This window comes from Echinops telfairi, unplaced genomic scaffold (genome assembly GCF_000313985.2).
Source record: "Echinops telfairi isolate 266 unplaced genomic scaffold, ASM31398v2 ScPeMD7_31;HRSCAF=116, whole genome shotgun sequence".
In the NCBI taxonomy this organism is placed as follows: Eukaryota; Metazoa; Chordata; class Mammalia; order Afrosoricida; family Tenrecidae; genus Echinops; species Echinops telfairi.
The window spans coordinates 57,380,475-57,435,911 of NW_022103928.1; the positions used below are offsets into that span (position 1 = coordinate 57,380,475).

At 48.0% G+C, this 55,437-nt stretch overlaps 1 protein-coding gene across 1 annotated transcript; it reads left to right on the forward strand.

The window, feature by feature from the left end:
• The first annotated feature begins 5,248 nt into the window (after positions 1-5,248).
• MAP3K8 (mitogen-activated protein kinase kinase kinase 8) lies at positions 5,249-30,823 on the forward strand. The gene is made up of 8 exons (XM_004702275.2): positions 5,249-5,313; positions 10,089-10,450; positions 18,363-18,530; positions 21,523-21,784; positions 22,783-22,889; positions 27,505-27,657; positions 28,891-29,137; positions 29,839-30,823. Exons 2-8 carry the CDS (start codon positions 10,112-10,114, stop codon positions 29,967-29,969), a joined length of 1,407 nt encoding a protein of 468 aa, XP_004702332.1. The 5' UTR covers positions 5,249-5,313; positions 10,089-10,111; the 3' UTR covers positions 29,970-30,823.
• The last annotated feature ends 24,614 nt before the right edge of the window (positions 30,824-55,437 follow it).

The window sequence follows — 55,437 nt, forward strand, 5'->3', positions numbered from 1 at the left end:
CCTATAAATATAGGCTCATAGATCTATTTCCCCATCCTCATATAAATATATTTGCATATGTACATGTCTTTATCTAGACCTCTATAAATGCCCTTTTCCTCCAAGCTCTTTCCTCTATTTCCCTTGATTTTCCTCCTGTCCCACTATCATGCCCCTGAAGTCAAATTCAATTTCCTCTTAGCATAATAAAAAAAAATTGGAGTTTTATGCAAGTTTGGTATTTAATTCTCTCCACCACCCAAACTTTGTTTATATTTGTTATTGGCACAACTTAAAAAAAAGTAATGTGAAACACATTGTTCATATTAAACCACATGTAGGTACACTCCCAATATATTCCAGGGTTTTTTTTGTCATTGTTCTGGAAGAAGCTTATGTTTTATGTGTGTCATGCAAAAGAAAGACCAGCTATTAGGTTAGGCTGACCTGGCAACCTAGCCACTGTGAATAATTTTGTCTATGATTAAATCAGTTCTTTTAGTAATTTGTTCCCCCTATGGTTAAATGGGTTCTGATTTCCAAATTACAGATATACCATTATCAAACCAAGTCTGTTGCTGTTAATTGCCATTCGTAGTGACCCTACAGGATAGAGTAGAATGCTTTCATAGGGCTTCCTATGCTGAGATCTGTAAGGGCACAGTCTCCTGGTCTCTCTCCAGGGAGCTCAAAGTAGCTTTGAACCAGCTACCTGTCAGTTAACAGGCCGACCATTAACACGACACCACCAGGGCTGCTCAAGGATCAATTCACCACCACAGCGGCCCTATAGGACAGAGGAAAACTGCGCCTGTGGGTTCCCAAAACTGTAACGCTCTGTAGGGGAGTAGAAAGCCCCATCTGTCTCCTGATGAGCTGCTGGTGTTTTTGAACTGCTGAAGAGCTTGCAGTTAGCAGCTCCCTGCGCAACCAGGATGCCACCATGCATACAAACACGTGATTGTCGCAGCCTCCCCAGGAAGAGAGCTTTTACCAGTAAGCTGCCACCCTGTGGCAACCTGATTTCAAAGTGCTTTTTGTTGGCTGCACAAAATGTCCAGAGAGCTGTTTGGTGGTGCATGTCACTCTGCCTCTGGAGGAAACCCCTGTGCTCTCGGGGCTGCTCACCAGCGAGTATCAAACCCAGGTCACCTGCAAACTCCCACTAGAGCAGGGTTTTTATTTTTGTTCTGTGCAAGCCTCTGTGGTGAAAGGCCGGCCAGGAAAAACACGATGCTCGAACTTCAGTTTCACTTGTTCTTTCTCTTCCTTCTCTCTCGGTGGTCACCAGGTTCAAACTGTGTTCGACTTTCCAAGTGTTTGGGGATTAAAACCTCCACCTAATTCCACCCAGCAGGTGAAATTGGCTATTGCAGAAGTCAAGAACAGCGGCGGAGCTAACTGTGCAACTGTGCTAACCAGCCTTCTCACCAGGGCCTTCAACGGCAGCTATATTTGGGAGACCTCTCTGGAGGAAGTAAGCCTACTACTTAGTTCCCAGAAGATGAGGTGTGGTTTTAATGAGCTCATTCCAAAGGGGGGAGGAGGGTTTAGAGGCGGGAACAGGCAAAGGGGGTGGTTCTGTGTTTCTATTTTTAAACTGCTTATAAAGCTCATTCTCTGTTGTCCGACAACTTGTAGAGGAGGGAGAGATTTCACAAACCTAAGAAAAGGTCACGAGCAGCCCCAATCTGGTTCTCAGGGTAAAGACGAAAGCAGTAATAGACTTCAGTTTCAGCTGAAACTGGGGTAATCGGCTCTTGGGCCACTGCCAAATTCCAAGGAGACCTTGACCATGCCTGCCGGCCCAGCTCCCCCCAGGGCTCCGCGGGTGCAGGCTGGTCCTGCGCGTCTGTGCTGCAGGGCTGGTGCAGGCTGCCCTGCCCCAAGCCAGAAAAGCCAAGTCCCCAGAGCAGGGCTTCTCTTCTAGGCACCTTGGACAACCTAGAGTTCAGCCAACCCCACACCAAACCCACAGCAACCCTACACAGGATTTCTGAGGCCATACGTCTTTATGGGAGCAGACAGCCTCATCTTTCTCCTGAACTTGGAATTCCAACCCCAAACCAAACTCAGTGCTGCAGTCTATTGTAACGCACAGCCACCCTAGAGGACAGTAGAAAGGCCCCTTTGAGTATCCAAGACTGTGAATCTTTCCTGGGAGAAAGACAGCCCCATCTTTCTCCTGTGAAGCAGCTGGGGGGTTCAAACAGTTCACCTGGGGGTTAGCAGCCCAATGCATAGGCTACAATGCCACCAGGGTTCTTTCCAGGGAGTTCCAGAGGGTGATCAATGCCCTGCATCATTCATATGGCATCACAGCAATCACCTTGCTCTAATGTTTTAGATACCTTCGTGGGGATGGTTTAGGGCTGCTCAGTCTGTTGGTCCTCATCATTTTATGTGCTAAGCCGCGGTTCTCAACCTGTGGGTCGCGACCCCTTTACAAGGGTTGCCTGATTCATAACAGTAGCAAAATGACAGTGATGAAGTAGCAAAGAAAATCATTTTATGCTTGGGCGGGGTCACCATAACATGAGGAACTGTATTAAGAGGCTAAGGCATTAGGAAGGTTGAGAACCACTGGGCTAAGGGCTCTAGTGCTTCAAGATTAACAGTCTGCCTCAATACTCTGTTTATTATCCAAAAACAAACAAACAAAAAACAAAATGAGATTTAAGACCTTGCAGCAAGGCCCTTTCTTCTTCCTTCAGCGAGCCTCAGGCTCTCTGCCATCTAGCCCATTGACTCATGGTGACTCTTTGGGGCAGGGTAGAACTGCCCCCATGGGTTTCCGAAACTAACTCTTCATAGGAGTAGGAAGTCTCGACTTTCTCCAGCAACTCTCACAACCACTTCCTCCAGAGCTTCAACCTCCCCTGAGACATTCAGAACGCTCTCGGGCCTTGAAAACTTCATGAGTTTGGATATGGCCCCCAGTCATACTGCGTTTGAATCTGGATTCGGCCCGGGATGCTCAGACTTCTCTGGTAAGATGGCGACGTTCTCCACCGCATGAGATCTTGCTCTCCAGACACTTGTGCAAAATACCTAATTCAGGGGCAACAACAACTAAATACTCCTGAGACTGTCCCGGCCGAGAAGGTTTCAGGGCCAAACCTAACTGAACTCACTGCCATTGAGTCGGTGTGGACTCAATAGTGACCCTTCAGGGCAGGGTAGAACTTCCCAGGTGGGTTTATGATTGCTTAAGGGAGTGGAAAGCCTCATCCTTCTCCGTCCCATAGACACTTCCCTTGGGTTCTTCTCTGGCTCCACCGCAGCCTCCTCACTAAGTGGGTAGGAAGTGCAGATCACACTAGGTGACAGTCAGAGGGAGTGACCCTGACATGACTCGAAAACTTGTTTCTGGAAAGAAAGAACAAAATTAAGAAAATGATTCCTGTAGTTAGTTATAACAACAAAAACGTTTTTTCACGAGCCCAGCTCACATGTATCTACAAGCCTAAAATTCTATGCTAATTTATGTTTTGAACTTTGTAATTCACATTCTTCTTGGGAAGGAAAATGCAAATGAGGTTTTCTACACCTGCAGCGTTAGTTAGCCCTCTGGAGACCCACCGGGGCAGTTCTACTGTGCCCTCCAGGGGCGCTCTGCTTCTGCTCTGAGTCAGGACGGACTCCGAGACAGTGAGCTCGGTTTTGATGGGAAGACACTCGGCAAAGCTGTCATTATCACAATGATGTTTTATGAATCTGCAGCAGCGGGTTTTCCCTGATGGGTGCGTTTATATAGTTGCTGATGTTTGTCAAACTTTGGTGTTTTAGCTACAATCATGTAGGTACTGTGCATATTTGTGAACCTGGATCAATAGCTTTTCTTGAGAATGAAGTCGTATTGAAAAACCAAAAAAGCCTTGTGCCCAGTGACTAAGAAGGCTGTTAATGTAGAAAGGATTTCCACGATAATTTTGTTGATAATCACTATCATCTCAGAAATGTTACCTTTCAGCAATTTATCCTATGACTTGAACGGGTAATAGACATGAGTAAGAATCCTGCATGGTCAGAATGGAGAATAAACATGAGTAAGAATTCTGTATGGTCAGGTACAGGAGTTCCGTGGGAGGACAAGGGGTGGGGGCAGTGAATTCGACCATAGCCATGTGGCCACTGCCCACCTGAACTAAATATTCCCCAAAAGGGAAAACGCTAGAAACCAACTTTGATTTTCCTAAGCAGGACTCAGCTGCGTTCAATATAAGTACACTCTTCCATGGAAGTTGTACATAATATAACGAGTTCCAATAATGTCTGTCAAAAACAAAACTAGGTTATTTGCTGGCTGAGTAAGGTCCCCCTCCACCTCCCTCGGTGCAAAGGTTTGCTGTGGTGGAGTTTCTGCGTGCCGACCATGGAGCCTGGCACAATTGTGGACCTGTACCGAAACTTGGGCGGGGACGGTATTTGATACTCGAAATGGGATCAAAAGACTTGGTTCCCAGACAAGAAGCTAACCGCCCCAAGGGCTCGGCTACCCTTGCGGCGGGCTCCGAGCACAGGCTCTTCCCTGCACCGCAGGGGCCAAGGTCAGGGCCAGGCGCCGCCTGGGCGTGGGGTCAAGAAGAAGGGCCGAGGCTGCCTACCCGGGCGCGTACCCTCCCCGCCTGGGCCCGGGTTACTGGAATAGCGCCGAGGGCGCCAGCAGATTAGGAAATCCAGTCTTCCGTGGAATGGCCCGGTCAGGGGTGGAGAGGGCCAGGCGTTCGCCCTCGTTCCAACTGCGCCATTGGGGCACCCTGTACACCAAGTTTTCCGGCCACCAGGCCCAGGGTAAAACTCATCAGGTGTCCCAGGCCTTGAACGAGGGCAACGCTGCTTTCCGGGTTCCCGTGCGGGGCAGCTTGGTCGCCCCAACCCCTCCCGACAGTTCGGTCATTCCCGACTCCAGAGCCCAGCACCCGGGCCTCCGGCCCCTCCTCCGACCCCGCCTTCAGCTCCGCCCGGGGCGGCGGGAGGGGGCCGGAATTTCCCAACGCGGGGGCTCCGGCTCGCCGGTACCCGAGCAGTCCCTTTCTGTTTACGGAGGAAAGGGGAAATGGAAAACGCGGGGAGGCGGCGGCCAGTGTCTGCTGCGCCGCCCCTCGGCTGTGAGTCAGGGGCGGACGAGGGTGGCCAGGGCGCACTTGTCCGCTACCGTCCGGCAGACGCGCCAAGCTCTGGGGCCTGTCGCCCTGGCGCCCACTTCTGTCCCCGCCCGACTTCGGTGCCCCGGCGCGCCCCGTCCGGGAGGGCCGGCCAGCAGCTTCGCACGCAGCCATCGGGGGACCGGGACAGGCGCGCAGAGCCCGCGGGCGCGCGCGAAGGCAGCAGGTAACTAGAGCTCGGGGTCTGGGGGTGTCTTTCTCGTCGCGTCCCTCCGGGATGGGTCCAGAGTTCTCGCCCTGAAACGGAGGCTGTCCCCGCAGAGGGGAGAACTCCAGGTCGGGGGCAGCGGGGCTCAGTGGCGTTTCCATCCGCTTCGCGGTTCGCCTACCGGCAGCCAGCCCGGAGCAGCTGGAAAGCACCTTGCGCAAGGCTCTCACGGGTGCTGCTTCGCGACTCCTCCCCCCTCCTTCAACTTCCCGGATCCCCGGAGCCGGAGCAGTGCCAGCCTGGGCAGGGCACGGGGAAGCAGCCACCCGCTGTCACCGGGCCTCCTGCCGCGCGGGCGCTCGCTGGGGACAGCTGCACCCGCCCGGCTGAGCTCCGTTGAGTGAGCCTCGGTGACCCGGTTTCCCGGCCGCCCGGCGGCGGCGGGACCGCAGCGTCCCCAACCCAGCCCCCTGCTTGAGAACGCGTGCATTTATAGTTTGCAAGCCCTCCGAGACTCGGGGCTTTAAGAAGGGAGAGTGGGGCTTAGCGGTGCAAAGACCTTCGTGAATGGCTGAAATTGAATTTCACCCTTTCAACCTGGACTACTCTCGTCTGAGGCTAAAGAGCGGTTATAGCAGAATGGGAAACGAGGGCTTTGGGGTCTTCGAAAGAATATTCAGAATGCCACAGAAGTTTTCCCGGCAGTGATGCGCTTTAGGACTCTGGAATCTTTGTAGTTCTGAGCGGAGAGCCACGCTTAGAAGGAAGCCACTGTAGGGAGAGGGAGGGAATGGCCGGGGCGAGCTGTTTCGAAGTGAGAGAAATATTGCAGTGCTTGCCAATGTTTTCATCTTTGGGAAGGCATATTTCGGTTCAGCATCAAGAAACGAGAATGCAGTTTACCCATCAGTGGGATGTATTTGGGAGCGTTTGGTCACACAGATGCCTTTCGGATGGGGAACTGAATTTTGCATGCAGTTCCTTCTGGCAGATGGGCCTTCAGCAATGTGTCCTGCAGAGCAATTTGGACAGTGGAGGCATCTAGCAGTTTCGCCTTATCCTTGCTTTATGACGGCAATGCATCATTTTTGAAAACAAAACTAGAATAAGTCTCCCCGTGACCCCGGCGGCATTGTGGTGTTTTGGCAGGGTTACACGGGAGGTAGCGTCAAGGACAGGAAACCTGTTAGGCAAAAAAGCCTGTGTGTGCCTGTTTTCTTGGCCATTTTCTTTCACCCTAGCCTGGTCACTGTCCTCGACTTGTTTGTATACATGGGGCTAGCCCAGAGATCATTCCATTCATGTTTAGGAAAAGGGTCTCCTCATCATTTTATTGCTGAGTTTTGAAAGCATTCAAAGCAGTCCCTGCCCACCTCTCCAATCCTAACGTTGGAGAAGTAAGAATGTGCTGGGGGTGGGGGTGGTGGTGGATTTTTTATTGTAAACTGTGTGCTGAGTGGAAAACAATAGCCCTATAGTAAGAATAGCATCACTGTAGACACTTCCAGATGGATGCTGAAATCCATCAGCAATCAGTAGCAGATGGTCGGTCACCTTTACTAAGGCTGGAAACTGCCGGGGCTTTTTGCTGGCCTTTAGCGTGGCAGCAGGGTTGCTGGGAGCACTGAGTTGCCCGGAGCCTGTGTTGCTAAGGAAGTATTGAAGGCAGTCAGTAGCTCTATTCCCTCACCCCCAGCTCAGGCGTGTGCCGGGTCTTTAACTTTAGGTTATTTCCAAGGCATGCTTGAGATTTTTTTGCAGAATTTGAAAACCCCAGACCCTTCTTTTCTTGTCTGGATCAGCTGACTGAATTGTAAACTACATGGGAGTTTTCCTCTTTCTGTCTTGTATCTTGTTCATATCTGGAACTTTCTTTTCTCTGAAGCCGTCTGTTTGACAAGTCAGCCCAGAAGCCTTGGGTCGTCTCAGCCAGTCGGGGTTCTAACACGAAGCTGCTTTTGTTTGAACTTCTCTTTTTCCACATCCAAATTCTGTGAGCAGAAAGTGCAACTGAACCTCTAGCCGAAACTGAGGTCAAACGTTTCTTCCATTACCCACAACAAGTTCCTCTCAGAACTCCAGACTCCCAGGAAGCTGAACCACCACTCACTGTTCAGCTCTAACTTGTGGTGATAACAGCCATCAAAGCGTTGTATCAGCTTCTGTCGTTCCTGTTTTCTTTGTTTCTTGTCTCAGATCTAGTCTCAGAAACCTCACTGTGCAGAAGCTGTGAGTCAGATCGACTTGATGACAGTGAATTTTTCGAGCAAAGACACTGTGAGACTAGGTAGCCACGATCTGTTTGCAGATAGGGATCGGGAAGGCCTAATGTAATATCTGCAAAACTCCTCTTCCACCTACATAATGGTGGTGGTTATTTCCTTCCAAGGAGCCCGGGTATCACTGCAATTAGGGGTTGGGCTGCCAACAACCACAAGGTCAGCAGTTCGAAACCATCAGCGGCTCTGCAGGAGGAAGATGAGGCTTTCTACTCCCATACAGAGTGACAGTCTCGGAAACCCACAGGGGCAGTTCCACCCTGTCTTACAGGCTCACCATGAGTCAAAACCAACTCGCTGGCAGTGAGTTTAGCCTTGAGAACAGTGCTCCACAGGGTTTTCTTGGCTGTTGACAGATCACCAGGTCTTTCTTTTGAGGTGCCTAGGTGTGCGTTCTCACACTGCCACTTTGCCTTGGAATTGAGGGCTTCACCATTTGCCCCACCCAGGAGCTCCCTATGCATACAACAACAGCAACAACAAAATCCATGCTTTCATGTCAATTTCAACCCATAGCAACCTTATAGGAAGCGGCTGGCAGCCTAAGGCATAACCACTACGCCTCTTTCAAATGACTTTGCTCCAGACCCTGTGCCCCCAGCATCTATGTGCTGACCTCATTTAATTTTTATCGCCACCTTGTGAGGTAGGTACTATTACCGCTTTTGTTTTACAGATGGGAACGTTGGGTATGGAGAGGTTAAGGTATTGATTTGGCCCCTGCCCGTCAGCTTCTAAGGCGCTCCCTTGGGGCCTTTTGCATTGAGCTCTGCATTGAGCTGCTAACCCATGGTCAGCGGTCCCCATCTAGCAGCCAATCCGCGGGAGAGAGAGAAGGGTTGCTGCCCCGTGAAGATTTTACAGTTTCAGAAACTCGCAGGGGCTGTTCTACGGCGTCTCATTGGATCACTGCAAGTTGTCGGGATCAATCGATGGCAGTGAATTTGGTTTTTGTTGGTTTGGTTTTCGGTGGAGCCAGCTTCCCAGTCACTGCTGTAAACCAGGATGCTGGAGTGCTCTCCTGAGACATAATCCGTGTGTCAGAGTGACTGGCAAGCAGGTTAATGACAACACTGATTTCGGTGGTCGCTTTGTCAGATGAAATTCACTCTGAGGCAGCTCACCGGGCTAGGCATGTCATGCCGGCATCCCCTGGTAGACCCTGGTCAAGGAGCTTTGAACCAAGAGGCCAGACTTGTGGAATTTGGTACTGGGTGTCACGTGGGTTCAGAGCTTGTGGCTTTAAGGCCGTGAGACACCTTTCAGAGAGAGGCTCTGCTTTTAGGAGTACAGTGGTTAGAGTAGAAAGACTGGCTTCACCATGCTATAGAGCCCCCTGTCTTTTCTCCTTCAAATGAAATTGTGCTAACATTTTGAGTAACCCTCGCTCTTTATGAATCATCCCTCCATTCTTTTTGTCTTTGCAGTCCCCTGAGTGTGCCACCTGATTTGTAGGTAACAGGGTTCTGGCCAGTATAGGACGTTGGCTTTCCCCGGGTCATGGAGATGATGGATTTGCCTTTCCCGGGCTTCTTGGCTACCACAACTTCTACAAGGTTGTCTTTCTGAAAAAGAAATAAATAACAAAAAGCCCTGGTGGCAGAGTGGCTAACCCCTTTGGCTGCTAACTGCAAGGCCAGCAGTTCAAAACCATCAGCTTCTCCTCGGGAGGAAGATGAGGATGTCTACTCCCATAAGAGTTCCAGTCTGGGAAACCCACAGGGGCAGTGCTAGCCTGCCCTGTAGAATCCCTATGAGTTGGCAGTGACTGCATAACTTTGAGTTTGGTTTTTGGCCCCTTTTCAGATGTAAGCTCTGTGCTCTTAAAGAGTCCTGGTCCCAGAAAACAGCTGATTCAGAGGTTAAATGAGTCATCGCCTTTCTCACAGGGAGCCACAGGCCTGACCCAGCTAGGGTTTTTTAGCTTTGCTGCATAACTCCGTTTCCAAATTATTCCTGCCACTTGACCGTTCAGACAGGATTCTCAGATTAACGTCTGTCTCTCAGGCCCCTGGCTTCAGGACTTGAGGGTTTTCTTCCAGAGGAGGTGTGGCGCGCAATTGATTGGCTCTTTGTCTCTAAGGTCACCCTGAGTATAAAAGCCATCATGTGATCCTCAAGGGAAGAGGGCCACCCCAGGGGAACAGCAGGATCCCTTGACGGTTGGCAGCTGGGAAGGGTCCTTGGTCCTCAGAGCTGCCCGAAACCATGCTGTTGTGCATGCAGTCAGTGGACGTTTGTTGTCAGCGGCTCAAGCTGATGGGCAGCGAGTACATGCTCGGGGCTCAGGTTTCTTTGCAGAGAAAGCAGCTTGGACTCAAGGTTATCTAAGGTCCCCTTTAACTCTTCATGGTCTGTAAACTTGACTCCACTCACTGTTGGCACAAAGCCCTCCTTTTCCAAGCGCGGCATCTATGGAAGCCTGTTCCTAACCCTTTCGTATGGGATGCCAGTGGGCCTCGGGGCTGGAGTGAACCAGAGTCAAATAAACCTGGCGGTGTTTTTCTCACGCAGACTCCCGCGGACCCGCAACAGTAATGGAGTACATGAGCACCGGAAGTGACCACAAGGAGGAAATCGATTTACTAATTAAGCATTTACACGTGTCCGATGTCATAGACATTATGGAAAATCTTTATGCGAGTGAAGAGCCAGCTGTTTACGACGGCAGCCTCCTGACCCTGTGTCAGGGCAGCAACCACAATGAGGAGCGCTGCGAGTCGCTGCTGCGCGGCGGCGGCCAGGAGGTGCCCTGGCTGTCCTCAGTCAGGTATGGCACGGTGGAGGACTTGCTGGCCTTCGCAAACCACATCTCCAACACTGCCAAGCATTTTTATGGACACCGGCCACAAGAATCTGGGGTGCTATTAAATATGGTATGTTACTCTCCCATCGCTTGACCGCTTTCCTCTCTGTTGTCCCTGCTGCCGTGCGCGTTGGAATCGCATTTCCACTCGCCGTCGGGTCCGATTTTTAAATTTTTATTTAATGTCCTATCTACAGAAAGGAGCCCCGGTGGCCTAGTGGTTACATGTTGGACTGCTAACCCGCAAGGTCAGCCGTTCAAAACCACCAGCCACTCCTTGGGAGACCAAGGGGCTTTCTACTCCTGTTACAGTCCCGGAAACTCTCAGGGGCAGTTCTACCCTGTCCTGCAGTCTCTTTATGAGTCGGCATCAACTGGATGGCGATGTGTTTGGTTTGGAATATCTGAAAGAATTCCCGCCCTGTGAAAAGATTCAAGAAGAAGGGCTTCAGGACAAATTTGGTGGGAAAGAAAGGAGACACTTGATTGGTAGTTTTACACAGAGGTGATTCAGAAGAATGTCAATGGAGGTCACCCTCTTGAAGCTGTGCTATAAGGTTTACCTTTTGTCGGTCTATGAAACCCAGGATCGATGAACCTTTAGGGACCGAATGGAGAATAAGGGGTTTTTGGGGGTGGGGATGGGGGTGGGGGTAGAGCGGTGGAGGTGGGGTGAAAGCGAGATGATGTCAAAGGGTCCATGTAGAAAGAAAACAATGTTTGGAAACTGATTGTGGTAACAATTATACATTCTACTTGATGTGATTGAAATTTGGAATGATAGATGTATTAAATCCTAAATAATCATAATATTAATAAAAGAATGTCTTTTGATGGTGAGGGTACACTGAACAGTTCCTTTGCCCTTGAGGCTGAAGAGAAGGGTTTCATGAGAATCCATCGGTCATTCCCAGGGCTGCTTTTTAACTCTTCTCTTTGTGCCCCTGTGATGCTCCTGACTAGTTTAGTACTTGCAGAAGTGTAATTTGTGGGCAGTGAATAGTTATCCACAGATTCACTCTCTTTAATTGGCCAAGCATGAGTGATGAAGGCTAAATATGCTTAGTCATCTGAGTATGCATACAATTCAAAATATTGTGGCAACACTTGTTGCCGCAAAAATAGATCAGGTGATTTGTGTAGGTGTGCTTGGGTGTGCCCAGGAGTGGGTCAGGTTCTTAATTATGTCAAAGGTAAATGTGTAGGCACCAAATACAATCCGGTTTTTAAACAGAATCCTTTGCAAAGGAGTAGGTGGTACCTTGCAAATCATGCTTATCGTTGAAAGTGACTCCCTTTCCTTCCATATGCCCAACTGGCAAGGTGGCTACTGCTGAGGGAGGGCTAGTCCTGTATGAGGGGCACGTTTGGAAACAATCAGTCCGTAATGGTTTCTTTCTTTTATATTTCACATACCAAATCCACTTAGGTCATGAAGAGCACCGCCATGATTTAGGTCAGCTCCCACGTGAAGTGTTTGTTTTGTTAGGAGCCCGTGGCTTCCAGCTGTAGGTCTCTATGGAACAAGATTGTATTTGCATGATTGTGTGACCTGGTTTGGTCTGGAGATACCAAACTGTATTTGATAGTTGACTGCCTACTTAACCTTGGGAGTATGACTTCCTCTTATGCATGGAAAATCATCATTGGGGTTAGGAACAGTGCCCCAGACGGTGGGTGGCTGGTTTTGTTAGCTGAAGTACACAGTCGCATGAGTGTGGTCCAAAATAATATGTGTCAGTGGTTACACGTAGGGCTGCTAACTGCAAGGTCAGCAGTTCAAAACCATCAGATGCTCCTCAGAAGAAAGACAGGCATTCTACTCCCATCAAGAGTTAACAGTCTGGGCAACCCACAAGGTCAGTTCTGCCCTGTCCTGTAGGGTCACCATGAGTCAGTAATAATGGGACGCAGGAGTCTCTGGGGGGTGTAAACTATTAAACATGCTTGGCTTCCAACTGAAAGGTTGTAGGAGAAAGCTCTACCAGAAGTGCTTGGGGACCGAATTCTGAAATTTTATGGAGCACAAAGCTATGGCTGCCGGAGAGGTTAGGAGTGGGACCAGAGAAACAAATGCAGAAAAGAAGTTCAAACATACAAAGCAAACGAGAACTGTCAGCACAGGGTGAGAGTGCACTGCTGTTTATGTGGCTGGGTAGCCTGTACATCCCTAGGTGATCAAATGTGACTAAGAAAATTTACTAGGTCATGGCATGGAGGCAGGGGCCCTAGTGGCCCAGTGGTTACAGGTTGGACTAACTGCAAGGTTAGCAGTTCGAAACCATCAGTCACTCTGAGGGGGAAAGACAGGACTTCTCTACTCCCACAGAGTTATGGTCTCAGAAACTCACAGGGACAGTTCTACCCTGTCCCATAGGGACCCGATGAGTTGGTATGCACTCCATGGCTGTGAGAGTTGTGAACAGAAAGACAGGGAAGGGTTTTTGAAACTTAAAAAAACACCTTATTTTAAAAGCAACCAAGATGATCAAATACTGAGCAAGAAGATGTGAAAACAGAGTAAGAAGATCCGCAAGACCACAAGGAGGTTGAGTTTTTCTCCCGAGACAAATCAGCCCAGTGATTGATACCTCTGGGCGCTGTGGTTGAGCCTGCCTGCTGTCCGTGACCTGAGCGCTTGGGCCTGTACCTGTGTGTTATTTAGCTGTGTGTCAGGAAGAATGACACAGGAGCCTGGAGTCATGTCCCTGATCAGAGCCAGTCTGAGATAAAAGGGTGCAGCAGGCAAGATTGGCTTTTGTCACTCCACGCTTCGTGGTGTCTTTTCCTTACATACAGGAGCTCTGGTGGCAAAGCGGGTTCTCAATTGGAATGCTAATCTCAGGGTCAGCAGTTTGAAACCACCAGCCACTCTGAGGGAAAAAGATGAGGCTTTCTACTCTCGTAAAGAGTTATTGTCACAGAAACTCCCAGGGGCCGTTCCATAGGATCGCTATGGGTCTGAATCAATGGCAGGGAGTTTTCTGACATGAAGATCTAACTAGAGCTGCCCCCTGTTCAGTGCTTTCCTCTTCCCATCCACCGGCCTATCAAACAGTTTCTCTTCCGGGCTGCATTTGCTGCTCACTGTTTCCCTGCTTACAAAGTGGCCCTCCTATCATTTACCAAAACGCTTGTTCCGAGGTAGAAAATCCATCGATAAAGTACATGTGATGGAAACTCATCCATTCATTCGCTGCCTGTATTCGAGCATCCGCAGTGTGCCAGGTGCCTATTCTGAGTCCCGAGGACTGTCTGTACCCTTCATGCACATACTGCCTGCCTAGTGAATGCAGGAGGTGGTTAGACACTTGCCCAAGTATAAAACTATGCCCTGATTGCCATGTGAATGCCCAGACAAGATGCCTTACACAGCCCGGAGCTTGGGCTGGGGAGACTGTCTGCAGAGGCTTTTAAGGGGCTGCCTGAGCTGAGGCTTGAAGCATTGTGGAGAGTGAAGAACGTTCCAGATAAAGGGGATAATGGCATGGGCAAAGGCCCGGGGGCAGAGTGAGTATGGCGTGTCCCGGGAAACCAACAACCACAGGACCAGAACTGTAATTAAATAGGGCGGAGGGCCAGGAAGGACACAAATAGCCTAAAGCGCAGGCATGTTGGATGGTGGTCTCTCTGTGCACATGCATGTTTGTGCAGTCTTCCTGGAAATATTATCTGTTACTAAAGATTTCCATCAACACCCAGCAAGACCTGGAGAAGAACCTTGAGGCTAGGATGCTGATCTATGGATTTGCTTTGTAGGAAAGAGCCAGTGATTTATCTCCTGGCCTGCTTCATGACCTGATCTGGGGACAAAGTATCTCAGTACCAAAGTCCCAAATCCTGCACCCTCTCATGGGTGTATGAGAAGCCGATGGGCCCCAGGCTAGGGCCTATTTGTGAATACGGAATGCTGTTTTTCAACAGCTTGTCTTGAAGCCGTAGCTTCTTAGGGCTGAAGAGGCTTTAAAGGTTCTTGAATCCAGCCTCTGTCTGAGGACTCACACCATTCATCCTCCCCAGGGACTGGTGGAGGCTTTTGTTCTGTGCTTGAACACCTCCTGTGATGAGGAACTCCTTCCAGTTCTGTGTGTCAGAGAGCTCTTCTTTGCACGGCACTAAATGTGCCTTCGGTTCTTCTTAGTGCTGGCTCAACTTGCGAGCCATCAAAGGTGTATACTGTACATATATATACACTGTAGCCCACCATCCAGGATAAAGTGCAGGTCTCTGCTCTTGCAGCCCCCTAGGAGGGTTCCGTCACCCCCTGGGGTCTTAGCCTCAAGTGGTCTCGCCCACTTTGGGAAACACTGTGGTAGACAATGGATAGTAGTTCCAACTGCAGGCCTGTGAGTTAAAGGGACTCGGTATATGTCTCAGCTTTGAAAGGGATTAACTGGGTGACCACGGCTGGTTAGTTCACTGTGCGCCATGTCTCCGTTTACTGCTCTACCAAATGAGTACCCTCCTGTCTTGTACTCTGTAGGAACCAATAGTGCATGCTCAGGACTTGTGTACACACAGAGCTTCCTGAGTGTGAGCTCTCACATGGGAGTTACGTACAGTGGGCACCTCCCTCCCTTCTTGGGCAGCTTTCCCACTGTTTAACAAAAGCTCAGGCTCCCAAGATCGTCCCTCTTCCTTCACAAGTGTCCTCATTGTGTCTGCGCCTCTCCTTGCAAAGGTAACTCCCCTCCGAGCGTAGGCCCGGACCTGGGCACAGGTCTTGGCCAACACATTTGTTGTGTGACAAGCAGAGTAGGGCGGGCCAGTCTTGCCTTTGCTCTAGTTACTTTACTGCTTTTAATGAAGCCCATGTTCCCTTCCATTCCATACCCCCCACCCCCACCCCACCCCTCCCAGCATACAGGCCGCTTAGCGTGGGTCTTCTTACGTACAGCGTTTTTCTCAGGTGCTGCTCCCAGACCCAGCGTTGCTTAGTGGAGAAAGCCCTCTAGATGAGGATATAGAAAATATGCTTACATCTGCACCGAAAGGTGACTTGCAGACCTTGAAAAAGCTGGTGGGGATAATCAGTGGAGTATCCCATAGGATTGTTTAGCTGGGTCCCTTGAGAGAAGCAAAAAAAAAGGATCCCACCCCCAAAGAGGAAGAGGATCGAGGGAGGGGATCCCAGAGAGTCAGGAGGGAATCCAGGGCCAGGGGCAACACCAACCAGGCTAGGGGAAGAACCAGTATGTCTGTGCTGCATACTGATTTACACATCCCACTGAATTTGCATATCCCTCTGTCAACAAAGAGCCTTGGGGAACTTGCAAGGCCTTCCAAAGGAGGTCTTTCCACGGAGGGAGGCTGTGAAAAGGTGTCTAAGGAAATGCCGGGGTTTGAGCTCAGTCGGGAAAGGCTAAGTATGCAGGGTATGTCGGGGAAATGCTTGTTGCCAAGTCCCATCAAATCCAGCACAACTCAGTAACCTAGGAAGACAGGATCCCGGGTGGTCGTTTATGCTGTGGGCCGCTCATCAGATGGTCAGCAGTTGGAACCCAGCAGCCGCTCCACTGAAGAAAGATGAAGCCATCCCCTTCCAGAAAGCTCCACAGCCTCAGGAATCAGCGCGAGCAGTTCTAACTCTGCCCTCTAAAGTCACCACAGTTGGTATTGGCTGGTTTCATTTGCACCTTAGAGAAAGGGTAGAACTGCTGCCCCACACTGTTTAAAAGGTTGAAATCTTTCTGGGAGTGGGTCATCAGGTCTTTTCTTCCTATCAAGTGGCCGGTGGGTTGGAACTTCCGACCTTTTAGTGAGCAGGCAAATGCTCCACCATCATGCCACCAGGACTCTTTCGGTGCCATATATATGTAGGTTTTAAAATAACTGGGTTTTGATTCTGGCTCAGCTTTACTTGACAGCTACCTGGAAGAGAAGAGGCTCTCACCCAAAGCAGAGAGGTACAGCTATGGGGTCAGAATCCAGAGCTGTCAGCAGCAAGTTGCTTAACCTCTTGAGGCCATTTGTCTCATCTGTAGAAGGGACAGACAATAGCACCTGCCCTCATCGGATTGCTGTGAGGCTTTAATGAGAAAATGCGCTCATGTCCCTTTACCACAGTGCCTGGCCTGTGATTAGTCCTCCACCCAGGACGGCTGGAGTTATTCCTTGATGTCCTCCTGGCTAGATCTAGAGGACAGCGGGTCAATTAGGACCCAAACTGAGGTCTGACATGAGTAAAAAGGTTCGTTAAGACACCGGAGTAGAGGGGATGGTGGAATTGTGTCTGTAAATATTTAATAATAAGAGGAAGCCATCACTAGTGCAGTTGAGTGCAGCGATGAGGGCTTTGTTGAAATCTGGAAACAGACTCCATCCATGGGGGTTTTAGCCTGATGCAAAAAAGACGCCCCCAGCTAGTAGAGACGATGCAGTTCTTCAAAGGAGGTCGTATGTCAGACAAGGTGAGCCCATGGTCCCTGAACTGATTCCTTCTCGGGCCCCACGCTGAGGGCGCGCTCAGTAAATATTTAATGTCTTAACTTGGTGTCTTTACCCTTATTTATAAATGTCAGATTAGTCTCTGCTTCGGTCTCTGACTAACAGTGGGCACCTCTGTCTGCAGACGTGCAACTAAAATTAGCTGGAAAAGAGACGGGTGAATAACCCAGCCGGTTCCTCGGAGCTGCAGCCAGCCGGAAGAGTCTGATGCACCAGTGTATGAGTCAGTGCTCACTCCTCTCCCGGGCACTGGGCTCAGGGGGTTGTCATGTTTCCTCCTGAGCTGCTTCTGTCATTCAACTGGCATGATGCCACTTGGGTGATTTCATAAGCCCTGGTACAATCCAAAGGCAGACCAGAGTACTAATTACAGTCAGGGAAAACTGGATTTTCGAGACTCTCGAAAGAAGAGCTTTTGCTTTGGTTTAGTCCCGGGCTTGAAATCATAGATCCCGTGGGGGGGCTACCCTACCACGCAGGGGGCCCCGGCTGGTGCAGTCAAATGGTTCAGCTTTTGGCTGCTGTCTGGCCGGCAGTGTGAACCCACCGGAGGTGCTGCCAAAGAAAGGCCTGGCAACCTATTTCTGAAAGGCCACCGCCATGCCCCTACTACCCCCCTCCCCTAGCCCTGGAGCCTGGTTCTACCCTGAGACATGGGGTCGCCATGAGTTGGGAATCAACTGTACCACAACTGGTTTACCCCGTCTCGCAGCTGCTGGCTGGCTCGTGAACACCAAGGCCTTGTTCCTGGCGGGCTCCTGAGCACAATGCCCAGCACGCATTATGCACCTCGTAGCTATCAAATGAGCCAGTGGATGAAAGACAGTCACCATGCCCTTGCTCCATCTGTGCAGCATTGTCAGCTCATCACTCGGCATACCACGCTGGGTTCCACCATCGCCGGCTCCTATGCAAGCTGGGTCGGCATCATGTGCGAGTCAGAGCTATGCGGCCGGGCTGGTTAGCGCATTTCAGTTAGAAACCAGGCAACCTGCAGGCACAGCCTATGGTTACACCATCTTTATTTTTAGCCTTGGCTCACAGCTGTCCTCCTCCTCAGATAAATAACTTCTTAAAAGTCCGATCAAGCAATTAATTTCTCACGGGGAGATGGACATACGATCGGGCCTGACCATGGATCTGTTTCTGTTACGTGCTTTCTTGGGCTTGCTGATGTTCTAAACAGAGGCCCGGTAGGCTGTAGGAGGAGGGATTCTGATTGTGCAGTGGATAAAGCACTCAAGAGAACAATGTACCGTGCACTTCCTTCTGTAAAGATGATAGCGTTGGAAATCCTTTGGGGGGCAGTTCTGCTGTGTCTTGTGGGGTCTCTCTGAGTCAGAACGGACTCCGCCATCAGGGAGACTAGTCTTTATTTATGTTTTGGAAGTGTGTTACGACAACACGTGGTGGCGCGTCTTTTAAGTGCTGCAGGCAGAAATGCTCTAACATAAGTCGTTCCCAGTGTGTGGCCCTCGGAAAATGACAAATCTGGTGCGATACTCACTCCCCACCCCCTTTTTACTTGCTTGTAGGTCATCACCCCCCAGAATGGGCGCTATCAAATAGACTCCGATGTGCTTCTCATCCCTTGGAAGCTGACTTACAGGAACATTGGCTCTGATTTCATTCCTCGGGGTGCCTTTGGAAAAGTGTACCTCGCACAAGATATCAAGACCAAGAAAAGGATGGCGTGTAAGCTGGTGAGTGCTTGATAGATGGGCGGTGTGCCTTGCATGATTGACATGATGGCCTTCCCATGGGGACATTGCTTCCAGGTGGCTGTCCTCTCGGTGGAGCCCATCTGGGAGGACTCTGTACCAAGCAGCTGTTCCCATGGATGTCCTTGCTACTTACTGTCCATGGGCCCCCGCCCTCTTCTCAGCCACGACACCAGAGGACCTGATTGGTACTTGGCTACCACTCCTGAACATTGTGATCAAAGTGTCTGTGGAAGAGTCCTGATCCAACGGGCAGAAATGCAGAACCAAATTTCCAGTGGTCACATCCTCCTAACCTCGGAGGCTAGATGAACCCCTGGAGCTATTCCCCTGAGATAGCCTGTAAACCTCAAACTAACACCATGCCCTGAAGTCTGACCCCAAGCGATGGATTAGCAGAACTTGGAAAATAAAGGTCTGCCTGGAGCCTTAGGGTCTTCTAAGAACTATGTCTCTGGGGTTCAGTTGGCAGCAACACTTTGAAAGATTCGGGTAGAACCGTAAAGGGCACTGAGTTTGTTTGAATGAGGGAGGACCCCTCGGGAAAGGAGGGCGAGACTGGGAGGGTGGTTGTACCGCTCACAGAACATACTCGGTTTCGCGGAACGATACATGTAGAGACCGCTGAACCTGTGTGCGTTTTGCTACGTACATTCTTAACAACCACGAAAGAAATTTAAAGAAGAAGAAAAAGATGTACCTTTGGCACAGCTCAACTCGGCCCCCCAGGGCTGCTGTGCGCTGGCCTTGCCTTGATGGCAGTGAGTGGCTTTGGGCTGTACTGCAGTGTTCATAGTAGCACCATTTGTAATCACCCCCGACGGGGAGCTCCCCATCTGCTGAGCAATGACATGCTTAGATGATGGAACACAGTCCAGAAGAGAGGATGACCTACATGATGACGCTCATAACCATGATGATGAACCCTAAAACCAAACACAGAAGGAGAACCACTGTAGGATTTCATATTTATAAAGTGCAGGCGCAGGCCAGGCAGGCCAGGCTAGTGGAAGTCAGGGTGGCAGGGCGTCCTGGGTGGCAGTGACCGGACAAGACCCAGAGGTCTGAGCAGGTGTATATCCCTGAGGTCCCTTGATACTCATTGGAGTATCACGCTGACCAAGTTTACACTTTCATGTGCACCTGCTTTGTTAAATGAAACATTTTAAATAAAAATAAACCCACTGCTGATTTAAGAAAAAAAAATAGCACTGTCGAAGATCTTGCTTCACTCACTCGCTCATTGTCTTTAAAAGAGTCACAACATGTGGGTTTCACCAACTCGTTCCTAAAAATACTTGCTAGAGTACCTGTAGTTAAAAAAGCAGTGCCATTTCAGTGAGCCACGTGAAGCTGGCCATGAGAGGATATGTGTTTAAAAAAAGTTTAAAAAAAGTTTTAAAAAATCAAGAGCCTAACTCCTGTTTTTTGTTTGTGTTTCATTTTTTACACACACACCCCTCCCCACAAAAACTCTGAAAAGTAGCTTCGTGTCCTTATTTTCCTTATAGTATTTATATTCAATTTTGGGGGAAATGTATTAAAATAAAGTCTATCTCCTTTGCTGTGCGAAATCATGTAGAAAGCCTTCATAACTTACAATCCTACAAGATGCTCAATTATAAGGGTTTACTACATTTCACTTCTTTACGAGATAAGGTCCATCCAGCCATCGCTGGTGATGTGCTAACACAAGGACATTTTTGCTTAACTGGGTATATTCATGGATCAGACCAGTGGTTCTCAACCTTCCTGATGCCTGACCATTCAGTGACCGTGCTGACCTTAGATGCGTCACATAGTGGGATCACACAATATCTGCCCTTTTGTGTGTGGCGTGTTCCTCTGAGCATGTTTGTCAAGTTCACCCGAGTGGTAGCACATAACAATTCCTCTTTAGGGCGGAATGCTACTCTGCTACTCAGTTGTTGCATGGACCACATATTGTTTGTCCATTGATCTGCTGATAGGTGTATTTAATTTTCAAGCCAGAATTTTTTTTTCTTCCAATGAATGAAAAGCATCTAGATTCTAGATGATTAAAACCCCGGAACTGGTTCAGAAGGATGTGGGGAAACCCATGTGAAATTGTTTGCTCCAGATTAGTGAGGGAGCACAAGTAAGCTCTTGCTTCCCTTGCTTACTGAGCCCTCCAGCCTTTGATTCTGTAGGAAGGTGCTGGGCTGTGTGTGTGTGTGTGTGTGTGTGTGTGTTGGTGTCGGGGGCAGATGCCAAGCTGTCAGGCATACCTAAACACTGAATCTTTGGTGTGGTGAAATTGCTCACTGCAGATTAGTCAGGAAGCACAAGAAAACCCCTGCTTACCTTGCTTACTAGGTCATATCACAGTGACTACCATTAATGATTGCCTATGTGTCCTTCACAAATTTTCAATGTATATATGTGTTCCTGAAGTTTTAGTTCCTTTTAGTTTTTTTAAGTGTGACCCTGTGCCTGTTGCTTTTTCCCCCTGTCCCTGCTCTGGGGACCTTGCCGTATCCATGTGCACGTGAAGGTCTACTTCCGCCTGGTATTCCAGGGACCAAAAGCAAGTCCTTACTTTAAACGCATGGGGAGCGTGGTAGCTGTGGAACCCAAGACTTTATACTGCAAGTGGAAGGATTAAAAACAGAAACGTCAGCTCTACAGCTAGAAGAAACTCCTCTCTTTTGGGTTCTATCCTGAGCCATTTGAAAAGCTGGGTTGGATTTTTTTTTTTTTTTTGGAACCATGAAAAGAGGCTTTTATAGTTTTCTGTTTTCTGTCCTGATTGTCGATTGTATGCCTTATAGCGGACATGATGTGAAGACAAGTGTGAGTTGAACATTTAAAAAAAGTCTGCAGTACAGTTTCATGCAGCTCAGGGTCTCCTGAGCGGACTGACGTGCTTTCTGATGTGTGGGTTGATCTACGTGAGGTATTTTTTCGTTATCTTGAGGTTTTCTAGAATCTTACGTGTGTGTTTCCGCTCTAGATCCCAGTAGATCAGTTTAAGCCTTCAGATGTTGAGATCCAAGCTTGCTTCCGGCACGAGAACATCGCTGAGCTCTACGGCGCAGTCCTCTGGGGGGACACCGTCCACCTCTTCATGGAAGCGGGCGAGGGCGGGTCCGTTCTGGAGAAGCTGGAGAGCTGCGGACCGATGAGGGAATTTGAAATTATTTGGGTGACCAAGCATGTCCTCAAAGGACTTGATTTTCTACACTCCAAGAAAGTGATTCATCATGATATTAAACGTGAGTTCTCTTTGGCTACACACCTTCTGGGTGTCAAGAAATTAGTTAGGTGGGAGGAACATGGGCTGAGACAGGAGGCTGAGGGGTGACCACTCCTGTGGTCGAAGTGCCACTTCCTCCTCTGGGCTCTGGAAACAAAATTACAAATCAAGATGTGTCTCTAGAGCTTGCAAGGCATAAGGAGGGTGACGACCCACTCGTCAAATAAGATAAAACCCTTGATGTGTTCAGTACTGCCTGTGTCCTTGTTAAGACTGCTTTTAAAACTAATTTTGCTTAAAACAATGTATGAACACACCCAGTCACGTCACAAAATGTTTTGTTTTGTTTTTAATTTTGAAGGGCAATTTGACAAGTGCCCATTAAACAAGCCTTCATTAACTGCATTCTAGGAATAACCTATGATGAGGAAATAGGCAAGAGAGGCCCAGTATAAATCCCAATTGATTCAGCTAAATTAGGCCAGAGAGACTTTTACCTAAAACACAAACAGACATCTGTTGTTTTCAGAAGAGTGGCTTAATACTAGTATGATGATAAGAATGCGAACCTCGAGCTTTTGAACTTTATTATTGGTCACCAACCTTGTAAGGAGCCCGGGTGGTGTAGTGAGTTACGTGTTGAGCTGCTAGCCACAAGGTCAGTGGTTCAAAGCCACCTGCTGCTCCACCAGAGAAAGATGAGCCTGTAGAGATTTACAGCCTCCGAACCCCTAGGAAGCAGTTCTTCTCTGCCTTATGGGGTCACTATGAGTCAGAATCAACTCTTCTGGCAGTTGGCTGGGTTGTTTGTGTGCGAGCATACTCCGCATTCTTGAGAGATATGAACTGATTTTCACTGGGACTGGAGCCACGGCCCACTGCCTTCTTTGGCGTGTGATGCACTCCGCTCAACTGGAAAAGCACATCCAGTCACTTCTGATTCAGAATGATGTTTCCCGCCTACTTATGTCTGTTTACAGGGTCAGAGAAACGTAAAACCTTTCCTTCTTCTTACAGCTAGCAACATTGTTTTCATGTCTACCAAAGCTGTCTTGGTGGACTTCGGCCTAAGTGTGCAGATGACTGAAGATACCTATTTTCCTAAGGACCTCCGAGGGACTGAGGTAATTATATTGACATGAAAGTGGTTAATAGCTTAGTAAGAATTTTTTTTTTTTAGAAAGAGGCCCAGAATGATGTGGGTAAGAAGGTTAAAACTGTTGCCATAAATCAGGGTTGTCACTGTCATCTTTAACAAACCATTGGTATTGTGCCAAATCCTGTTTTAGCAATTTGAGTACATTATATGGGGCGGGGGTGGGGAGGGTGTCTTCCAATAGTTCATGGGACATTTCTGTTACCTTATAATTCTCATTTTACATGAACCTTTGAAGCCCCTTCCTATTATTTAATTCCCAGAATTACCCTGTATGGATTCATATTATTACTGTGAGCCACTACTATTATTTATATTGGACAACTGAAGAAATGAGCTTGGGAAGGTTAAAATTAAGTGCCCGACATTAACTGAAGTAGAGACACATCTGGCACTTGAACCCCAGTTTTTTCTGAGCCTAAGGTCTTACTTACGTTTGGCTGCCATGCAACTTTTCAATGTAGCTCAGCCATTAGAGTAGATTGCTAACAAAACAAATGCTACCCAGTTTTGGTCCTGTTACACCCTTGAGTGTCATGGCCATTATATATGTGTATGTGTGTGTGTATATATATCTATATTTCTCTCTCTATATATATATACACACACATACATATATATATTTCTCTATATACACACACACACACACACACACACATATATATACCTAGACCTACTGCAATTAACTTCAAGTACCGAGTATTAACTAGACGTGAACAAATTAACATACTTAGCTCCTTAGTGAAGACCAAACAAACTAACAAAATTGCCCCTGATCTACCTGAGATTCTGAGAAATGCATCCTTGGGCTTTCATATAATCTGTTCAAGGTAGCCCTCACCTTCCTTGACCTGCTGGTGGCTACCTCTAGCTCATATTTATTGCACACCTGCAGTGTAGCAGGTCTGATGTGGATAAGACTCTGGGCAGACCTAGCCAGGAAGGGGTCTCATTGGTCCTTTAGAGGCCCTGTTGTTAATTTCCTGAAACGACGAGCCTCTCAGCTGCTCAGGGCCCAGCAGGTTAGGATGAGGTGTGATGCACATGGGAGAGTAGAGCCCTGTGCTGTCAACTGCCTTCTACCTCACAGCGAGCCTACAGGGCACCGTAGAACTGCCCCTTAGGGTTTCTGAGGCTCTGAGTTTTTATGGAAACAGATGGCCTCATTTTACTCCCTCAGAGTGGCTGGTGGGTTCAAACTGCCCAGCCTCTAACCTCCTGGGAAGGGAGATAGATATCAAAAGAGCTTTAATGCCTCTCTTGGATGTTCTTTGCCCTCTTTGGTGGCTGTGCTGTGGGGAATAAAAAGTGTACTTGGCTGCACCTTTTGCCTCAAGAGTACCAGGTCAGTCTTGGAGTTCAACCAAATCCTAGCGGCTAGCTAGTGTCACTCGTGTGTACAGAGCTAGCTTGTGTGTTGTGCTGAAGTGCGCTGACGTGAGAAAGACAATACCTTCATTTCAAAGCAGGATTCTGTAAGCCTTGTCTTAACTGTCAAAGGAGAGACGCCTTCAGGCATGTTTACTAATGTTACTTCAAAATTCTTCCGGGAAATACTCGGAGAGGATTTTTTATAGTCTTCTTTGGGCAGAATCATATTCAGATGAGAAGACTGTAAAGTTTTTCTTTTTATTTTTATCTTAAAAGAATGCTGTAGTCTCCAGGTTTTAAGCATACCTCCCCCCAAAGCAGAGAATCTAATAAGATTTAATACTTAGTACATGTTTTCCTTGGAAATGGTTTCAGCATATTTTGGCACCAGTGAGGAGTTTAGCTATGTGACATTCCACCCTCTTTCCTGGAGCCAGTTTGAGAAACAAACTGTTTATGGTAATAAAGATGGGAAATACCTTTCTCTTCCTGGCAGCATGATCAAATTGGACATTTTGCAATGCTGGAGAAAGGCACGTCCTTTCTGGGCTGCCTGAGCAGAAAGAGAACGCGTGCTTGGGTGTGAAATGCTAACATCGTGCTCATTCCCAAGTAGCACGCAGAACAAGTGATTTTCAGCAGATGTAAACTGTTTGCTATGAACAGCCGAGCTCCCTTCACTTCCCCGCCAGGCTTGACTCTCTTCTCACCAGTCGCAGCAAGGTGGGGAAGCCACCCAGGAGCCTTGCAAACATCTGTTTTTATTCCTGGTGCTTAAAACCAACAAGATTGAGGTGAGTTGATCGGATCCATGAGGGTATAACCCCACCGGATGGAACTGAACAACTGAACTGTACGGGAAGGGAAGGGACTTATTGGAATGAGTAAGATATGTCAAGAAAAAGATTTAGTTAAAAAAATTTATTTAAAACCACCCAACAACATTAAACAAAATCCTGCTTTGCAAATTTGTTTTGCATTACGGCCTGCCCTCTTGGCTACTGCACCGTCGTTGGTGAGTTCTGATCCTGGCAGTGTGCTTACACAGGCTTACGTGGACCCAGCCAGACAGCTCGTCCTTGTTCTGGATCCCTGTCGCAGCCTGCGCAGTCAGGACATTCTGTCAGGAGCATTTGCACCAGGGGGCTTCAGACAGTATGGAAAAACAGAACGAGAAGATAACAGATAACGGCCTTTCCCCCCACGAACATTTTGAAGCCCCTCAGACCTGCCAGAGTAAATCTATAGACTTTAAAGTTCTCAGGGCACATAGAATAAGCAGTGAATGGCAATAGCCAGTTAGAACTATGGTTTTTAAAAAGCGTGGCCATTTTTAAGATGGTCTTATTTTCCTCCGGACCTGTTTGATCTTTCTTTACATACATTTACATGCATGGTCTCTTGCACACACACATGCACGCACACAGGCACAGTTCCTTCCCTTTTCTAGTAAACACAGTGGGAGACACAGGTCTGGGCTCCAAGGCAGGTGTCGGTTCCTGTGTCCGTGTGTGTGTGTGTGTGTGTGTGTGTGTGTCAGAGCACAGCATTCTCCGAGAGCCTCCGCCCTTCCGGCAGTCCTCGCTCAGGCCTGCAGCCAGGCGGGCTGCTCAGTCCCCAGACAACGTGCCCTGCTGCTGTTGAGCTTGAGGAAGCAGCAGCTCAGGGTGACTGCCTGCCTGAAGGAAAGCCACCAACCGATTGGACAGGGGCTGCCACTCCCAGTGCTACGCGAGTGTGCAGTCTCATGACCCCGACCCCCAGCACTACCTCTGTGCAGGCGCTGCTGCCCATGACACCCGCCGTAGAAACCTGGTCTGACCCTGTTCTGCTGGCTGTGGGAGGAATAGGCTTTCTCATTAGACCCTGAGAACCGGTGCTAATAACACCGGCTGCGTTTATTTTTTAAACGTGGATTGCATTTAGTTAGGTTTTTTTTTCCCCCTGCAAGGAAAGTTTGAGAAGAAGTAATCAGAGAGAGAAAGAGAGAGTGAATGAGCTTGTGCAAGCACACACACACACACACACACACACACACACACACACATACACACACACAACCACGAGCCAGACAGGAAGTGTGCTGTAGGAACGAGCTGGCAGGGTAAGGATGAGGAAACTGGGCAATTTCCCCACTTTATACAAGCCAGTTGTTCACTTATTTGCTCTAAGTGTATTCTGGGAACAGTAGCACCCCTCCCTCCAAACTCAAATGACACCACTTGAATATGTCTTAAAGCCGCACAGTGGCAATTAGTCTTGACTACCACATTGTCCCATTGGTCCCCCTCTCGGTGTCTTCTCGCTCTCCCAATTTCAAGTTAGAAACAAACACATGTGAGAGAGCCGGTGAAATCTAAGCTCACTCGTTCAGCATCTCCCAAGGAAACAAGCTCTTGCACAATTATGAGGCGGTACGTGTGTAATATTTAATCCCCAAGCAACAGGGCAGGTAGAAATGTAGTAGTTCTTAGAGAAATAACTACAATCACTTTTGCAACCTTATGCTTTATTCCATAAATTCTTCTCTTGGTGGTGGTATCCTGGAGACCAATGTTTCCCCAAAGTGGGTGATACCGTCGCATGGCGGTGGGGGTGGGGGTGGGGGCGCGCTGGAGCCATCTAGGGGGGCCACTTTATCCTGCATTGTGGGTGACAGTACAGATGTGAGTTGTGGTGCAAGGGGCACTGAATGGTTCTGTTTCTGAAAACAGTGGCCGTAGGCCCAATACGTTTGGGACCCCTATGCTGTAGACCTTCTCTTACTGAGGAGAGAGGTCTAGAAATCTATAGGCAAGGTTAGTGTAAAATATTTGCGCTGCGTACGTTTAAGTGGGAAAAGAATAGGCATTTCTATTGACAAAATAATGACCTCAGGTCAGTGCTGTAGAGAACTTGGATGAGGGGGGTTTTCAGGGGTTCTTCATTCCAGGCCCCCGTATGGCCTGAGGAGCCCTGTGTGCAGGTTCTGGCCAAAGGTGTTCTTTGCCAGGCTGCTCTGATGCCTGCAGCCAGAGCCGCTTGGCTTCCGGATAATGTCTGCATTGTTCTCCGTAGCTGAGGGGGACCAGGCCTGCACATTCTCTGCCAAGGGTGATAAAGTTTGCAGTAAAGATGATCTGAGCAGTGAGCCAGGTTCCCTCACTGGAGAGGAAATGGAAACAAGAGACAAAGGAAGAGATCCAGCCTTAACTTTTCCCTGTGTTTTTCAGATTTACATGAGCCCAGAGGTGATTCTGTGCCGGGGCCACTCCACCAAAGCCGATATCTACAGCCTGGGGGCCATGCTCATCCACATGCAGACGGGGACCCCGCCCTGGGTGAAGCGCTACCCTCGCTCAGCCTACCCCTCCTACCTGTACATTGTAAGTGGGGGCAAAACTAAACCCGGGGACAGGGGATGATCCTTGCCGGGCTTAGGCCCTCTTACACCTCCTCTGCCATCCACACCTGAATGGGATGAGGGTGGCATATGGATCCGGGAGAAGCCACCACATGTTCTTCCCAGGTGGAAGGGGAGCCCCGTTCTTACAAAGAAAGCATTGCTATTTCAGTGGGAGTGCAATTTAAATGTGCATGAGGCCTAAATGAAGAAGCGTTGTTCCACACGGCCACTAGCCAGTTGCTGGGCAGTAGACCCCGAAGCATGGCGACCCTGTGTGTGTCAGAGTAACGGGGCTCTGTGGGGTTTTCAGTGCCGATTTTTCAGGAGTATATGCCCAGGCCTTTCTGCTGAGACGCCTGGGGTAGACTTGAAGTTGCATCCTGTTAATTTTCTGCTCATTATGTGAACTGTTTGCATGACCTATAATGTGTATAGGTATAGGTATATAATGCCATTTGGGACCATCAGAATAGCATTGAACTTTGGAGCCAAGGAATTTATATATGTTCTTTGAGCGCTTTCCAAAAAGAATATCAGGTTATTGATCCCCTTAGAGAGAGCGTGCCACTCCTACTTTACTGTTGAGAAATTCCAGAACAGACATTTCTCCACTGTTGCCTGGTGGCCTTTGCAAGGGTCACTATGAATACACCCAAAATTTGCTGCCTTTCAGTTGATGCTACCTCCATAGGATGGTAGAACTGCCTCTGCCTCCTCTTTCTTCCAAGGAGTGGCTAGTGGCCTCAAACTGCTAACCATGTGGTTAGCCCCTGTAGTGCGTATCTAACCCACTATGCCACCAGACTCACCTCTATTTTTATGTATTCATTTGTGAGCCCATAAATATATAACAATGGAACCCAGCATGACTTATTCAGGCCTATTGGTGGTAGTGTCCTTGAGCGAATTCTCACCCAGAGGCGCCACGTGAGCCTTCCCTTGCTGCAGAGAATTTCCAGGGCCGAGACTTTGGGGAAGACCCAGCTTCTGAGGCACCTAGGAGCATGTGCAAGGTGCCTACGTGGTGGGTTCAAGTTTTGCCTAATAGTCCAGTGCTTAAGCATCTGGCTCCCTCTGCTATCTAATAAGTATCTAAGCCTAGCCCGTGTATTCAGTATCTGAGCTGGTGGGATCCCAGTTCCTTTGCATCGTGTGGTTCCTGGCGGGGGATACGTCCACACCACTGGCATTAAGAGAGCTGGTCTGTTGACAGATCCACAAGCAGGCGCCTCCGCTGGAAGACATCGCTGAAGACTGCAGTCCCGGCATGAGGGAGCTGATTCAGGCGGCCCTGGAGAGAAACCCCAACCACAGACCCCGGGCCGCAGATCTGCTCAAGCACGAAGCCCTGAACCCCCCCAGGGAGGACCAGCCGCGCTGCCAGAGTCTGGACTCGGCTCTGTTCGAGCGCAAGAGGCTGCTGAGCCGGAAGGAGCTGGAGCTTCCCGAAAACATTGCTGGTAAGTACACTCCGGGTGGGCATCGCCCGGCTCCCCTTCTTTCTCTGGGACTTCGGGAGTCTGCGAGGTTTGCAAAGGGAATTCGCAGAAAAAGGACAAAGGGGGTTTCTTGAGCACTGTCAGCTGTTTTGAGACATTTTGGCCCCCACAAAAAGCATTTAAAAAATATCTAACTATCGGCCAGTTTCCCAGCCGATGGTAGCAAGTTTCAGGGCCGCATATTAAGTGGATGTGGTGGCTGGCTTTGGCGCAGCAGAGACAGCATCCTGGTTTTAAAAACCAGCCTCCTGACAGGTTCCCACTTTTTGTTGTAAATACCACAGCGCGCTTCTGCCTAGCTAAAACGTTTTGATTCAAGTCAGCCCGGGTTTCTGCCTACCTCCTCCGGGAATCTCTGCCAAAGGTGCGGCTTCCCGGTTGAGGGGACCCTGTAAGCACCCCAGGAGCCTTTCATCTGCAGAGGAGAGGGCCTTTTTCTCACCCATCTGGCATTCTTGACCCGTTTAGTCACAACCCCAGGACTTCGAAATCATTTCTTGTAACCACAAGCTAGCCGGTCCATGGTGTCCCAGGACCAGTCTTTGATGAACGCAGAGGCTGATGGCCGGAGGGCCCGGAGCGTGTTGGTCCGCGGGAACAGCAGGTCTGTCTCACGGGGCACCTGTCCCGTTGTTGATCGCTCTCGACGCTCCTTCTTGCAGATTCATCCTGCACCGGCAGCGCGGAGGAATCCGAGATGCTGAAGAGGCAGCGCTCCCTCTACATAGACTTGGGGGCCTTGGCCGGCTATTTCAACCTTGTCCGGGGCCCCCCCACACTGGAGTATGGCTGATGGATGGCTTCATGTCTGTCGACTGTGAGCACTCTGCGATTTCCTACTGGAAGATGATGCAGCACACACGACACGGGGGCTCCGTCGTCGAACTGCGCTGTTTATTAGCCTCGCACTGCGACCCCAGGGATGGATGGGCTCCGAGCACCCCTGCAGAGGGAGCTTTCGGGGCTCCACCAGTCCACACTCAGTCTGCGGGTTCTTCTTTCTCAGGGGTGTGACTCACGGGAAGAGTCCGTAGAAGGACCGTTTGGGGTGACTGGTTCCTCTCACGTTGCACTTGGTTCCCATTTTTAATCGCAAAGATAATATATTAGCCTGAAATCATCACCGTTCTCGGTTCTCATTTAAGCGTGGGGTCTTTTGTTTTACTTAGAATAGTCGTTGGATGTCAGTATATCATTCACTCCTTGAGCCTTTGATGGTAGATTCTAGAACAAATTGAATGCCTTACACTGTCCCCCCCGCCCCCCAGTATATAGAAGAACTTGAGTATTGTGGCAATAAGCTGAACTAGTGTCTGAAAAACGGCTAACTGGTGAGTTAGGTGCTGCCCGACCGACCGCACGTCTCTTGTTATGTTCCTATGGAAACATTTTGTACTGTACGGGCTATGCTTAGGACATTTAAAACAGGACGTTTTGAATGTGGATAAAACTGTGTAAATCACATAATTTCTGTACATCCCAAAGGATGAGCATGTGACCTTAAAGGAAAAGCAGGAACTTTCGTAAATTCTTAGTGATGCGACTTCTTTTGTAATTCCTTCAACTCCGACTCGCTCGCTCTGGAGCATTGGTATAGGGAAAGGGCATACTGTGTATGTTCCGTATCAAATGCTTTCACAAAACTATCCAAGATATAATATAAATATAAATATATATATATATATATATATATATTTTGACATTGTAAAGTTTGTGAATACTACTTCAAAGTATGTTTTTACAATATGTCCATAAAAGTGATGTTTTGTCCAATGTGATTGGTTAAGTCGACTGAATAAATCCAGTATTTTGTCTTAAATCTTGTGATGAGTGTGACTCTCCATCGGGACTGGGGGTGGGGGCCTCTGAGGCATGGGATAGAGACGTGAAGAGAACATACATTACAAGGAGGCAGCTTCCTGGAAGCTCCGTGCCCTCCTCTCTCGCTCTTCAACATTTTTATTGGCACACAATTCACATATCATACAATTGAATCATTCAGCCGTTCTGTCATCTCCAGGGGAATTGTACAATCAGCACCACATCTCTCTTGGAGCATCTCCACGCCCCCTCCCCCCTGACCCAGTTGTTAAATCACCTTTAAAATGAGTTGTGCACTCATGAGCAGTTCGTGTTCCCGCCCTCCTCCCACTTCCATGATTTACTCCTGAAATCCCCTTTCCCTCCCTATGGCCCACCCCCAACTCCTACATTCCCTATAACACCTTGTATCAGTTAATATCATTATACCTCCACCACTCCTGTGCTTCACAGCTGGGAAGCCAAACAGAAAACAGTGAAAAACAAATTGAACTAAGGTGGTAAGGATAAGAACATACTAGTATCAAGACAACAATACAGATACAGTGAACCCTCGTTTATCGCGGTTAATCGGTTCTAGACCCTACCGTGATAAATGAAATTCCACGAAGTAGGATTCCTTATTTGTAAATCAAATATTTTCATAGTTAGAGCATAGAGGACATGAAAAAACACCCTTTAGTCACCATTACACTCATATTACCCAATTTATTAAACGAAAAAGGGAAAATACAGTAAAACATTTTGGACGTTACAATTATCATTTATTATTTATTATATTATTTATGGCATCAAGCGTGTACAGTATGAGCCAATCAGTGGCAGTAATGACAGAGCATGCGCTGTTACGCAAAAACCGCGATAGAGTGAAGCCGTGGAAGTCGAAGCGCGAAGTGGCGAGGGTTCACTGTAATGATTGACAGGGAGAAGACCCCGTCAACATTCATGAGGCCAGGGAAGAAATTGCCATCATGAAACATCTAAGAAACAAATTCCGGTCGTGTCTATAGTGAGGTCAACTGGACACGTGGTGAGTTCAATGCAGCAAAATCGAGATGACAACGGTCTTTGGCTGATAGTGAGGCTGTTCCCAGACTCTTGCCTTTGGCTAGAGCGGATCTGCCAGCAGCGCGGTCTGACTAGATCCTCTGCAGAGGAGTTTTTGGCACTCACTGTCCTCCATAGCTGCCTACAAATTGGGTTTTCATAAGGATAGCTGTGATACTTTCCACCATATTCAAATTTTATAATTGACATCCTTGGATCACACAAGTTGGAGTGTTTCTTCCATGTGGACTTTGTTGACTCCTCACTTAGATGGCTCCTTGGTTGAATACCAGCCTTTAAGACCCCAGACACTGTTCCCATTGTTAGCCAGGCACCATCTATTTTCTTCGCTACACTTTGCTGTAGCACCCTTATCTTCATTGACCATTTCATGAAGGTGAGTGTTCAGCCAGGCCATGGTGTAAGAACTAATTGTTCTTAGGTTGGAGCTCGGATTCATTGTGAGCCCTGAACTCATTCCTGGATCTGTGTTTTTTGTTTTGTTTTTTCAATTTTCTGGGACTTGGGAATTAATACATATGTCTTATCATTTCATAGTTCAATCATGTCAAACAACTGTATAATTGCTTCCATAATCAATCTCCAAACATACTTTTCCTTCATGGGCTTATTGACATCATCTCTTGTCTTTTAATCTCCCCTGCCCCTCTAGATTGCCCCTCCCTCCAAACCCTTGCTGTGTTTTCTTTCCCTATTGACTCAATGTCCCTGAATTTCATTTACTGAAAAACAGAGAAACAAATAACGCAGCTTTGAGAGGGTGACCCCCAATAGTGGCATGCCTTTGAGATACAACCTATCATACACAAGCATAGGTAGAATATAACAGAATGGCCATCACAGGATTGCCGGAACAATACGCCTATTAGTAAGGCATATAAGACGCTGATTTAACAAGTGGTGTTTGTACATCACTCTTTGTACAGCTGTCTCTTGCTTCCTCAGACACCATGTGTTTTCCTGCTTAAGTCCTCAGGCTACAAGTGTCTGATGTAGAGTCCAGTTCACCCAATGAGGTTCCCGTACAGATGTCTTACTGATGCAGCTTCTGGAGCATGCCATGTACCCTGAAGATGCAGGATTCAGTATCCCAGTGCTCTACGGCACCTGGCCTGGGTTCCTGGGATACCCCAAATGCCCTAGGTCAGTTTGGCCCACCCGATGCATGCCACTAAAGACCCTCCCCACCTAATGTTCCCAAGAGCATCCTTAATCTGTCCTCCTCACACCTGGAGGTTAGCCCTCCTTCTCCTCCCCTCTACAGACATGCACCTATGTACCCTCAAACTTGATCGTTCCTTCTCCACACTTCCCTTGCATCAGTAAACCTCATCCCTCTGCAGGGCCCGTCTGCCTCTCCGGGAGACCTCATGCCAGACCCTCATGGCAACCACTCAGCAGACAGCATGCCCTGACCATTTGATACCAGCTGCTGTGCGGTGCTCTTTGGCCAAGTGTCCTAGACTATACTTACCTGAAGCAAATGGTTTGTGGTACACAGACGATGGTCCACCTCCTCCCCGGGCTGTCTGGTCCCTGGTCAGAAGACCGGATGGCCTGTAAGCTTGAGCGTGTGTCCATTCTGCTGCCTGTTCCTACCACAGTGGACTCAGACAGTATTTGTCCTTTGGTGCTTGACTGACTTTACTCAGCATAATGTCTTCCAGATGCCTCCACGCGTTGAGGCATTTCATGGCTTCATCACTGTTTTTTTAGGGATGTATAATATTCCACTGTGTGTCTGTACCAGAGGCTTTTTTAATCCACTTTTCTATTGATGGGAATTTAGGCTGTTTTCAGCTTCTTGCTCTTGTGAACTGTGCTGTGATGAGAATGGGGGAGCAAACGTCTGCTCATGATCTGTTTCTTTTACCTTTTGGCATTTCACTCTGTCTTAGATCGCCATATTGCCTTCCATAGTGGCTGTACATATTCACAAGTCCACCAGCAGTGGATAGGAGTTCTGATCTCACCACACTCTCTCCACCATTTGTTGTTCTCGGGTTATTTAAACTGTGTGACAGTAATGACCCATGGCCTTCTCTTGTTGCTGGGTTGAGCCCGTGTTAAGTGGGATGTGTCAAACCCCTCTGGAATACTGAGGGGGAAAAAGCACTGTGAGCCCCTGGTTGACTGGGAGTCCTGTACTTATGCATCGATATGACAACCTGTTGCCCTTGAGTTGGTGTCTCATGACAACTCCGTCTATGTCAGAGTAGAACGGTGCTCATAGGGGTTTCAATGGCTGCTTTTCCTGAAGTAGTTCTCTAGGAGTTAGCACTAGATAGATGCAAGCTTCCAACCTTTCAGCTAGCAGCCAAGCCCCTAACCACTGCACCACCCAGGGGAACCCTACATTTAGACTCCCTTGAATATACTGATTGTTCTAGAACAGCAGTTCTTAACCTGGGGGTTGCAACCCCTTGGGTGGTCAAACAACTCTTTCACAAGAGTCGCCTAAGACCATCAGAAAACACATATTTCCGATGGTCTTAGGAATCGAGACACCGCTCCTCTGTGTCCAGGCATGTCCGCCTACGTGCAGATATGCTGATCTGGTGAGAAAGCAGCTCTCTCAACCTTCTCAGTGACATTGGCTTTTTACGCATACTGTCGCAAAATGTAGCATGTAGTTTACTGTTGTATTAAGACTGTTACCCATGCTACACCATGTTTCAAGACAAAATTTCATTTATTTGTAATTAGAAATAAATATCTCACAATATACAATTGCATATTGTTTTGTGATTAATCACTATGCTTTGATTATATTCAATTTGTAACAATACAATACATCCTACATATCAGATTTTTTCGTTATGATTCATAACAGTAGCAAAATTGTAGTTATGAAGTAGCAACAAAAATAATTTTATGGTTGGGGGCCACCACAACATGAGAAACTGTATTAAAGGGTCACAGCATTAGGAAGGTGGAGAACCACTGTTCTAAAGAAACAAATTCGTAGACACTCATATGTGTATAAGAAAGAGCCTTATATACAAGAGCAATTGTACATTGAGAAAACCTCCCAGCCGAGTCCAGATTAAGTCCTTCAGTCCAATATTAGCCCATATGTCTGATACCAATCTATAAAGTCCTCTTCACACTCACAAAACACATGTAATGATGCTAAATGCAGGAAGATCACAGGCCAGTGTGTGGGAAGTCTTGTGGAACCAGTGGTGTTGTAAGCATCTCAGTGCTGGCAGGAGTCTCCACAGGGCTCCGCCAGCTCCCAGGGCTCTTGCTGCATCAGGGTAGGTTCATGAGGCTTCTCGTCAGAAATGTCTTGCAGAGAGTGGGTGAGTGTCCTGTGCACCTCCAGTGCGTTATTTATCTCCTTAGCGCCTCCAAGTGAGGTCTGATTGACAAGTAAACTCCACCCCTTCACTCGTAAGTCTCAAATTGACAACACATCATGTAACTACCACAGTTAGTAACTGACTAACGTTTTTATCAGGCCGATTGATGTCTCGTGCATCAAACGCTGTTGCACACTGCTGAATGGGAGTCTAATCCATCAGCCATTGAGTGCATTGGATAAAACACGTCACATGTTTTACAGAAAACGTCATGCTTTATAACCCTCATGTGCACATATGAAAAGTGCATCATTTTTTATTTAGAGAGGAACCCTGAAGCACTGAGAGGCTAGGGAGCTTTGTGACCAAGGTCACAGAGCAAGCAAAGCTGGCATTTGAACCCTGGCCTTTCTGACTCCAAAGCTCATGCTTGTCCTCACAGTATGGTGCTCTGTAGTGACAGCTCATCTCGACCAGAGGCAGCACAGACCCCAAGGTTGAGGCAGAGGTGAGTTTTTCACGAAGCCAAGAAAATCTTTGCTTTAGCATCCCTGACGTGCACAAGTCCCTTTTGCAAACTGAAACGGTTCCCAACAAAGCCCGAATGTGCCCCTGGTTCAAGCGCACACAACTTCTAAGGACACAACAAGCCCCACAGTAACTGTGACAAACGTACAAAGCCAATAAAAAACACAGTCCCACCTAACAAATTTCATTTAGGGAAAGCCATTCATTTTCTATAAATCTGAACTCTCACAGAGAGATTTTGGAAAGCTTCTTTTCTGAGAGAGATGGTCAGTGGTGGCTGTGGCGGAGGAAGTGGCCCTGAGAGTCATAACAGAAACTGAGGGCAGAACCACATACCTGCAAGGGAGGGAGCCGTCCCTTGATTGATTCATGAGACACAGGATCTTCTTAAGAGAAGCAAAGGGGCTTGACGGACTGCGTTCTGAGCGAAGCCATCACTCCGCACCCTGAGAAAACGGGCAGTGGATCATCCGGCTTGAGTGTCACTGAAAGAGAAGAATCACATCCTGAAACCTGTCCTCTTGGCTACCCCCTGAGTGAGAGGCTCCCTGAAATGCACCTGCAAGGGGAGATGAACTTCCTCTAAGTTTGGCTGTCAATGCTGTTCTTGACAGGACCCTCTGGGGGGATAGAGACATGGCTGGTTGAACGTTACACAGCCCAGGCGAGAGCCTCCCCTTCCGATGCTGACTACATTGGAAGGTGTGGGAGCGAGCACCCCTCCCGCTGTGTTCTTTTTAGGCCTTTGTGCCAGTCTTACAGCCCCGAAAGTAACCTGAAACGAGAGAAGGTGCAGCTGACCAGCAGCTCGCCTGGCCACTGAGGGCTTGCCCAACCTCGAAGAGATGGCGCAATAGTAAAACCCATTCCGTTCTGAACTGCTAATCGAAAGGTGGGTTTGAACTCACCAAGCCCTCTTCGAGGGAGAATGATGCAGTAGCCTGTTAGTCTTGGAAACTCCCTGACTCCGTTTGACTCCAACCTTTGGGGTTGCTCTGAAACGAACCTGACAACCATTGGCTTGGTGATTTGATGACTCCTATCTGGGGATCCCCCAGTGGGTCTCTGCACCTAAAGATGTCGGCCATATCACAGGAGCTTCCCCGATGGGAGCTTCTTCTTGTTGCTTGTTTACTTTTTTAGCTGACCCCAAATTAATCAGTTATGGATAGCGTATTAACACAGTATTACTCAATATAAAAGCTAGTGTTTTCCGTAGTGCCTAGAGGAGGTTTTTCTTGGGTCTACAATTTGTTTGGTAGTTTTGTTAGTCAGGGTTTCCCAAAGCAATGAAACTATCTCTCTCTCTCTCTATCTATCTATCTATCTAAAATGAAACTCCAAGCCCAACTCCAACTCACTGTGACTCTACATAGGGTTTCCAAGACTGATAAATCTTGATGAAAGAAGGTCGCCTTGTCTTTCTCCTTAGCAGCAGCTGGTGGGTTCAAACCACCAACCTTAGCAGTCCAACGCCTAACCTCCAGCACCTCCAGAGTTTCATATCCACAGACACAGGTAAGTATTTATTTATTTTAAGGAATCAGCTCACACGGTTGTGGTGGGGAGGCTGGCAAGTCCAAATCAAGTGGGCAAAAGCTGGTAACTCTAGAAGGATGTCTGAGTTATAGTCAGCTGCCCTGCTGGCGGCAGAGAGAGGCCTCAGGGTGACAGTAGTCGGTGCCAAGTGGTCTTCTGCCAACTTTCAGCCTGTGCGGTAAGGAAAGAGCACGCCTCCTGGGAGGCACCTCCTTACCCCTCTCTCATCTTCTGTCTGTGGACTTAATGATGCATCCTTGCCAAGGCTAGAGAGCAAGAATGCTCCAATTGTTTCTGTCTTAATTAAGTCACATGGAAAAGAAAGAGAAAGGACAAGGTAATTAATTTAGAGTTTCCCAATAAAGCTCAAGGTTCCCTTTGGGGGATTGCTGGATGGCAAGAGAGAGCAGACAGCTTTGATAGCTGCTCGCTTCATTTGCTTCTTCAGCCTCTTGCTCAAGGTCTGGGCAGGACTCATCCAAAACCACACTGGGCCCCAACATCGACCTCAGAGGCCACAGGCACGCGGAAGGCAGTGCTGCCCGCTCCATCGCAGTCTGCCAGCTCGGCGTTCAGCATCGGTACAGCTTAACCTCCAGCCATGGGGTCGATTCCGGCTCAGAGACCCTATGGGACCGAGTAGAGCGGCCCCGTGGGCTTCTGAGACCGTACCTTTTCACAGGTACAGAAAGCCTCGTCTTTCTCCCTGCTGGTAGTCTACAACGGCCGACCTTAAGGTCAGCGTGCCCAATTTATAACCCAGGACACCGCCACTGTCACGGCCCTCTCGTCTGTGCTGACTCCTAGGGACTCTAGAGGACAGGGCAGAACTGGCCCTGCGGGCTTCCGAGACTGTAAGGCTTGACCGTAAGCCCCGTCCTTCTCCCCCAGTGGCTGCTGATTTCGAACTGCTGGACTTGCGGTTAGCAGCCCAGCGCATAACCACTACACCACCAGGGCTCCGTCTCTGTGCCACCAGGGATCCCGAATGCAGCAGCATAGCAGTCAACAAACCACCATGGGCAGAGATGGGGGCTGCCTGAGCAGCTCTGGTCAGCGAGGGGGGAGAGAATTCTACTGGGGAGCTACCAGGGCCTCCCGGGCTTCAGGAGACGTGCCGTTTCTGGAGGTTCGCACCGCCCAACGCTGTTAGCTTCCCCTTTTGTCATTTATCAGTGCAGTGGTCACTGCTCTGGTTTTTCATCTGGGACTGGTTTCCTTTTGTTTATCTTATTATTGTTAGTTTTTGTTTGTTTGTTTGAAATAACTTTGTCACTAAAAACTCCAAGTCCATTTTTAGCTGTACTTTTCTCTCTCTTTTTTTAAGGCCATGCAAACCACTATTTAAGTATGTGAGAGAAGGAACCTGGAGGAATTTTTAATAATATTTATTTTTGGTTTTTAAAGAAACAAACCATATATGTGTATATATATATATATATCATCTCAAGAAATGAGATAAACAATATCTGATAACCCCTCCATTTTATTTGCCCCTCCTCCATCCTCATCCCTCCCCTCTTCCTGTTTCCTCCTGAGAGCCCAGCAAAACAGATGTTAGTTTTTGTTTTTTTAATTGGGGTAACATTTTCTATTTCGAAATTTCTCCACCTGTGAAAGTTCGTGACATTAATTCGCCATGTGGTGCGACCATTATCTCTGCTTCCAAAATTTCCCATCGCCCTTAGATTACACTTGACCTAAAACTCCATAGTGCCTTTTTTGGAGTTGCTATTACTCACACATAGTCAAACTGGGTCTCCTTCCCCACTTCCGCTCCCACTTCCGCAATTCCCAGCTTCCCTGCAGAGAGAACACTGCTAGCAGAGATGGTCTGAAAGCAAATGCAAGCTTCTGTGAGCCCAACAGCCTTTTTTGGTTAAACAACAACAACAACCCCCCCTGCACTAGTGGGAGCCTACTTTCCATATCGATTTACATCTTGTGTTCCTTGTTTCTCAGAGCTCACAGAGGGACGTTTTTAATCAAAACAATCTTACACGATGGGCGGCTGGTTGCAAGATCAGCAGTTTGAAACCACCAGCCGCTCCTTGGGAGAAAGACGAGGCTTTCCCTCCGGTAAGGAGTTGGAGTCTCAGAAACGCACAGGGTCAGTTCTACCCTGTCCATAGGGCCTCTGCAAGTCACGGTCAACTACATGGCGGTGAGTTTGGTTTGGTGTTTGCTTCGTAGCCGGAGCCTTCCCGAAACCCTGGGTGCCCTGCGTGGGGCGGCTTTCTCCCTGAGTTCCCGTGTGCTTCTCTCAAGTTGCTCCCAACCATCGACACCTTTGAAGTTAGTTTTCTATGGAAGGGCACTTCGCCTCTGGTTCGGCTAAGGCACCAAGGGTTCCGGGTCGGCTTCTCACCTCCGTGCAGGAGACACATTCCCTTGGTGTCCCAGGCACCTCCAGCACCCACGGAGGCCCTTTCCCTCCAGTCCATTCCGACCCTGCAGGCCGGAGTAGAACTGCCCCCTTTGGATATCCGAGTCTGTATCTGCCGGGGAGCAGACGCCTTGTCTTTCTCCGCTGACCATGCGGTTTGGAGCCCGACCTATCACCCCCTACACCCCCGGGGAACCTGTCCCTCAGCACTCACAGCCAATGCAGGAGTGGAAGCTGGCGAGCTGCTCTGCTGGCAAACTCGTTTCCCGGGAACTTCCCGGTGAAGATGGATTACAGCTGAAGATCAGCCCATGAAAACCTCGGGCACCTGACTCCACAGCAGCAGAGAACACCAACCACAGCACCAACACCAACCCCAACCCCAACCCCAACACCAGCACCAACCCCAACCCCAACACCAACACTAACCCTAACCCCAACACCAACCCCAACACCAACCCCAACCCCAACACCAACCCCAACACAAACACCAACCCCAACAGCAGCGTCTAAGCCTCATGCTGCACTGAGCAGGGGTTGGAGCAGCGGCGGGTCAGCGGTAGATTGTTTTTTAATCAAAGCCCGTATTGCCTTTGGGGGGAAGAGGTACTATCCGCACCTGACAGAATATTCAACCAGAGCCCTTGACTTCTGGCCGTGGGATCTGGGCTCCTACCATCCCACAGTTTCCTGTTCCTTTAAGGCCAACCGGGGCCTGGGAAATCCCAGAGCAGACACCAGGCCCCAGTCTCTGTTCAGGTTAACTTTGGTGTGTCGGGTCATGGTGGCGAACTAACAAGGATACTCATCAAGGTTCCCTTCTACTGGTAGCAAGCCATCGCGTTGGGCCGGAGTTCCAGGCTGTCTCCACCCCCCCTCCCCCCCAAAAGGAGAAAAGACTGCACTCACACTCAGCTTGTGCCCCGAGTAAGACTTTACTCACACCTATTCTCTCACTGTCATCGAGTCAATTCTGTCTCCTGGCAACCCACGGGACAGGGTAGAACTGCCCCTGTGGGTTTCTGAGACTGTAACACTTTAAAGGAAGAGAAAGCTTCAGTTTTCTCCTGTGGAACAGCTGGTAGTTTCGAACTGCTGACCGTGGGGTTCATCACCCAGTGCAGAACCACTACACCACCGGGGCTCCTCACACAGAGAAGAAAAAGTGAGCTCACCTTCCCTATGGACACTGGTCTTCATGGCCAGTGGGTTTCCCCATGGGGATGGTGCAGAAATGATGTTTCTATGCGTACTCACTTATGCTGTAGTGGAGAGAGACCCCAGTCCTCTCTGCCAGGAGCAGATGTAGAAATGGGGTTGACCAGGTGTTATCTGATGCTCTCACGTGTGTGGGAGACAGAGAAAGTTATTGTGTACTCAGAACAGGGAGGGAGGCTTCTATGATGAGAGAGAGAGAGAGAGAGAGAGAGAGAGAGAGAGACTCAGTTCCCAGCCTCCTTATTTAAAGAAGGTCTGCAATCAGGGCTTTCGGTGGTCCAGGTGGAAGGCATAGAATGGAATGGCAGTGTTCAATGCAAGAAGAGAAAGCCCGAGCTCCTCATTCATGCGGACAGTGGCAAAGAATGCTACGAGAGAATCTGTGCCCTCAAGCTCTGCAGGATGTAGTTGTAGATAGAGACAAAGAATATTCCAGTGAACCCGCTGTGGAGATCCATTCCCTTTCCCCTTTAAGTGTACTGTGGTTTGATATGGCATTGGTAGTTGCACGGTTGAATTCTCACCTTCTATGTGGGAGACCCAAAGGAGCTCTGGTGGCACAGTGGTTAGACATTGGGCTACTAACCTCAAGATCCGCAGTTCAAAACTTCCAGCTGCTCCATGGGAGAAACACGGAGCTTTCTACTCCTGTTAAGTGATGGTCTTGGAAACTCACAGGGGCGGTTCTACATGGTCCTATAGAGCCACTAGGAGTCGGCATCAACTCAATGGCAGTGGGTTTGGTTGGTGTTTGCTTTGGGGGGAGTCCCAGTTTGAAGTCCCAGAGCTGGAGCTCAGTCACAGCCATGGCCCATCTGTCCGCGGAGGCTTGCATGCTGCTACGACACTGAACGGTGGAGCTTCCAGGCTAAGATGGAAAAGCAAGAAAACCTTGTCAATATGAATAGCCTTGCCCTCACAGTGCATCCGAGAGGGTCGGTGCAGCTGTGTGGTTGTTCAGTGCGGTCGAGTCGGTTCTGATCCACAGAGACCGGGCGTCCAACAGAAGGAAACCCTGCCTGGTCCTGCGCCACTATCCTCACCAGTGTTCTTCTGCCTGAGCCCACGGTTGCAGCCTCTGTGCCAATCTCTTCTCAAAGGCCTTCCTCTTTTTTGTTGCCCTTACTTTACCGAGCACGCTGTCCTTCTCTCAGGATGGATCTCTCCTGACAACCTGTCCAAAGGACATGAGACGAAGTCTCGTCATCCCTGCCTCAAGGAGCATTCTGGCTGTACTTCTTCCACGACAGGGCTGTTTGTTCTCTCGGTAGTCCATACTTTCAGTACGCAGAGAGAGCGAGGTTAAATTCGAACTCCTCATCATGTACTCTCCCTTTTGACCATTTTAAATATGTTCTAGTTTTTATTATTTTCTGCTTCCATTTGAACTGTTTCTCTGTGTTTTACTTCGTTATGTTTTGGGGGGATGTGATTTCTTTATGTGAAATCCAGGATAGGGAAAACTATCTAGACAGTAACTATATTAATAACGTTTTAGGATTAGAACAGGGAGGTTGGGGGTGGGAGGAACCAATAATGAGCGCAAAAATGAAGAAAATGTCCTGTGATTGATTGTGATAAAGATTGCACAACTCTATTTAATATATTCAAACCATCGAATGGTATGACATGTGCATCTATGTAAATTCAGCTGTTAAAAAAACTTTAAAATGAAGTAATTAAACTACAAATACAATGGCCTGGAACCACAATGAGACAAGAAGTTGTTCTGCAATTGATAATGGTGAAGATTGACCGATTCTTCTTGACATGATCAAACTATTAAATTATATGATATATGAAGTACATGCCAATAAAGCTATTGAATAAAACAAGTAAGAAAGCCCTGTCAGCATACTTCTGGAAATCACCCGGTATAAACGTCATGGCTCTCGGCGGTCTGAGCCCCTCCTGATTGTGGAGATGGTGCAAACTCATTCAAAACTCACGCCACCAAGTGGATGGCCACTCGTGGTGACCCTGTCAGGCAGGAGAGAGCTGCCCTGTGAGTTGCTGAGACTGTACCTGTTTACAGACTAGAAAGCCCTGCCTTTCTGTCGTGGTACAGGATTAGACAACATTTGATTCCCCTGTGCGGGGGTGCCCACTAGTTGGGGCATACTCCACAGTAGGTAAGACTTGTGCTTAGGAGGACTGGGACCACAGGGAATTGTGAGTTGGGAAGATGAAACACAAGTTGTAAGAGCCCTGACCTTGAGTAGTCAGGCGTATGGGGACGGGACGCACAGGCCTCCCCTGTGGCTTCGATTGGTGGCTGAGTCTCAGGTGGTACAGGCCAGTGTGGCACAGACCTGTCTTCCTGACTCGAAGAGTTCAAACTTGGTCAGTGGATTCCCCTCCTTCTGATGCATGCTGGACCTGATGTGGTGTTCAACATTTTCTGTAGTTTTGTTTCGTTTGCTCAGACTAGGGTTTATTTCAGAGATGTTGTATCATTGAGGCGGTCACCCTCTTGAAGTGTGTTACAATGTTTTCTGTGTTTTGATATATGAAACCCAGGATTGAAGAGCCCATAGAGACAGCAAATAGAATAAGGGTTTCATTCGGGTGGGGGAGCACAGTGGGTGGGGGGTGGGGGTGGGGGGGTGTAAAAGGGAGATGATGTTAAGGAGTCCAGGAAGAAAAAGAATGTTTGGAAACCGACTGTGGTGGCAATTGTACAATACTACTTGGCATGACTGAACTATAGAATGATATATGTATTAACTCCCAACTAAAAAAAATTATTAAAAATATAAAAATAAAAAAAGCTGGAGCCTGGACCAGGAGGGTAGTCAGAACTCTGAAAGCAGCTGGGGGTGGGGGGGAGGGAGGGGGGGAGGGAGGGGAGTGTTGCTTGAGCCAAGGTCATATAAGGTGTTTTTCCCTCATTTTTATCAACTTTCTTGAGCTATAATTTACATCCCATAAAATTCATGTGTTTAAGTGTGCAACTGAATCATTTCAGCATACTAACATGCATACAACCATTACCACAATCCAAGTAGAACATACTTTTATCAAAACTTCCTTTGGGCTTCGGATGCAGCAGGGCTCCGATCGTACTTTAAGTTTAGCAGAGTGCATTTTTGAATCCCAGCAGACCATAGTTCAAAGCCCCGGCTTGTCATTTATTCCTGGACTTTTTCATGGTCCCTTTCTACTCTGCCCTCGTTGCCCTTCATGCTTTTTTCCCATAGGCTGCGAACTGTACCCATGCCTCCCACCTCTTTCATTTACTACCCATGCTCTGCCCCTTTCCCAAACATGCCAGAAAGCTCCATTGTTAGAAGAGCCCAAATGCATATGCTAGTTGTATAATCTCTGATTCATGTGCATCCTAGAACTTCCTTTCAAAATACTCTTTTAAACAATGTAGAAGTAGAGCATAGTAAGGTAGGTCTTGTCTTAAACCAGCCAAGGAGAGTGATTCTTTTTGGCTCAGGACAACGTTTTTCTTCATACAATGTCATTAGAGTGACACAAGGAAGCCTTAATAATAATGGTTTCCTTCAAGGCAGTAATGGCAAGTTTGGAGGTTCAAACCCCAAACAGCTCTTCAGGAGAAATAAAAAGTTAGATGGTTCTGTAATTTATGGCTGTAGAACCCCAATATAAGGTAGCTATGAGTTGGAATCAACTTGATGGTAGCAGGTTTTTGTCTTGGTTTTTGGTTTTCAAAGCAAAGAAGCCAGTCATAGGCTTAGCCAGACCCCACCCATGTTTGAAGTAGTGAGGATTAGGGTCAATATTTGGATCCTGTGAATTCATCTATAAAGTTCTGCTTGTCTAGACACAAGCAACAACACCTCCGATTCTGCCTGTGGGCCTATGATGGGAGCAGACTTTCAGGTAGAGCCTATGAACATACATCACCTGTGGATACATTAGACTGGAGTGCACACATGGTCATGTATGGTTTTAACTTGGTCCAGCAGGAGAGGAATCCCTAGGGGAAGTGGAAACAAATGCTGACGGAGTACCACATCTGTGACTGACAGTGTGGCTGCTGCGGTTATACATGGACACTAGCCACTGAAGGAACCAAGGCTGGGGGTTGGGGGGCAGCAACCCGAGGACAGTGAGTTAAAGGCAGAACCGAGACATGAACCCAGGTCCATCTGACTCTGAAATTCATGGACAGCTCACAGAACTTCACTGGGTGGCTGGAGGGAAGGTTGGTAGGGACTATCCCAGAGCTGCTGTACCAAAGGGCCACAAGTGCGTGCCTTAAAAGACCACCAGGACAACAATCACAGGTGAAACAGAACTGTCTTCTCCCAGAATGATGGAGGCTGCAGTCTGAGAACAGGTGTCAGGAGGGTGATTCCTTCTGAGGGAGGATCTGCCTCATGCCTCTCCCTCATCACTGCGCACCAGGAATGAGGGCCAGCGAGGCTCACTAGCAGTCATTAGCATTCCTTGACTGTTAGGTGCATCACTCCAATCTTGGCCTCTGTCTTCACGTGTCTGCCCTCCGTCTGTGTTTCTGTCTGAGTCTCTTCTCCTCTTTCGAGAATGATTGACACAAAAACAAAAGGTCAGATTTACAGGAAAGGATGTGAGCACTTGAGCATATCATTTTGGGAGAACGCAAATCAAGTCGTAACAGAAGGGAAGAAAGAAATTTCCAGCCAAAGAGGAGAACATAAATCCTCTCTTTCCTATATGATCCCCACCCATGGGAATGGATTCCTTGATTTACTATAGAACAATGTTTCCCAAAGTGGGCAGAGCACGTTGGGGCAATGCTTCCGCTCTAACCTTTTATGGGAAGGCCAATTCCAGGGCAGGAAGAATGAGGGAAGAGAGAAGGGGGGCAGGAAAAGAGGGGAAGCAAATAAGAAGTAATTTAACACTGAGCTGGCCACGGCTTCAGGAAAAGACACGGCTGATTTCTTGGTTACATGAGCTATCTTCAGCCAAGCAAACGAGCTCCTACAAAGTCCAGGTTGGGGGGATTTAAGAAGCGGAGAGCAGTGGTTAGATCTGATGCCAACTGGATGGTACCTGTGAAGGGGTGGAGTCCAACCTGTCAATCAGGTGGTAGCCTGGTGATGCATTCTTGGGGGTGTGGCTTTTGTCAGAAGAGACCCAATAAGAACGTCTCTCTCTCATGCCCTTCACCTTGGCTGCTGGCTGGGATTCTGGGGCAGCCCCACATGACTGCACCCACTGGGCTGTGGTGTCCCTGCTTTCTTTCCACTTCTGCTGCATTGACCTCAATGAATACAATACATAACATACTACATTATGTGTAATGTAATATAAGCCACATGAGTGGGAAGACGCTACAGCCAGCGCTGGACCCATGAATTCGAGTTGAATTCAAGTTCTTTCTTTTGCATACAAGATTGTCACTGGTTTAGTTTCTTTAGACAACCAGACTAACACAGGGGGTAATCACTAAATTCAGAAAGACAAACCATTAATTCCCAAATTCATTGCCATCGAGTCAATTACGACTCACAGCGACCCTCTAAGCCAGTGGTTCTCAACCTTCCTAACTCCGGAAGCCTTTAATACAGTTCTTCATGTTGTGGTGACCCTGTATATGGCGTGTATCTGCACGTGAGCCAACCCACCTGGAGACGGATAGTAGAGCAGTGTCGCGGTTCCTAAGACCATTGGACATATGGTCTTAGGTGACCCCTGTGAAAGGGTCATTCGACCCCCAAAGGGGTCACGACCCCCAGGTCTAAGCCCTGGTGGTTTTTGCATTGGTCAACTGCTAACCGCAGGTCAGCAGTTCGAAACCACCAGCTGATCCAAAGGGGAAAGATGAGGCTTCCTACTCTCATAAAGAGTTAAACATCTCAGAAACCCACAGGGGCAGGTCTTCTTTGTCCGACAGGATTGCTGTGGCTTAGAAGGGCAGTGAAGTAGAAAAGGTCACATTGAGGGGTGAAAGGAGCACCTTCCATTTTAAGGAGATCTCACAAAGGAGGGACTAGAGGACTCAATGCCCCGACTTCACTTTCTTCCTTCACCCGCTTTCTCGCCGGGCCTTGACTTCGGCCAGGTGCAGTGAGAACCGTTTGATGGGGCTCATACAAGTCAGCCCCCAAGGCTGAGCAAGAGCCGAGTCCAGGGAGGGGTGTGTATGGGAGATATCTGGCACAGGGTCTTGGAGAGCATTTGGCCTAGGGCTTCCTCAGTCTTGCCATTGAGGCACTCAGCCATCCATCTGCTTGCTTATTTGATGGGAGATGAGATAGCTTGCTCAAAGGAGAGTACCAGAGAGATGGTTTCAGGTGACTCCATGGTGGCTGGGCAAACGGAAGAGAAGCACAGGCCAGGAAGGAGGGCAAGTGGATGCGTGGAGACAGAGACAAGCAAGGAGAGATTGTGGGGCCTGAAGGGTGGTGTGGCCCTGGAGAAGATGAAGTATTATGGGAAATGCTGGGAAGAATCACGGTCCTGGTTTGTAGAGCCTGGAGCTCAGACAGGCCAGGTTCCTCTTGGGATGGGAGGAAGAGGTGACCGTGGAAGGTTCGAAGATGAAGGTGGCAGTCAGAAAGATGGTTGTAGATTATTGTTTGGGCCGGACAGTAAATTCACCTGGAGCAAAAGAAAGATTGACTTCCTTTAGGTTCATATTCTGTGCTTGGAGACACTAGCAAAGAGAATTAGATTTTGAAGAAGAAGGTGGAATAATGACAAAAGATATAGACCTTCCATTGCCAGAAGAAACCCAAAGGGCAGTCCTTGGATGACCCTTCCCTTTCCCCATGCCCTGAACACCAGTCTCCAGAAATAGGTGAACCCTTATCACACTATTATTCACCCTGCTTTTTGTTGCAGAAGTAAAACTTGGAATTTTCACCATCACACCATTGTTTTATCTGATTTCTGCACATGAAAAATTTCAGAATTGTATATATATGTGTGTGTGTGTATGTATGTATGTATGTATGTATGTATGTATGTATGTATGTATATGTGTGTGTGTGTGTGTGTGTAGAAATCCATACAGTACAGTATGGATACAGTAGAAATCCAAAATGAATTTCTGGAGTAGATATTTTAAAGGAATTATTATTTTTGATACAAAGCCTCCAGGGTTAATCTCAAAGTGCCCATCTCTTTGAAAGCCACTGGGGTTCATCTCAAAGGAATGACAACATGGACATCATTAACATTTCTACAGAATTTTTGTCCTCCCCTTGATAGTTAATATCTCTCTACTCCCACCCTGGCTATATAAAGCCCTTGGATGGTAGAAACAATTAGGGCTACTGGCTGCTAAGCTAGAGGCTGGAGGCTCTCGTCTGGCCAGAGGCGCCTTGGAAGAAAGGCCTGGTGATGTGCTTCCAAAGATTCCCCCATGGACAATCCTGTGGCGCACGGTTCTACTCTGACACGTGTGGGATGGCCCAGAGTTATAGGACACTCAACAGCAACTGGCTTTTGTTTTTTTCCACCTCTATTTGATCCTGGGGATGTAGTGGTTAGGTGTTAAGCTGCTAACCACAAGTGAAGCAGTTCGAAACCACCAGCCACAGAAGCGTGAGACTCTGTACTCCCGTAAAGAGTTATCGTCTCAGAAACCCACCGACGCAGTTCTACACTGTCCTGTAGGGATGCTGGGAGTCCCAGTCAGCTCAATGACCGTGAGTTGGAGTTGGTTTGATATGAGAAAATGATGCTCAGTTGTAACCATGAAACAAAATACAGAATAGTGAGGGTCAGGAAAGAAGCAAGTGCAATGGAAATGAGATTTGAAACAAACTTGCCTCCTCTCTTCATTTTACGCACAGTCAGGTAAATACGACGTGCATAACTATCACAAAAGGTCACGCATCGTATTTAACACATATTTATTGTACAAATGAATGGATGAATCAATGAATGAAGAACTCTTCTATCTGGCAACCCCTCTTCTGAACAGAACATGTGGATTTTAAACAGGTCTTAGAAGGAATTTAGGTCTGTGGATGGCTCTATTTGTGCTTGGATGCTACCCTAGCTGTTGGTCAGTTGAGTCCGCTGGGCAGCACTCTGGGAGACTGACAATCTCCTTCCATAAGACTGTGGAAAACTCTATGGAGCACAGTTCTACTCGCAGACACGTGGGTTGTCAGGAAGCAGGTTTGACTCTATGGCAGCTGGTTTGCTTTTGGTTATAAAAGATGTAAAATAAAACACTAAAGGCCTATGGGCATGAGAGAGATGCTTAGTGCAGGGTTTCAGCAAGACTTAAAAACTTTGGCCTACAGTTGGTTGCCTACCTTGGTGTACACAACAGAGTTCACAAGAAAGTGTGAACCATGAGCACTGAGTATTTCCCTAATGAATAAAATCTGAGCGGAAGCAAGTGGCCAAGAAAGATGGCAAACTAACAAGGGCCCTCCGGCATGGAAAATAATCCTGGTAGGAAGGGAAACCTTCTTACGTAAAAGACGAAAGACCCTCCAATCCGTTTTGGATCTTTGACCCTCAAACCCAAGAGTGGTGGGTTAGCGATTTACTGCACTTCGGTGAAGCTTAATGAGACTGCTGGTATGCGTTTACAGTGTGGTCCATCACGTCTGACCGAAAATAGCCCAACCACCCAAGATGGGTGGTATTGGCTTCCTTCCTCTTCTCTCCTCACTGATGGTTATTATGAACTCAGCTGAGATCACTCAAAAGAGGGCTTAAAGAAAAAGAAGAAGTGCTCAAAAATGTTTGGTGTGTGTTTCAATACACTTTTAGTCAGAGTCTCTATCCTCTGTCAATTCCTTCCCATGTTCCCGCCCACGAAGCTCACTGTTTGCTGAACACATGCAAATGAATCCACAGAGCTTCCTTTTTAGGGTGTAAAATGTGCTTTGAGTGTCTCTCGTGCTATCTGGAGTGTTTGGTGGTGGGTGCGGGTAGGTGACCAGCAGGGGCTGTGCCCAGGTGGGACCTGGGATGTCCAGGCCACTCCTGTTGTTGGTGTTAAGCGCCATGGGGTCAGGCTCCGGACTCACGGTGACTCCGCTCCCAATGGGATCAGACTGTTGTGAGCCACCAGTGCTTTCACGGGCCAATTTTCTTTTCTATTTTTGGGAAAGGGATGAGCGGGTCTTTCTTTATAGCCTGTGTTCATCAGGCGCTCTCACTGAGACCCGTTCCCACCATGCAAGCCTGTGCTGGCAGATAAGTGATGGCCGTTTGTGAAGTGAATTGTCCGGAACAGAACCAAGGTCGCCTGCATCTACATACTCACTGCCACTGAGTTGATTCTGACTCATAGCAACCACATAGGGCAGGGTTTCCGAAACTGTAACTTTTTTTTTCTCAGTGAAGTGCTTTTATTTTTTACAGCAACCCAAGAAACTGTAACTTTTTATGGGAGAGCCTCATCTTTCTCCTATAGAGTGGCTGGTAGTTTCAAACTGCTGGTCTTGGGTTAGCAGCCCAACGCATAACCCTGGCATGGAAGGCGACCATTCTACTCCAGAGTCTCCACAGTTCCCCCTACTCCTAATACATCAATTGTCTTTGAGTTGATTTCCACTCCTGGCACCCCATCTGTGTCCTTGTAGAAATGTCCTCTCTACCATTTTAAGTCGCTGATTTGTTCAAAGGAGATCATCTGTTCTTTCTCCCCATGTGCCTCTGGGTGGACTCAACCCACTGACCTTCCTGTTGGAAGTGGACTGTCTACCCCAGGGGTCAGCAATGTTTTGAGATGGAAGAACTGACCCTGTCCCTCACAACAATTTAAAAATTAGTCGAGAGTCATACATATATTTATACAAACAAATGAAATAGTCATTATCTGTATAATATCCTTTAAATGTTTTCATTTTTACTTCAGAGCCACATGCTGTACTGAAAGAGCCACACATGGCTCAAGAGCTTCAGGATGCCCACCCATGGTCTAACCCAGTGGCACCATCCGATGACCCCCTACTCTTAATAAACTAAGACCAAAAAAAGAAACAAAACAAAACACTGCAATCAAGTCAATGCTGATTCATAGCACCAGAACTTCCCCTGTGAGTTTCCAAGACTGTAGTCTTTTTATGGGAGTAGAAAGCCTCATCTTTCTCCTGAACTGTGGCTGGTGGTTTTCAAGTGCTGACCTTGCATCAACCCACCACACACGCAGGGCTCCTCATTAACAAAACAAAACACCAAACTCTTTGCCCTCAAGTCAGTTCTGATTGGGCGGGTTTCTGAAATTGTAACTCTTGACAGGTGTGGAAAGTCTCATCTTTTCCCCATAGAGCAGCTGGTGGTTTTGAGCTGCTGACCTCATGGTTAGCAGCCCAACGCATAACCATTACATCACCAGGATTCCTAATAGGGCTTGGTAAATTAGAACACCAGTTTGGGTTGGGTTTGAGGCATGAATATGAACTAGTAGGCTTGAAATACAGGAAAGATAACATCTATCTAGAAAAAGATATAATGGATTAAAGCTTTAAAGGGGGGCAGAGAGTGCTTGTACAGAAGAGAGCCGAAGAGAAATAAGTTTATTACAACATTGTTTATAACTATGAAATATTGATAACATTAGAACCATGATTAAGTCAGTCTTGGTACAATCACTTAATGGATCATATATTGCCAATGCAAATCATCTTATAAGGTGTTAGTAATCACATAAAAAGGTTGATCCAGTCTCTAGGACTGTAACTTGAATTGTCTGCTCTGCAGGTCTGATTATGCTCAAAAGGAAATTCCTTTGCCCTTAGGTTAAAACAGACTCAACCATCTATCTTACCTTACGTTTCTAGATGGAATTTTCCGAAGGTCCCTTGCCCCTCCCCCTCTGAGTGGCACACATTGTCCCCTCTGCCTACAGCCACCACCAGGACCTGTAGGTGTTGGGTTCACCCTAGTCATGATAACCCCAAGTATGTGTCAGAGTAGACCAGCTCTCCGCCCATGTGGAATGGCTGATCTTTTGGAACTAGACTGCCTGTCCTTTCTGACCCTGGCATGCACTTTAACCTTCAACCTTTCAGCTAGTAGCCTAATGCATTAACCTTTTGCATCATCCAGGGACCTGCCTAGAACAGTCCCTCCTTATTTCCCAGGCAATGTCAGCTGTTGTTGTTGTTGGGTGCGCATGAGTCGGTTCTGACTCATAACAACTCTACGCTGTCCAACAGAAAGAACCCCTCCTGGTTCTGCACCCCCTCCCGATTGTTCTTTGTTTGAGTCCGTTGTAGCCACTGTGTCAATCCATCATGTTAAGGCCTTGCTTCTTTTTCAACCCCCGCCCCCCCCTGCCACTTTACCAAATGTGATGTCCTTCTCCAGGGACTGGTCTTGCCTGAGACGACGTCTCTCCATCCTTGCCTCTAAGGAACATTCTGGCTGCACTTTCTTAAAGACAGATCTGTTTGTTCTTTTGCCAGTCCGTGGTATTTTCATTATTCTTTGCCAGCCCTATCATTCAAAGGCATCCCTTTTTCTTCAGTTTTCCTTATTCGACGTCTAACTTTCACATGCATACGAGGCAATGAATATACCATGGCTCGGGGAAGGCATTCCTTGACTTAACACCTTTGCTCTTCAACACTTTGAAGAAGTCCTGTGCACGAGATTTACCTAATGCAATGAGTCCATCGATCTCCTGAGTGTCGCTCTCAGGAGCATTGATTGTGGATCTGAGCACAAGGTACACCTGCTTGGAAGAAGGAATGGGTTGTGCCCTGCAGAGGAATTGGCCAGTGACAATGGATAGCATCACCGTGTTAGCTGTTAGCTCCTGCTAATTCTCCCGAACTTGATTTTGATCTCTGGGTCCAGGGCGAAGTCTTCCCAGACCATGTTCTCCAGAACCAGGCTGGAGCTTTCCCCATAGCCCGTGTCTTCCAAAACTTGAGCATGTGCTCAGTGAGGGAGGGAAACACAGTGGCCTCCTTATTATAACAAAACTCTTCATACAGAAAGATGCTCCATGAATCCTTTATGGCTGGGTTTTAATATTGGGAGAAAAAAAGAGAAAAGGATTGTGGAATGGATTATGAAATGGTTGTCATTGTTGATGGCTGGTTGTCATGATTGGTTCTGAGTTAGTGACTTGTCTTGCCTGACACCTACATTGGTTGACATGCTTGAGCCCAGAGTGGCAACCATTGTATCACTCACCTCAAGGAAGATCTTCCTCTTCGTCTCTGACCCTGCACTTGACCAAACATCATGTCCTTTCCTCGGAACTGCTCCCTCCTGGTAACACGTCCAAAGTATGTGGGATGAAGGTCTAGTCGTGCTTCTAAGGATCATTCTAGCTGGACTTCTCTCTAGACAGATATATTTGAAATGATTACATTTTAAAAAAAAAACACATACCTTTTATATAGCAGAAAAGAAATAGTGGGCAGCAGTGTTACGCTTATACGAAGGGGGAAATGAAAAATATAATATGCACTGAATTTCTATTGTCATCCTGTGTTATTTTTACCATTCCAAAGAATCATTTTGTTATGTTTGAAAGGCAGTGAAAAAGAGGAAGCTATCTGAGTTCAACTGTATAGATGAGAGTAGTGTTTCAAGTATAGGTATGATAACAGTGCTAGAGTTAAAAAAAGAAAACAAATCTAAACCATAAAAAGCTTGGGGCAATATTCTTTGGGTGGAGAGCAGGTAGCTGTATGTACCCTGGGTAGATGTGGGCCACAGGGGAGGTGGGCCAGAGTGAGAGGGGGAACTGAAACCAGGCTGCCAGCACCTGTCCAGTTACAGGCAGGAAGCCCCCCAAGAAAGATGGCAACGCTTGCAAAGAGTGTTAGTGAGGGTTGCCTGGTCCCCCCCAAAGATATGGCGTACTAATTCCTGGCTCCTGTGATGGTAACTTTGCAGATCCTATCAGTTAAATTAAATGAGGTTAAACAAGAGTATCGTGGGTCCTAATCCAGTTATATTCTCAACTATTACAGCTACTATGAGTACGATGAATTGATTTGCTGGCAGTGAGAGAGAGAGAGACAGAGAGCAGCTTCAATCTTGGGAGAAAGATGAGGCTTTTCCTGCTCTCCCATAAAGATTTACAGAATCAGAAAGCCACGGGGCACTTTGAGTCTGTCCCATGGGGATGCTCTGAGTTAGAGTGGACCCCATGGTAGCCAGTGGTTTCTAATGTTCACAGGTGGCTGTGAAGTCAACTCCGACACCTGGCGATCCCATAGGTGTCAGCACAGGACTGTGCTCCGCTATTTTTTCAGTGTTTGGGGTTTCAGAGGGTGGATTTCCAAGGCTCTCCTTTGAATCTCCTTCAGGTGGACTCGGACCTCCAATCTTTTGGTTAGTGAAACCCAAGGCCAAACTCACTACCGCCGAGTCTATGCCAATGCAGAGAAACCTGTAAGACAGGGGAGAGCTGCTCTGTGGGTTTCTGAGGCTGTAACTCTTCATGGCAGTAGAAAGCCTCCTTTTTCTTCTGTGGAGCAGCTGGTGGTTTCGAACTTCTCACCTGGCAGTTAGGAGCCCAGTGCATAACCACTCCACCACCAGGGCTCCTTGAGAGTAATAGTACCACTTACGGACTCCAATCCAATCCAAAGTGACCATTGTAGAAGAAGGGGCACAGCAAGACAGACGGAAAAGCCACCTCACGTTGGAGGTAGAATGCTACAAATGGCAAGTAAGGAATGCCTGTCTCTCCTAGGAAGGAGGCCTTAAAGAAAGGCTCTTCCAGAAAGCATGGTCCCCACACCAATGTGGCCTTTGCATTCCTAGAACTGAGAGAATACATCTCCGTTCTTGGGAGCCATCGGCTCTGAGCTCCCTACATGGTTACTGCTCCACTAGGAAACTGAAAGCACAGGGAGGTTTTAGGGAGGAATTGGGGTGATGGGAGAGAAGTAGCTCAGCCACCCGGTGACACCCCCAGAGGCAGGCGTCTCTGGGAGCAAACTGGCTAAGTGCTCAGCTATTCACTAAAAGGTGGGTGATGCCAACTCACTTGGAGAGACTGCGAGAAGAAGCAGCCTAGAGAGTGATGTCCGCAAGGTCACAGAAGGGACGACTCCAGGGAGCCTCGTTCTCCTCTGAAACACGTGGGGTCACCAGGAGTTAGAATCAAGTTGCTGGCAGTTGGTTGGTTAACCTCAGAGTAGCACAGGGTGGGCAGGAATAGATAGTGTCCACTGGGAAGGGATGGACTTGCGTGGCTAACTAAGATACATAGGGCGTATGAGAGGGGCTGACAGAGGGAATTTCAAGGAAGTCAAGTGGCGGAGAACAAAGTGCACATGGGCCACAAGATGCTAGAAAAAGATCCCAAGAGACTCAAAGAAGGACAGGTGCCACTTAGCAATGGGAGCACCCTATCTTATAGGAAAAGAAAGAAAAAAAAAAAAGGATGGAAGGAAGGAAGGAAGAAAAACAAGGCGCATAGAAAAGGGTGTCAAAGGTGCAAATGGGTGCATAAGCAAATGTGGCGAAGAAAGCTGATGGTGCCCAGCTAT

Bases quoted from the DNA above. Each gene is read 5' to 3' on its own strand.
- MAP3K8 (XM_004702275.2), top strand. From the start codon at position 10,112: ATGGAGTACATGAGCACCGGAAGTGACCACAAGGAGGAAATCGATTTA. The intron at 21,785-22,782 runs GTGAGTTCTCTT...TTCTTCTTACAG, and splicing joins GATTCATCATGATATTAAAC to CTAGCAACATTGTTTTCATG. The intron at 27,658-28,890 runs GTAAGTGGGGGC...GTCTGTTGACAG, and splicing joins ACCCCTCCTACCTGTACATT to ATCCACAAGCAGGCGCCTCC.